Source organism: Heterocephalus glaber, unplaced genomic scaffold (genome assembly GCF_053883595.1).
Source record: "Heterocephalus glaber isolate CG9 unplaced genomic scaffold, H.glaber_assembly_v1.0 deba00001689, whole genome shotgun sequence".
Taxonomy (NCBI): domain Eukaryota; kingdom Metazoa; phylum Chordata; class Mammalia; order Rodentia; family Bathyergidae; genus Heterocephalus; species Heterocephalus glaber.
The window spans coordinates 5,192,706-5,264,794 of NW_028258414.1; the positions used below are offsets into that span (position 1 = coordinate 5,192,706).

The 72,089-nt window shown below is 43.5% G+C and overlaps 1 protein-coding gene, 1 long non-coding RNA gene and 5 pseudogenes across 2 annotated transcripts; 4 read left to right on the top strand and 3 right to left on the bottom strand.

Moving 5' to 3' along the window:
• Window positions 1-1,017: 1,017 nt before the first annotated feature.
• On the bottom strand, window positions 1,018-31,613 carry LOC147821826 (uncharacterized). The gene is made up of 4 exons (XR_015446485.1): window positions 31,416-31,613; window positions 30,880-30,954; window positions 2,234-2,316; window positions 1,018-2,094 (listed from the first exon to the last, which is right to left on the bottom strand). It is a non-coding gene; the product is annotated as an uncharacterized LOC147821826 (long non-coding RNA).
• Window positions 3,072-4,792, top strand: LOC110344166 (uncharacterized; annotated as a pseudogene).
• A 6,745-nt stretch (window positions 31,614-38,358) lies between the features above and the next one.
• LOC110344103 (delta-aminolevulinic acid dehydratase pseudogene) lies at window positions 38,359-43,027 on the top strand (annotated as a pseudogene).
• A 223-nt stretch (window positions 43,028-43,250) lies between these two features.
• On the top strand, window positions 43,251-45,307 carry LOC101716879 (PRAME family member 12-like; annotated as a pseudogene).
• A 15,594-nt stretch (window positions 45,308-60,901) lies between these two features.
• On the bottom strand, window positions 60,902-70,622 carry LOC101716526 (calcyclin-binding protein-like; annotated as a pseudogene).
• C2cd4b (C2 calcium dependent domain containing 4B) lies at window positions 63,058-64,848 on the bottom strand. The gene is made up of 2 exons (XM_087199018.1): window positions 64,198-64,848; window positions 63,058-64,073 (listed from the first exon to the last, which is right to left on the bottom strand). Exon 2 carries the CDS (start codon window positions 64,032-64,034, stop codon window positions 63,087-63,089), a length of 948 nt encoding a protein of 315 aa, XP_087055144.1. The 5' UTR covers window positions 64,035-64,073; window positions 64,198-64,848; the 3' UTR covers window positions 63,058-63,086.
• LOC101715836 (coiled-coil domain-containing protein 90B, mitochondrial pseudogene) lies at window positions 68,814-69,715 on the top strand (annotated as a pseudogene).
• Window positions 70,623-72,089: the final 1,467 nt, after the last annotated feature.

Below are 72,089 nucleotides of genomic sequence, written 5' to 3' on the forward strand. Positions count from 1 at the left end.
AAAAAGTTAGAAAAGAAAAAAATTTTGAGGAAATTATTCAGAAATAAGTATCTGTTTGGCCTTAGAGCAGTCCGGTAGACTTTTATGATTCTAATAAAGACCCCTACATAATCTTGACTAAAGAGAGGCCAGATATCAAAGGATTATCAGTCACTGTGATGAGTCTTTATCTTTGCTAATTGTGACAAAAGCTTCTGAGGTCTCTGCCTTAAAGACTGACTGACATTAAACTGTCTCATAGGAAAGCTCTGGACTTATTGATGAAGTAGATGCTAGGATCTCTGTGAGCATTATAGTAGCCCAGGTGGGCTATCCTATATTCCAAAATCCTTAGGAGAATTCATAAACTCAGGGCAGTCTTTGCAGAAGTAGAGGAAATCTATATTATACAGAGAGATACAGAGATCTATCTCCATATTAATTTTTTAATTAGTGGTACCTAGTTTGATCTTGCAATTGCTCAGCCATTTAGGAATTAGTACAGGAGGACTCACAATACCATGCAATGGTGATTTATTGCCTGTAGGCCATTGGAGTAGAGTGTAAATATTCTTTGACCTTTATGGTGTTTTCCCTCTCCACTGTCACAAAGAACAAGGCCATATCAAAATCTGTACAATAGGGCCATAATACTACAGCCAGAAGTGAAAGAAAATCTAGCTAGGTTAGTCTCTAAGTATGATTTTGGTTTCTGGGCTTATACAGTTAATAGCATATTCATTTTTTTTTTTTTTTTTTTACGTTTTTTGAGACAAGGTCTTGCTAGTAGTTCAGGCTGGCCTTGAACTCATGGGATCCTCCCACCTCAGCCTGAGATTACAAGTGTGTGCCACCATTCCTGGCTAATACTGTGCTCAAGTTAAAATACAACAGCCCATTCGATGCTTATGATTTACACAATTGAGACATCATCACTTCAGTCTTTCTCAGTCTACAGGCTGCAGCCCACACACTGGCTATATGAGCTCAGGGTCACTTCCATGTCTGGCTTTCCCAAAGGGACATGTAAAAGCAAGCCTATGAGGCAAGGTGGCCTGTCAGGGCTGGTCACTCACGGAAAAGAGATGCAAGGAGCTTGGATTCACTGTAGGTAGACAACAGGCAGTCACAGTAAGTTCTTGGTCGGGGGGATTAAGTGATAAGAGACACAGACTAGCAATAAAAAAAACACTGCACATCAAATACTGTCTTGGTCTCTTAAGTAAAGAAAAAAGAGCCAGGCATGGTGGTGCACATCTGTAATCCCAGCACTCAAGAGGCTGAGACAGGCTGATCGCTGTAAGTCCAAGTCCTCCCTGGCATACCTCGTGAAACACTGTCTCAAAAACAAAAAAACAAAGGAAAGAAGGAAGAATGAGTGAATATATTTATTTTCAAGCATAAGCTCTTGGGGAAATAGCAAAAATGCTACTGTGGTGGTTTTCTTTTTTTTTCATTTTTCAAGAAAGGGGATGAAAACCTAAAAAGTGAAATATCAGTTGAGTAAGATGAAACATAGTCATGTTCTGATAGTTCCCTGTTGTCATTCCTCAAAACGAATGACTGTTGTCTGTCTTTGACCACCTAAGCGCCTCAGAAATCCTTCAAGGCAGAGGTTTAGTGGGACTCAAGGCCCAGCTCCCCCCGAGGCTGAAGAGGCCACGCTCACTTCCCAGCCCTCTCCGTAACCAGGGCAGCAGCTTGAGCCTCTGCTAAAGGGAAGAGGGCTTGGGGTGAGAGAGCACCAGGGGCAGGGGCAGCAGGCCGGTGTCAACGCTGATGGCGGCAGCCTCCCTCAGTGTCCTCACAAGCTGGATGGGAACAGGATGTGTTCTCCGTGCTTGCTCTGACTCTGGGGCCTCCGTTTCCCCATTCGGAAACCTGGCCTGCCAGCTTTGCATGAGAGCATCTGAGAAAACAGTGTTGACAATAAGCTCCTCTTCTGTTTGAACGACTAGAGTCAGTCTCCAGTGCCTGCACGCAAGAAGTGTGATGAGTCCAGGGGTGAGTCCCACACCAATCCTGCTGAGGACTTTTGCACTGTTTGCTCATCTTCCCGGGTTGGGGACAACTTTATCAGGGAGTTGTAGTCATGAGGGAGAGGTTGAAGAGCTCCTAGAGGAACATGATGATTGCATTTATGTAAAGCACTAATTAATGCTATCTCTCAACTTTTTCTTACAAGTTCACAGTCTTCTCTGAGACAGGCACCTCCTACGTGCACTGTCAACTGAAAAAAATGAAAGGTGCTCACCAAGAATTCACCTGAAGAAAATGCTCAGCAGCGTTTTCAAAGATGAAGTATCTTCCAACTGGTCTCAAGATAAAATTGAGTCCCTAAAAGGCAAGAGGGTACAATAAAATGGCAGGACTCCGATTCCAAAGCTGTTACACTGTGTTATATTATGCCATATAGAAGGAAGTCATGTAAGCCCATATTTCTAAAATGTCTAAGTTGCCAACATCTTTCTTCAAATCCTCATTTCTCAACAACTGTGACACTGGTAGGAAACAGTTGAATCCCTATTATAAAATCAACTATAATAAGGTTCACCAAATTATGTAACCTCAGATTACTGACCCAAAAGCAGCAGCCAGGACTATACGCAGCACAGTTTCTTTTCACAAACTTCAATGAGAAGTTCCTCAAGGGGCGACCTCCTAAACCCTTTCATGTTTCCCTCTCAGTGCTGAGCAGGGCCTGATATGCAGCAGCAGATCAGTGAGTGACTAGTAACTTAATTCAGAGTCAATATGATTAGCGTCGACAGTGCCCAGGATATAGCAGTGGCCTGAACTATATCATACAGACAGATAGGCCAAGGCTGCCTCAGTGCTTTATGCAACTGTGCACTGAGGGAGGAAAGGTTGGGTAAGGGTTATTCCCAGAGTAGACAGTAGAGATCTGTGGATTTATTATAACAATATCAGTGTATTGTGGCACTTTCCTACTAGTAATTCACATGAAGGCACTGTTGCCACTACTGGCTAGCACTATGGGCTAGCAGCAGCCTGGGTAGTATCTGGACAGGGAATTGATGAATACGCACTTAATCTTAAAGAGATCCTGAGCCCTTGAATTACTAGGGAGGGAAGGCAACCAGAGGAATCCTGCTGAATAAACAGTTGTTATACTTGCCATACTGGTGGCAAAAGGTTTACAAGTCAACATGTTGCATCATTTCAATGGGGTACGTGTTAAAAATCTGCTCCCGATTCTCCCTGGCTCACATCCCCCTCAGTGGACTCCCTGCTGCTTGCTCCAAGAGTGGAGGAGGGTAGGTGAAAGAATGAGCTGTTAATGCCGTGTGGAACCGCAGCAGCTGGGTCACATCCCAGGCAAGAAACACCAGCAAGGTGCAGGGCAACAGCCAGCGGCTGAGTCACAATGGTTGCTGCTAGCATGAGTGTGGATCTGAATCTAGCTGCTGGGCAACTGGCAGATTAGATAAATTCAAGGCTTAACGCAGTGGTTCTCCACGGGCTGACAGCGTATCTCAGCGTGTCTCACACTGGAAACCCAAGGTGGGAGTTAGGTGTCAGCAAAATGATTGTAGGAACTCTGCACACCTGGTGGGAAGACGGGAGGCGCTGAACAGCCTGTAATGGGCACGATGGTTCTATACAACAAAGAAAAGTCCAGGAGCTGCCCTGCCCACCGTCCACGAGGTCAGAGCAGCCTGCTGAGCCCCAGCCGTGGTCGTCGCCCCCTCAGGTCGCCGTGGGGCGCCGCGCCGGGAGGGACCGCGTGCCTTTGTGCGCACCGAGACAGCCCGCTTGAGAAGAGTGACCCCAAGGACTCATTCCTCATACCAAGACACCTCATGGCCAAGCCAGACTACCTAGACGATGACAACCCTGAGCTGATTCGGCCCAGAAACTGGCCAACCCTGTCAAGATGAGCCGGAACCACCAGGATCTTCACAGGGAGCCCCTTATGAATCAGAAAAAGGGTCTTGCTCCTCAGAATAAACCAGAACTGCAGAAAGTGATGGGAAAGAGAAAATGGGACCAGGTAATAAAGCAGAAGGAAGAGGAAGCACAAAAGAGGAAATCTGACTTGGAAATCGAACTACTAAAGCAGCAGCAGAAATTGGAGCACCTTGAACCTGAGAAGCAGAAATTTTAAGAAGAGCAAGAAAATGCCCCGGAGTTTGTGAAAGTGAAATCTCAGAACAGGTCAGGAGGTGGCTCAAGCCCAGGAGGCTAGGCCAAGGCTGCCCAAGGCCTGTCCCACTGTCACCATGAGAGATATAGGTCTGGGTGCTTTTTGGTGCCAGTCTCAGAGCCAGAGCGCCAAAGAGAATTCCAGCCAGCTGAGAAGCTTGCCTAGAGAAGGGATTTCGGTTGATTTTCCCACAGTCTGGGTGAATAAACTGTCTACAACTGTTGCAGTTCCCATTTCGCCAAACGAAGGACATTGACCAACACTTAAATTGGAATAATGGACCTGTATTCAGAGATTTAAGCAGGACAAAACTAGCAAGAAAAAGGAAGAGGACACTGGAATAAATTCTTGAGAGTTGCACTATTCAGTTTTTCTTCTAGTCCAAATTTCTTAGGGCATGGAGACTTTTTCTTTGAAAAGCTAAAGAAAAGATGTTTAATTCTCGTGGTTATCTTAGATAATTTAGATTGCATAGAAATGCATTTAATCTGTTACATCCAATATTTGTAAATTTTATTTTGAGAGTCCAATTTTTTTCTTAATTTATACTTTCTCCCATGTTAGAATTTGCCGCAGGGAATGTTAACATGGATGTTGAGCACAGCTGCTACCTTTGTTGGCACTAAACTTCAGAAACAGGGTAAGGTCTAGGGATATGCAAGCCTCTGTCTTCATCTGTCTTGCTCCTCTGCGGGGCAGTGTGGGTGCGGTGGTGTTTGTTCCACACCCAGCAAGGTGCAGTGTGTTGGCGCAGGTGTTCTTTAATAGTCAGTGAGGTGTCTCTGCGGTTTCACTCTTAAACTGTGCTGAGCTGGTCCTTCTAGATGAAATGATTCCGCAGTCCTGTGGAAAGCGGACATAGTCAGCAGTTTCAGAATTCGAAGGCCCAGAAGCTTTTAACTTTCCAGAAAGCAGTATAGGGGGACGTTCATGGGGAGCTTTATGAGAAGATTTTACAGTGTTTGAACATTTTGATATCATTAGAATCCAAACTTTGATAATTTCTGATTAATGGGCACATATTTCTTTACTATTTTCTCAGCCCAGTGCTGTCGAGAGAGGCAATGTTGATGACTACTGTATTACTGCATCTCTCAGGAAAGCCAAGGAGCAGTGCGGGCCGGCCCGTCTTCCTCACACGCGCTAACATGCTCCTCAGAGAGACATCCAAGTTACAAGAGCAGCCCAGCGCTCATGCAAAAGTCATTTTATACTGCTGGTGTAATGTTGGTGGATTTAGTATATTCTTCACAGAGACAGCTCAGCCAGTAACTTTTACATTACAGACTCTGCTTATACTTCCTCTAGTGACGACAGAGAGCTGGACCGGGGCTTTGGAGCCCTTCATTAGCACAGTAGACATTAGCTTTCTGTGCGAGTTTTTAGTTTTAGCAGTTGACAGGCCCGTATTCAATCCTAACGTGAACACCCTATGGGTAAGTGGAGGCTGGAGAAATGTGTTAGTTGATTACATCCGAAATGGATTATTTGTCTCATCAGCAAGTATTATTTGAATAAAATACAAGACGCTTAAGATAAAATACTGCTTTATAATAGTTTGCTTTCAAAGACTGGAGTGGTGACTCTCTCTTTCACCATTCCTTTGAGAGAAGAAAGTGCAGTAACTGATGATCTTCAAAGAACATGTCTGATTCCATGTTCATTCAGAGCTCTTTGTGTATGTGGACTGATGATGTGGTTAGTAAAGTAGAAATCTGGCTTGGCTCAAATTGTTTTATCTAACTGGACGTAGATCTGTGTCCTTGGAGCAATTCTGCCACTTGACCAAATTCTCAAGGGCCCAACCAGGGTCCCTGACAAGGATGAATTCTGTTCCTAGAACTTCCGTAGAAATCGTTCATCACCAAGAAAAAGTTAATTTAAAAAAGCATTCTCTCCTGACCGCAGACAAATCTGCAGAGTTATCTGTGGTTACTACTACAAGTCCAGCCAGAAGATGACTTGTAAACAGCATGAAGTGGGGAGCTGTGCTAAACAGCAGAGGTGCGGGCAATGAGGCTCTTGAGGTCTGATCGGCTGGATCACAGGATGGAGCTCGGAAGGGAGCCAGTCTCTCCTCAGTGCTGTCCTGTCCAGACCGGTGGGCTCAGGAACATCAGCACAGTCCTGTGCTTTGAGCCACTTTATTTTTTTTTGGAGAAAAATGGCTCCATTTTTCCACTCCGTGGTTTTCTTAAAAGAGTTGAGTGTTTTACAGTCTGATAGTAAAGTAGTGTTGCTTTATAAGCTGTAACAGTTGACTTTATTCTTCTACTATGGGAAATCTTGCCTTGTCTGAGTGTATATTATACATATATATATATATATATATATATATATATATATAAAGGGAGCCTTAATGGATTTGTTTTCATAATTTAATATTTTTTGTATTTGTTCCTGTATAATTGTTTTTAATGGAAAGTATTACAGAATTGACGGTGGAATTCTTAGAACCAAAGTTATTCTTAATAAAAATCACCACATGCTTGGACCATCAAAAAAAAAAAAAGTTTAGCATGGCTTCCAAATGTTCTAGCAGATAAATGTACAGTGGAAACTCCTTTGTACAATTATATGAGCCTACAATCTCTGTCTTACATAAAAAATGAAGTCATTTTTGCATTGCTTTAAAATATATGCTGATTTTCCAAGAATACAACTACTATGTGGAAAGTGTGTACTTTGTTGTGTTTGGAAATGTACCAAGAGTTTGTCACCCGATAGAGAATCATGCCATGCACCTTTGTCTACGTGCACACACACGTTAGTCTACACTGAGAGCTGTCCCGTGTAGAAATGTAACAAAGATTTAGGACTCCAGTTAACAAATATACCAGATTCTTTGGCAGATTTAGATCCAAATATTATTAAAATAAGGATTGTATATTAAATGCAAGAATTGTATTCATTTCATTAATAAAACTTTTAGTACTTAAAATGTTATTACTATTTATTTCTAATTTTTATAACAATGATAAGAAATCTAGGATTGAAACTATACATTTATTTTAGAGTTCCCTATTATTTTTCCATCTTAGTCATGATGCTCAATATCTATCCCATCACCTGAACAACTGCTCTTTCCAGAAAAATCGCTAATATTCTCTCACCTAGTAAAGTACAGTACATATATATGGCCCCTAAAGACTCTTTTTTTTTTTTTGGTACCAGAGATTGAACTCGGGACCTTGCACTTGCGAGGCCGGCAGCGGCACCACTGAGCTAAATCCCCAGCCCTGCCCCAAAGACTTTTTAAGGACTAGAGATGGGATATAAAACTCAACATGTGGCAGAACTAAAAGACAGGAATTGTATTTCCCATGAAACCTTATCACTCCTTGGTCCATATGAGAACAAAGGCAATAACGGATATAGCAGGGATCAATAAATCCCAGCTCATTAGGAAGAATGCCATGTTACTCATCTTCTCCACTATATCAGTATGCAGTTTATTTTGGTCTGTTATCCCTTCTTCAATTAAGGTTATTTCCTGCTTTCTCTTATCATAGACAAATAACTCTGGTCTGCCATTATGCATCCTAATACTAGTTTCTACTTTACTGCCCTTCATGGGTACCAGGCTGTTTTGGTTTCCTTTATATTTTATATACAGAGTGGCATCTTATCTGCTGCCTGTGCTTAAAGTCCAACTCATTTATTAATGCACAGATGCAATAATCAGACCATTCATCATGTCTTCTAGTGAAATTATACCTTATTGTTTACATGTTGGGGAAAATTTCATCATTATTGCCTTTATTTTACTTCTCCATGTATTAATAGTTGTGACAGTGTATTGATTTTTTAAAAATTATATGTGCAGGTAGGTTTAATTATCAATGAATTTTATTCCAGGAAATATTTCATTTGTTATAACATCAAGACAAACAAACTGCCAAAGTCCTGGTGAAGAATATGCTTTGGCTGGAAACTCTCAGCTACCCTAGGGACCTTGTTCCTCTGAGAGTCACAAGGCAGATTCTGTCCCATGGTCACTGGGTAGACATGGCTGAATGTGGGGTAGTGGAGCGGGACATGGAGTCTTCCCTCCTTCCTGAGTTTTAGTAAGGTGCTGCCAGCAGTGTGTTCCAAGCAGCAATGGGAGTCGCTGCAAAGAGTTGGACCTGGAGTACCGTCATGATTCTGCTTTAGAAATAGATTGCTGGAGATCCAGAGACTTCATTCTCCACCACACTTGAATGTTTCTAGTTTCTCAAACACTTGATGGTCTCACTCTACCATAGGTATTTGTCTTCAGGTAAACATGTAAATGATAAGGTACAATTTCTTGCTGAATCTAACTGAGATCTTAAAAATAGCCTTGGGCTGGTACCCCACATACCCCAATGTATTAAACAGGGTACACCTAGGAAAACAGAAATGACTCTGAGCAGTTAAAACCAAGGGATTTGTCTATAATTTTGGCACTGTGGGAGGTACAAGCAGGGAGACCACAAGTTATCCAAGGCCCTGTCTCCTGCAGCATTCTCCCAAAAGATCCAGATCTTTGTGTGTGAAGGACAAACATCCAAATCAAAGGGTTTACATTCCAAGCCCAAATCAACAGATTTTTAAGACCACCTTAATGATTCTTTCATTAACATGCTTTCGTTAAGATGCTTTTCAGAAACATGCTGTAAATAGAGAAAAGATGGGGTGACAGTGAGACATTTGCTAGTGGTGTGATAATGGACATACGAAATCAAGTTTTAAACTTCAGCTGCCTCCATTCTAAAATAGCAATATTAAAGCTTATCTTGAAAACAAGTTCTGGGAATAACCTTCTACACTGTCAAGGATGAAGTATGTATCCAACTAATATTAAGTGTATTTACCAAACTGAGCCAGGATAGTATCTAGCCATCACTGAAATATTTGTGGGACATCACAAAACTGCCTTAAAAACACAAGTGTTTGCAAACCCAGTGACTTTCTTTTTTTTTCCTTAAATTATTAATTGGTACATTTTATGTATACAATACGTTTACATTTATCATTGGGCGCTTGTACCTATACATGATGTATCTTGGTTATTTTTTCCCCATTACCTGTGCATCCTTCACCCCCTCCACCCTTCCCTATTTACATAGACTTTGTTTCCATTTTTTCCTTTTCTCATAATTTTTCCTTTCCCTTCTTTCCTTTCCCCTTCCCCTCCCACCACCCCTGATAGGTCTCCCACCACCTCAGCAGCTATTATGTATAGTTGCTGCCCTCTTCCTATGGTGCCTTGCCCCTTCCCCTGTGTGACGTCATGCCAAGATGGTTGCTCCCACCAAAGAACAAACCCTTCTTCCCAGCATGCCCCTGTTCCCACCTAGAGAGTAACCTAATACTCGCTCACCTCTTACCACCTAGTGACATCACCGGCTCCTCCATTCCCTAGTCACTACCTCAGTCAACCCCGCCTCAGCCCCTACAAACCCCACCCCAGTCTCTATAAAAGACTCTCCCTGCCCCAGCCATATTGCTTTTGTCTCTCCTTTGTTCAGAGACAGCCAAGCAGATCTATTCCCCTAATAAAGGCTTGTTGTGGCCTGGTCTGGTCTTGGTCTTCGGCCCTTTTACCTGACAACCCCTACCCCTTTGGACCTTTTCTTCCTATTTCAAATTATCAATTACTTGTTTAAATCATTTTAATTCTTATTTACACTTTCAGTTTTTCACACTAGAGAAACTATGTGGTATTTACCCATGTGTGTCCTATTTATTTCACTTAAGAGTATGGCCTCTATATGCATCCATTTAGCTATAAATGTCTCTAGTTTCTCGTTCTTTATGGCTGAGTGGTACTCCGTTTTATAAAAAAAACCCACATCTTTATCCAGTCTCCAGTTGATGGGCATTTGGGCTGTTTCCAAGCTTTAGCTACTACAAACTGTGCCTCTATAAACATGGGTGCACATATATCGCTGTGGTATGATTCTTTTAATTCTCTGGGGAAGATACCCAGCAGAGGAATAGCTGGATCAAACGGGACTTCCAGTCCTAGTTCTTTGAGGTATCTCCACACTGATTTCTGTAGTGGTTGCACCAGTCTGCACTCCCACCAACAATGGAGAAGGGTTCCTTTCTCCCCACACCCCCGCCAGCATTTGTTATTGGTTGATTTCATGATAGCAGCCACTCTTTCTGGGGTGAGGTGGAATCTCAGTGTTGTTTTCATCTCCATCTCTTGAATGACCAGTGATGTTGAACATTTTTTCATATATTTATTTGCTGCTTCTACTTCTTTGTCTGAGAAATGTCTGTTCAACCCTGTAACTTTCTATTTTTCACTTCCTGTAACCCTCAGGTAGCAATACATTTTCATCACATTTCATATGTGAAAGTAAAGAAAAAGTTGCTGTGAAGATCCCTTACCCTTAACATAGGATGAACACTGATATTTTCTATTTTATGAAATTCCATTTTTCTTTCCAAAAAATCTGGGTGTAAGACAATATGAGTGGAAAATTCCAACTCATTAGATTCTTTTTAGAAGGAAACCTGCCTAATTCATTGACGTCAAGGGAAGCCAGGCAACCATGGAGAGCTCAAAAGGAAGTGACTGCTCTCCAGGAGCTTAACATAAAAGTAAATCCCAACCTTAGCTGCATTCATTGGGTTTTACCACCAGAACACACATTCTAAATCATATTTTATAACTGCTTGTCATGTAGTAAAATTTGGGCAGTCTCTGAGGAGTCCCACTGTTACAGATTTAATTCTGAGTCATTATACATGGCATACATCCCAATATCTCCATTTATGACCTTCAGAACATTACTGATTTTTCTATTTTAAGCCATGAAAGATATGCCTTTTCATTCATAGGCTATTTCTGAGCCATCTAATTGCCAATGGCTTTGGTGCAATAGGTAGGCACTTAGTGAAGTCACATTATAAAATGAGTTGTTCAAATATTTAATCAGCTGTGTGTAGAATCCAGCTGCATGGTTCCTTCTATGTAGAGTTCTATCCACCATGTCTAGGAGTTGCCATGGGTTATAGATCTCCTCTCACCCATGAAAAGGCTGGATTTGGGAGACAAGCACCAGAAATGGTTTCCTCATGATAGAACAAATACTGACATTTTAGACTCCTGAGTCAGGGTCCAATTGCCATAAATTCTCGCCATTCCTGTCCTTAACAGTTTGCTAGGGAATCACTGATCTTTTCCTAGTTTCCCTTATTCAGGAGAAAGAGGACATGTTCTGCATCAAAAATCCTAAAAGCATTCACAAAGAGTAAAATAATTTTTCCAAGGACATCTGGCCAGCAGTGAAAGAAATGAGATTCTACACCTAGGCCCATCTAGCTTATTGTGACTGTCCACCATATGCCAGACATTGCTGGGGAAAATGCAAGATCTTCTGAGGTAACTTGAAGTCTAATATGTAGGACAGATCTGTAAACATATACTACCAGAGACTGAGAAAAAAGATACCATCATTGGAATCTGCAAGTAATGTGAGAACTCATAGGCTGAGCGATGGTGTCCTAAGTTTTCATATCTACATATACATGAGGGTTCCTACTGTTACGGAGGTTTGAGAGGCAGTATTAACAAAAATTAAAAATCAGACTCCTATTGAACAAGAAATTTATTTTTTGATAATGAAATCTTTGTATTTTTAAAGCTTGGCTTTTAGGAAGGGTCCTCCCAACTCAAATGCTCAGTTCATTAAACATAACATGAAGTAGATGGACCACTAGTTAGTGTTGATAAACCCTTTTGCCTACCAAGAGTTGTCTTCCCCTTGGCTGGGCCCCTCATTTGCTCCTCAACGTCAATAAGCTGGATGCCTTCCCCTTTCTAAAAGCACAAACTTTCCACCTTTTTTAACCTGTTATCCTCAGTTATCTTTTCTTTCCTTTGGCACTAACTTGACATCTGTCAGCATAATAATAGGACACAAATTTTCCCAAAACACTATAAAAGTAGCAAGGAAGGCCAGGTGTGATGGTTCATGCCTGTAATCCTAGCATTCAGGAGGCAGAGGGAGGAAGATCACCACAAGTTCGAAGCCAGCCTGGACTAGTCAGACCCTTTCTCAAAAAAAAAGAAAGAAGAAGCAAAAGACTAAATTTAACCTCCCTCTTTCCACACCAGCTCACATAGTCCACGTAATTTTTATACTTTGTCAGACCTCATACCTTCTCAGGGGAAAACAAGCATCTCTTCCCAAAAAATTTCACCCAAAAACTAATTGAGCATTGTGAGACTCATGCCCATCGCAGAACCAACTGTAGTGGGCAGGAGGAATGCAGTGTATCTCTGGCCTTCAGTATGGGACATGTGTTCCAGCCCTGAATGGTGTCTCATTGAAGAACATGTATTAATGATGCAGGGCAGGAGGAAAAACCAAAAATCCTGTCATTGGAAACTGAGTCAAGAGATGCTGGCTGCCCAATAATACCTATCATGAGAATACAGGACCCTCCCTAGGAACTGCAGAAATCTTCAGGAAGGTGTTTGATTTTTTTATAAGGCCTAGGACAGGAATTTGAGCCAAAATCATATAAACCTCTTGAGAGTCTGGGAGGCATCAACTAACATGCACTTGACATAGAGAATAGGAATAAAAGATAGATTTATCATGAAGGTAATGACACATAGGCTTCCCCTTATTTGACAGCAGTGTTATGTGACCTTACTGATAATGAGTTATGATACTGAGAATTTTCTAAACCACCAATAATAAAAGGTTTTCAACAATTCATGCTAAAGAAAGACTATCTTTTTATCCTTTCTATAAAAAACAATATTACAGGGCCAGGGATTTAGCTCAGCAGCACCATGCCTGCCTTGCAAGCACAAAGTCTTGAGTTCATTCCCTGGTACCAAAACCAAAACAAAACAAAGCAAAAAAACAATATTATAAAATCATAGTCATAGAAGGAGATAAAACAATAATGCAACCAACTACATGAGAAAAGTACTGTACAGTTGTGTTAGATGGTAATAAAAATGTGCTGTTTTCCTGGATTTTGTGATTTCTGTGAGCTCTTTCCAATTTGCAATTTATTGTGATCTCTTCTCATTCTGGTAAAATACTCACATTTGTCCTTAACTTTGTATTTGCAATTACATGTTCATTTTCTTGGAGGAGCAAAATTGTATAAGCTACAGGCTTATACAATACAGGCTTGGATATCCTAGGGTTCTATCTTTTTGGCAGAGGCCAGAGGCTACCCTAGAGCTTTAAGCTGATTTTTTATGGCTCCAGCAATTCCTGGCTACATAGTTTCACATCACAAACCCAGGGAGGAGAAAGTATCAGAAGCCATGCATTCCCAGCTCAAGTCCTAAATTCACTGTCCTGGGCCAGCTTAATAGTCTACCCCTTGCTTGGATCAACAATCCTGTTGACTGGTTCCACCAATCAGAACGCATTCCTGGAGCTGGGGGGTGGAGCTGATGCTACAGAAACCACCTAAGAATAAAGATGGTGTAATTATTTTCAAAGGAAACTTGGTGTGCTGGTACCAGGGAGGAAGAAAACAGATCCTGGATGGAACACACTAATGTGTCTGAGCTGTGAGGAATGTAGATCAAATGAGGCACTAGACTTGGTTGGAAAATTTAAGGGAAAACCCAAAACTCAGTAATAGACTTGCATGATTTTTTTATGATTCACCTCCCAACTGGCCCCTGATCCTTGGAGGTATGGAGAGGGCAGAGGGTGTTCATTTCACTTACAATTAGGAGCTTCCTTCCACTGTGCTAATGGCACAAGCTCTGATTAACAGAAGATTTAGAAGAAACAGGAATGATGTAGGTCCTCACGCTCAGGTGAAGCCTCTGCCCAGCTTCTCTATCCCCACGTCACTGCGAGCTGGTAAGGGTAGGCTCAGCCTGCTTGCTGGGGAAAACACTTAGGATGTGACAGATGGATGAAGAGGCAGCTCCAGCCCAGTTTGCTGCCAGCTCAAGCCAGCCTTGCTTGCCTGCACAGATGTGCTGTGGCTTCAGTTTCTAAGCCAAGATATACTCTGGGTGACAGCTCATAAAAAGGTAATCTATTCACGTTATCAGGAGCTCATGCCTGGCAGTAGCTCGGGTGTTGGTGAATGGGAGAAAGACAGCATTCCAACTGTGTGCGTGATCAGACAGCCAGTATAGGAGCCAGAGATAACCAGAAGCACTGACGAATAATTCATAGGTCATCTGAACATACCATTTCAGGTAAGAGTTCCTAGTTCCTTCTAAGAAATGCATCCTCGGATTGTCAAGAACTACGTGTGAGCTCTGCAACCCTGGGTGACTGACTGGGACACTGAACTATTTGAGTGCTCAGTTTCCCCACATGTTAGGTGCCTACCCCATCAGGAGTAGGCAGCCCCACAACAGTTGGCACCAGAGGGCCGGGAGGAAACACCGCTTTATTTGTCTACACTAACAAGTAGTACATGAGTCTAGTAAGTGTGAACTCATTTGTCAAGAAATCTATTACCTACTCTAGTATTCAAATTCATTTTTTTAATAGTCTCAAGAATGCTTTGCATCTCTGAATAAAATTGTCTCCTTCACATTTTTTAGTTTGAGTCCTCTGAGAAGCATATGGATTAAGCATGCAAGAGAATTGTCGGGGGGGACCTGTGAGGAGGAGCAGAGGAGCCAGAGCAGGCCAGGAGAGCCTCCACACCGTAATACCAGCCAGCAGAGGGGGAAGGAAGAAGGTGCGCTGGGTAGGAAGCGCCTCAGACTGCAGCACACAGGACTGGGAACACGGCAGCTGGCTGGGTTTAGTTCACTAGGGTTACCGTGACAAAGGACCATGGACTCTGTGAGTGAAACAGCAGAAACTGATTTCCCCACAGTTTCCAAGCTAGATATCCACGATCAACCCTGTCGGCAGGGTTGTTTTCTTCCGAGCCTCTGCCTTTGGCTCGCAGATGGCCATCTTCTCCCTGTGTCTTTACGGGATCTTCCTTCTCATGCATGTCTGTGTCCCAGCCTCTTTCCATATGGACACCAGGCATATGGAATTGCAGACCTCTCTAACTTAGTAGCTCTTTATGGACCCTGTGTCTAAATATGGTCACATTCGGAAGTACTGGGGGTAAGGACTTCAAAAAGGAAAGCCCACACCAAGCAGGCAGAATGTCCTCAAGCTCAAGGTGCCTATCAGAAGACCCTGCATCACACAGCAGTGGGACTGTGCTAGATCCCCACAGTGCACAGTGGCTTTGGTGAGAAAAATGGTAGATCCACACAGGCCACAGCTGGGGCTGGCAAGAGGGACACATTTCTGCAGTTACAACACTCAATTGTCCATTCACTAATTTGCGAAAAAAAAATTGTCACCTACTAGGTATAAGGTAAATAAGTCTCAATCTTGACTTACAACAACATCACCAGTGGTTTGTAGTATACATTCCTGGGCCCCATCTCTGCTGGGGATAGCTCGGCTAGGAAATGGGTGTGCCACCTACTAGGTACAGGGCACCAAAAGGGACAGTCTCTGTCCACCAGGAATGTCAGGCTATTTTCAAAAGCCTCATGAACAGAATGGCAGTCCAACAACATTATCACACCCTGGTTCAATCATTAACCACAATCAGCTGGATATAAGGACTTGCAACTATTATCAATCAGTAATAAATACAAAGCTTCACATGCCCAGGTTCGGAGATAGAAACTCATTCTGCTTTCCTTCTTGGTGCTTCTTGCCAGGAACTTTATGCTGTACTTCTTCAGGTCAAAACCAAGAGACATGCCTCTGCTCAGATTATAGTGAGTCTCTGCAAATGTCAAACCTAGTTCTTAAAAGTCAGGCCAATAATTCATACTCACTGACCTCCTGATTCCTCGGGTAACTGTCCCTGCTGGCTATGCACCTGGCACCCGCAAGCTCCTTCTAGGTGTAGCCATGGAAGACTGGCTTTGTCTTCCCTGCAAAAGAGGGATGTAGGGGAAAGCCCAGCTTTCAATTTTAATTTGCCTTTTACTGTGCAGTTCATTTTGAGCAAACTTTTTAATCTTTCAGTATCTCCCTTCCCTTAACTTTTATTTGGAAATGATAGTAACTACTTGCAAAGTTGCTGTGACGACTAAAAGATCACAAATGTGAGAATGTCCCTTAGCACAGAGAGTCACAGTAGTCTACAGAATCTGAACCCCCTCCATCATACCCCTAGTCACCAGAAAATCATTTTCCCCAGTGTCTGAAAAAAAAAATTATCTCATCAAAACCACTGGGGAAATCAGAAAATTCCAGTTTCTATTGTCCTTGAAATTCCCCACTTACGAATACAAAGCTCTTCACAGTAAAACTGACTCTGAGAAGTTTCAAATCAATCTTTCCACTGGATGTGGTAGCACATGCCTGCAATTCCAGCACTCGGGAGGCTGAGGTAGGAGGATCACCACAAGTTCGAGGCCAGCCTGGGATACATAGTGAGTTCAAGGCCAGCCTGAATTACATCACAAGAAAGAATGAAAAAAAGAAAGAAAGTCAATCTTTCCTACTTCAGTGTGAATTTCTACTTCCATGAAGCATGGCCTAACTATCCAGCCTAACTGTGCAAAAGAAAGGCTTTACCTCTTGGTAAAGAAAACCTCATCAACAGCAAGGATCCTTCTAGTGTTCCCAGATCACATCAAGTAGGTGACTCCTTTTCATAAGGGTAGCCTAAGCTAGAACTGCAACAGAAGTAGGAGGAATCATGCTTTCAAGGGACTGCAACCATTTTTAGTAGAAAATACCTCTCTTCTTTCAAATTACATTTGGTCCTGGATCCTAGTGGTTTTAAAACAGATATAGATCTTATTTTATTAACACAAACTGAGTTTAAATTGATAACTTTTGCTCATTAAAACCTGAAAAAAATATGAGCAAGAAGCTGTTTTGAAATCGAGTCATTAAATAACAGTTAAGTATTCTATCTCCTTCAGTAACTTATTATATTGCTGATGCTATTGTTTTTGCTTTGGTTGCTCAGTATCAGGAAAAGCTTGCCACAGAGATAAGTAACTCTTAGTGGTTCTAGTCCAACACCCCTTCTGTTGACTTCAGGAGACACTGATAAAACTATCGGTATGGCTTGAAAGATTATGTTATGTATCTATATGCATATGTGTGTAAATATCTGGCAATAAGGCATCCAGATAGCACAGTGATTGCTTAAAGCATAATATGGTATTTTTACATTGCAACATGCTTACCGTTGGCTAGTCACTGCAAAAGCAAGAGTTAGTCTGTAATGAGACTTCATGCCAAGCAGATGCATCTAAACTTGGCATGGCCTTTAATCCAGTGTGGCACACGGGAACTATGCTAACACAGCCCAGATTTTAAGACAAGACTGTTGAGGAGTGGCAACCCTCCCGGTATTTACACTTCTACAAAATAATTCATTATGCACAAGGAAGAAGTCCAGACAAGGCCCTTTCAAGACTACAAAATAAGTTCACAAGGAAATACAAATGAATGTGTTCAAATATTCTACCCGTTCAAGTTACAATGCAATTCAAATGTATACATTTGATTACTCTTGTTGCTCTTAGTCTGTTTTAAAGATACTCTTAACATTTTTGATGAAATTTGACTCAAGGGTTTGCATTCTGTGGAAATATCTCTGCACAAGGATTTGATAGGCTCTGATACCCAGTCCAACGAAGATGCAGAAACCAGGCCAGGTAAGTGTGAAGTGCCGTTCCATCTGGAACAGAAACACAGTGAGAACCTAAGCCCCCAGCCTCCCAGCCTCCCAGCTCAGACTGCAACCCCAAGTGCCAGGAGATTCCTGAGCTCCATACTCAGGATAGCGGCAGATACTACACAGGGCCAAGCAGGAAATCCCTTTCCCCATGGGAGACAGAAGTCCCTGAATGATCAGTGACCTTTATGGCAGTCTGTGCTGGAGAGCTTGAAAAAAACACAGTGGTTTGGTTTGGAGAGAGAGAGAGAGAGAGAGAGAGAGAGAGAGAGAGAGAGAGATCATGACACATCATCCTAAGGTGTAGAGATGAAGCCTTTCACTAATCACGGGGAAAGACAGCGCCCACTAGACCACTAGAGGCTGGACAGATGGAGGGAGACACCAGCCCAGGCTTGAATCTGGGCCTACAGAATGAGGATGAGCCCAGGAGGCCTGTAGCCACATCTCTCCATCTTTCAGACAGCTGCAACAGCTATTCTAAATCCTGGCCTAAGGCCAGCCTTTATTAATTCCAGCAATAAACTTGCATGTGCCAAGGCTCATCTATTTTGGACCATAAATGACAAAAAGAGCTACTACAGAATGTCAGATTTGTCCCTGTTTCGATTGGTACCTTCTGCAGTGATACTTGCTGGGCCCCACAAATGATTCATTTGAAGCAGCAGATTTCTGAGTCACTGGCAGAATAATTTACTCACATTTCTCTCATCATTGCCATGTGTTCTTCTCTGCTAGAACTAAACATTATTCATGTTTCCCTTTGTACAAGTTAATATTAATGTCACCAACAGGCTGTGCTTTCTCTCTGCTGAGCAACGATGCAGAAAACATGAGAACAAAATAAAAGGCATTTCCATGCCTGTTTTAAAAGGGCAAGCCCCCTGTTTCTAACCAAGAATCAAAGGAATGATTATCAAACTTGAGTTAACAAACAGATTCCACCCGTACCCCTGCACCAACTGTTTCAAGTGCCTTCCTAGTGCTGCATCAGGGAAGCCAACTTCCCTTCCTACGTACAGGCACCTACCTTCTGTCCAGGGCTGAGAAAGTAACTGTGCCATCTTCTTTTCTCTGACTCCCTGCCTCCACCAGGCAAACGCTATCATTTGGTTCCTGTGTAACGTGAGGATCTTCATGAGGGAACAAAGGACAAAAACCCTTCAAACTAACTCAACAAAAAATGGCCACTGTGTTGAAGGAAACAGGTATCTCAGAGAAGACAGCGCAGGAAGTGGGCCGAGCACAGGAGAGCTCAAGCATCCCTGGGCAGCAGGAAGGCTGTCATGCTCCCTTGGGCTCCTTTTCCAAACAGGTGCATTGTCAAAAATTTAAGGAGACATGCTGGTAGGTGGGGCACTCAGCCTGTGCTGGCAACTTAGAGGGAAAAGTGTGATACGGAGCCTGGTGTATCTAAAAATGACTGCCATACCAATGGTCACACTGTCACCTATAGAGGTGCTCTGATAGTGACACAGAGTGAAAGCAGTCTAACTGTGACCTATAGGCTGTTGATTTAACAGCCCCATTCTCTGTTCCCTGGATACCATGAGGTGAGCAGCTTTCCTGTTTAGGTTCTCTCTCTCAAAAAGCTATAGATTAAACTAACTCACAGTTCGAGATAAGAGATAAGCATTTCCCTATCTTGTCCCCAAATTACCATGAGAGGGTCTGTCTAATGCCTGCTTAATACCAAGTGCACTCTACCTACTGCATACCCTTGATCTCACCTGCTGATAGCTACTGAAAACGGAATAAACTTGGGGAAGATTTATAATGAATCACTGTTGACTCCAAGTGAATTTCAACTCACTGGCCCAAGAGTTCATACAACATTTATTTAACAGTGATTAGAGAGTTTCTATACAACTCCTTCTCTCCTTTTTTGACAATAAGGGCCATGCTTTCCTCTCTCTAACCTTTTGTTACTTTCCTGTTATTCATAAATCCTCAGAGACAACTGACTGGCATGCCAGCCTCATTTACATGCACTCTGCCTGAACCAGGATGAGCCTATTCAAAACCGTTTTGTAATTTTTCCCATTCCTTTCCCTCCCGTGTCTTACACTTCAATTTCCTGGCGCCTATGGTTTTCATTCTGCAGATCATTAACCTTAAAAAAATGGCAAACTTTAAAAATAGCTTGCTTTCTCTTTGTCATCTGTAAACATTGTACATTATCTCCTCCAAGAAAAGGGCTGATGCCTTTGCAGTACTTCCTGCTTGGAACCACATAAAAATAATCATTGTAATTCTCACAATTATCTTCAAGCCTAAGATCATCCTACATGTTAGTCATCCTATCTTTACCAATTCATTCACTCATTCATTCTTGGGATAAACTTTTAGTAGGGAATCTCGAAATGCTGCTGCACTAGAGACACAGAGCTGGATAAATGATAGCCCTGTTCTCCAAGAGAAAATACCTATGGGCAAGGAGATAGATTCTTAATATTTCATTTTCTCGTAATTTAATCAGCATGTCTCCATCTTGTACCCAATGAAGACAATTAAGGTAAATGCATCCTGGCCATACAACCTTCTTCTGCCAGATTCTAATGTGTGCTTATTCACTTTCATGTACTGTCTCAACAACCAGAGAATCATGTGTAATGTCTTCGGATACACAGTCAAGCATCACTTAATGACAGGGACATAGTCTGAGAAATATATCACTCAGCAGTTTTGTCATTGTGTGACTATCACAGCGTATGCTTATACAAACTAAGACAGCTATGACATCACTAGGTGACACAGCCTCGAGGGAGCCACTGTCACGTGTCGATGGTCACTGACTGAACCACAGTCACGTGCCACATGACCACAGTTAGAAAAAAGACTGCTAGGGTGAGAAGGGGTGACTGGGCATATGTTAGGCCAGAAGGAAAGGGATTTACAACTTATCTTGGGGAGAAAGAAAGAATGACAGAAATAGTAAACCATGGCATGACAACTGCATTCACACAAGTATGTTTACCTGCATTTCTAGGAGAAGGTGGGTGCAGGAAACATAACCACCAGCCTGTAAAATGAAGAAGGGCAGTACTTCTTGGCATGCACAGAATCAGCAATAAAGTAAACACATACACAAACTTATTGTGGACATTGCAAGGGAGGCAGATTCTGAAACATTTCTAAGGAATTATCACTTATTGAATATGTGCAAAATATTACTGATGGGTTAGTAATGGTGAAGGGAACTAAGGAGGAGTCATGTGTGGTTGTGATGGCTGGAAGAACTAAAAGGCTCCCATTGAGGTTCTGGAAGCAGCAGCAGTTGAAACTGACCTTCAAGGATGAGCAGCAATGGGAGGTGAGGGGTCAGGGTAATCTGGGCCAAGGGACAAGGGACTGGCACGTCCAGAGGCACACAGGTGTCATAGATGGCTTTGTATGGCTATAACAAAATAACGGAGGCTAGATTGTATATAAGGGAAGAGGTTTACTTGACTCATAATTGTGGTGGCTGGAGATTGAAACAGTATGGCAGTGACATCCTACCAAAGGTCTGCCAGCTTCATCACAGCCTGGCAGAGCAGCAGAATGGGAATCAGCCCTGACCAGAAGGGGCATGTGTGTGAGAAGAAAGCAGGACACAGAGAAGAGCCAGGCTTGCTCGTTTATAACATCCCATGCTCTCGCGAGAACTCTAATCCACTCTTAACAGATCGGACCCAGTCAGTCAAACTCCCATTGCTCCGAGATTAATCCATTAGAGAGATGGGGCCCCAGGACTAGGCATCTTCCATGAGGCCCCACCTTCTAAAGGTTCTACCACCTCAGCCTCATCATACTGGGACCAGGCTTCCAGCACATACACTTTTGGGGGACAAACCACATCCAACCCATAGCCAGAGGATCCCTGCAGGGCACAACCAGGGCAGGGGAAAGGCTGACTGAAGGAAGGACCAGCAGAAGGGAGGGCAGGCAGGGACTTGGACCAGTCTCAAGGGCTTCATCCCTCACAGAAAGGAGCCTGGGATTTCTACAGAAAGAAAATGTGATTTATGAGCCAGGTAGGACATCATGAGGCAGCTCATCATGTCGGAAGACAAGGCAGGAGACAGTCTGCACCCTGGGCTTTCTGGAGAGGGGCTCCGGAAGCCCCCATACTCTGCTTTGCTTCATGTTCCTCTGCATACAATCTCTATGACAACTCTGTTGGTCTATTAGCCCAGGTCACAAAATAGGGATTCCTTCAACAGAGCTGGCGAGCATGACCAGTGCTCTCAGAAGAAATACTTTCTGGCACTGCACTGTCTCTGTTCAATAAGGCCGTACTACCTCCCCAAGCAACCTCTTAGCCAAGGAGAACGACTGTATTTTTGACACCTCACTGTGTGCCAGACAGTGTGCATATGCAGTAACTAATTTTATCTTCATTGTAATCTTATCAGGAATGAGCTACTAATATTGCTATCCTCCCGATGAAGAAACTGAGGCTCAGGCAGGGTATATGACTCCCTTTAGGTTTGACAGGTGCAGGCAGTATACCCTGGACATTCCTCTGTTGAATTTCCCACTCATTCCAGGGGGATCCTGGTGAGGGTCCACACCCTCAGTAGGCTCCAGGTATTACTGTGGCTGTAGGAAGCTCTCCTAACAAGTTGGTGCAGCCACACTGCCTTTAGAATATGAGGTTACTTGATTGAATGGGGGCCCCTCTTGAGCCTCTCGTGAGCACAACAATGAGGGGAACACAGTGCTGGTCTCCCCCTCAGCACAACATTACTGCACACAGCGCTGTAACCCCCCTGACTTCCTTCTGTTTACCTGTTCACCAGTGACTCAGAAACGTGCTGTTCTCATGGTAATTCTCACTTGCTTGTGCTATTGTGTACAGGCACTGAGCCCAACTTCCGCCTCGTGTGCTGCTCCTGTTTTTACCTGCACTGGGACTAAGTGACTGAACTCGTACCAAAACTAGCCCCAGAGATTCCCAGAAACTGTGGGGCACGGTTGCTCAAATGGCTTTGATTTTATGGTGTTTGCCTTGGCCAGGAGATAAGGTGACATAATAACATAATTACGGTGGCTATACTGTGACGGGAAGAGCTGAAGTCACACCAGCTTCCTCCTCCTTTCCCTTCTGATAGACTCAGAGTTGTTTTCATTGAGATATAATCCACATACTATAAAAATTCTCCCTTAAAAAGGGTGCCGTCCAATGGCTTTTAGTGTATTCACAAAGATGTGCAACTACTGTCTCTACCTAATTCCAGAACACAGTAATCGCCTCCGTAAAGTCACATTATGTCCGCCAGTGGTCCCTCCCAGGCCTTTTACTGGGTGCCAACACCATCCAGGCTCTGAGGCCGAGCCCATGTGCGGACTCAGAGCAGGCAGGCAGCCTGTCACTGTGGAGCCTTCTGTTTCTCCTCTCAGCATGGCGGCAGTGGGCAGCCTTGGAAAGGCCACCTGAAGCCCCTAAAAATGCCATGATGTGGGAAAGACCCCAGTTATGGCAACTCCTTTCAGGACTGTATCAGCTGCTTGCCATGAGGGTAAACCCCAAGAGGGGTGCTCTGTAATACAGGTGAGTTGGGCTCTGCTGAGGGGCTGAGCAACATTATGGTCAATGATGAGCCACACACACAGCAGTGGCCCCCCAGATCATACACAGGGTTGACACAGTAGCTGACTTAGTTAAGTATGATGCTGCACAATGAAGAAATTGCCCAGTGACACGTTTCTCAGAATATGTCCCCTTTGTTAAGAGACACACGACTGTATTTGGATGTACAGCTGAACTGTCCAGACCAGGGAGCAGAGGTTCTGAGTGGTGACACATGTGCCTCACTGCTCTCCCAAACAAACCAACACTGACAGGCTATTCCTTAAATAAACAGCCATTCTTTAAAGGGGCTCTACACTGTCATCCTACCCAGGGTGCCTTGCACCTCAGTCCACTCCCCACCAACCCATACTGTACCCAGCATGCACCATTTCTACCAATCTACCCTAAGCGCTCACCTTGCCCCACCCCCACAACGGCCTCAGGGGCCACCACCAGGGACTAAAAGGTAACACGGGGTAAAAATGACATTTGTTTTAGCCAAATTTCCTCAAAATAAAGAATTTGGTCTATGTGCCATACTATCCAAGAGCATCTCAGGCTCAGTCCTAAATCTCAACTGTTCCTAACAGAGTGTTAGAGCAAATCACACCAAGTCTTTTGAATAACAGAACCCCTGTCTCTTAGTACCTGTGGTAACCTAGGTAATCCAAATTCAAAAAGGGAAAGTGAAGGTCATGTGGAAACTGGGTCAGTAGCTCTTAATGGTGTTGGTTCAGCAGAGAATCCAGGTCAGTGACATTTTCTCATGGCCTACACTGCGGCAGAGCCTTTCATTCCACATGGAGCTCAGGGCAACATTGATTCTCTTGGCCTCTAAATGAACATATGTCCCCTTGTGCCTGTCAAAGGGAATGGAAAAATACTTTTTTAAATTGGTCTATCAACTTCAGTTGTAACAGGTTGGGTGAGCTACATGGCCCTGGGTTTCAATGGCCACCAGTTGCCCAAGGGCATCTGGACAGTTGGTCTATAGCCACTGTGGATTTTTCATAATCCAGGGTTTCTCAGGATAGAGGCTCTTTATCTTCCTCCCTTACCTAAACAGAGAACAATAGCCAGAGCATATTTAACACCAAGAGAATAAGGGTAAGCAAATTAAACATAAAGGCTATAACGTCAGTGGTCTGGTTCCGCAGTGTTTTCAAACAGGTTTGGGCCATATGCATTTCACCCAGACTCACACTAAACTCCTGACACTGACCCTACAAACGCAGGATGATAGCCTGAGACCAGGAAGTCTATTTGTCCCTCAGGCAAATACACAAAATCATCTGCTCCTGAAAATGTGACTGTGGCAAACATTACTTTGTGAGACTAGTCTTATTTCAGGCCTGGTGCTGATGGGAAAGAGTGATGTGAAACAAAGCCAGAGGTTTGCCACTCTGCTATAAATGCTCTCAGGAGTTCCTTTCAAGCTCTAATGCACACAGTGTTGACTAGATCCTGGACCCTGGGCAAGGGATTGTTGCATGGATTGTCTCATTTCATCCTCACAGTACAGAGCGCCAGTGCTGTCATCATGCACATGATACAGGTTGACGGGAATGAGGCAGAAAGAGAGTGAATGACTTGAGGATCGCAGAGCTTAAATATTGGAGCTAAGATTCACACCCTGCCAGTCTCTTTCTAGAAGCCGTCCTCAAGATCGCTCTGAGGAGAGCCAGTGCTCTTTGCTTTCTCAACCAAAGGCTAAGAAAAAATAAGCATGGTGAGGTGACAGGAAACTGCTTGCATTTTACTCTGATATCCAATGATTTGTAGCCTCAAATAACAAAGGGTGACAGTACAAATGTTGACTGTTCCTGAATCAGTGATATTAAAGCAAGCTGTTTGAAATGCACACATCCCTGGGAAAACTTAGATAATCACTTTTCAGTAGTACTACTGAATTAATAAAGTTATTGTAGTTACAAGAAACAGGAAAGTAAGTTATTAATGTCAGGTGAGACCTTGATGCTACCAGGTCACTCCTGCAGATAGTTGGTCAATAACTTCTCCCATCACACACCATCCTCAGCCCTCTCTCTGCTCCACACCCTCTAACACACAGCACCTCTCTAGTTTGTCTACTCTCTTCCCAGTCCTTTAGGCCAAGCCAACTCATTGTACATTACTGCTCTACCAGTAAATAAGAGCAAGCCAAACCTGTGGGCAACTCTTTCAGGCTCAAAGTAGAAGAGCCACTTTAATTCACAGAGTTCAGCTTGGTAAGTTTTCAGAAGTGGCTCTGTAGGGGCAGTTCCCCCAAGTTCAGTCAACCAATAGGTGGAGCATGAGACCTGGCTTCCTTTTACTAAAACCAGAAGTACCTCCCACCTCCAGTCAGAAAAGGACATTTGTACTAATGCCCAAAAGGGCAGGGTGTGCATAAAATTTGTAGAAAAAGATGCTTCTTCTTGCTGCATTTTGAACACTAATTCTCTTGTATCATGACTTACTCTTACTCCTCACTCATTCCTATCTATTGGAGACTAATCCTTATGTTATCCAGACTCTGGACTTCATCCTTTATAACTTGTTCCCTGCTATTAGGTGGTATGGGTTTAAAATAATTCAAATTATTTATTAAGTACACTAATCAAGACTCCTTTAAGACACCACAGATGAGGCTAAAGTCCTGTAGGTAGTTATAATATGGGTCTTGCAGGAAAAGTCTGGAATTAGTACCTTGAGCGATAATTGAAGTTGTTATTGATGAGATTATAGAAAGAATTTTCTCCTCTGTCTTAAACTTCTTTTTTGCAGTATGGGGGATTAAATTATTATTATTATTATTATTATTATTATTATTATTATTATTATTGAGCCAGGGCCTAACTAAGTTGTTAAGTCACCTAGATTGTTGGCTTCAATTTGTGATCCTCCTGCCTCACCCTCCCAGAGTTCTGGGTTACAGGTGTGTGGCTCTAGTTTCCTTTCCCTCAGTATAATTGCCTCAAATCACTCTCATCTTCAGAAACAAAGCCAAGAAAAAATAAAAATAAAAAAGCTCCTCTTCCCTCAAATCTTCCTCTAGTGACTGCCAGTCCTTTCCCTCCTCCCATTCACTCCTTTCAAGGTTTTCTCGGATCCTGCAGTTCCTGTAGTTGCACTGCAACACATCTGGCATTTGTGTACATTGGGTTAGACCTAATGACAAAGAACACACACATCTACATCAACGTTTTTAAACAGACAAAAGCCAGCCTTCTTTATGGCTGCCTTCAGCTATGGTTGGCCTAGAGAGCTGGGCCTGGGGGTGGGGAAGCCAGAAGGTACTGCACACTTACACCCATCAGCTGACTTCCAGCTGGACAGACTGCTGGAACAGAGGGAGCAGCTGCTTCCAGGCCAGGGGCAGAGAATATGTGCACCAGGAGTTCCCGGCACTGCAGCACTCCGCTGGTCACTCAGCACAGCTGGACAGCAGAGCACTGCTAAGTTAAGCACTTCATTTGTACAGAGCTAAGTTTGCTTCTCTACTGCATCCTAGTCAATCAATCATGTTTACTGTTTACTCTTACATCAACATGATTGATCACAATAAAATTGTGCATTCCTTTAGGTTTAGTATCTTTCTAATTCATTCTGGTGATCCTCCGAAAGGAGTCTACTTACATGAAGTATTAAGCTAGTAAGTCCCTGGGCCCAAAGGGAAGGTCTCAATTTTCCTCTGACTATATCATCACGTATGTATACAAACAAGTCAAAAATTCTCTTTCTAAAATGCTAGCCAGTTGTCTTAATAAAATTTAGAAATATTTTCTATCTTACCTCTCAGAGATTTAAGTATCATCTTTGTCATGAGCCTCAGTTTCAACTACTACCCAGAGTTGTTTTCACTTTTATTTTTTTAAGTGGTTTATAAGGTAAGCATCCCTTTAGTGTTCCTTTTTTGGCAAAAATATTTTGGAGGGGGAATTAGTCCACACATTTCATCTCCCAAGTCAACTTTAGAGTTGGCTTGTTTTTTTCTTATTGGCTATTTTTTGTGAATCAGCATAAGGACATGTAAAATCAGTTAAGGACAAACTAGACTTTAGAATATCCCAGTACTGGGGATAACTCAATTCAACAGCCATATGAAAAAAGATAAAATTAGCAAATCTTTTATTCTCATTATGTATCAAGATACATTCAATGCAGATAACAGATCAATTCACACGACCACAAGCATTTGAAGAAAGCATCGTGGATTCCTCTGCGCTGTGGTTTATATCTAGTTGTCCCCACAAAGCTTCATGAGCTCACAGGCAGGGCTTTTGGAAGAGGATTGCACCGTGGAAGCACTACAGCGGATTTGCTATTAGGAGGTAGGGTCTAGGCAGGGCAGGGGAGCCACTGCAAGCATGACCTGGAAGGGTGTCTCTCCCTGCTCTCATCCTCTCTTCACTCTCTGCTTCCTGTCCACCATGCTGTGAGCAGCTTTCCTCCACCCAGGCCCTTCCCCCATACGGCTGACCATGCAAGTACTGAAACCCTAAAACCTAAGCCAAAATAAACCTCTCCTTTAAATTGCAGGTGACCAGTATTTTGTACCAGCAACTAAGAAGGTGACTAAGACACACTTATAAACTGTGACTGGGGAGAATTTTCCCATAGAGCAACACTCAGACACAGTAAGAAGCTGATAAATCTGCCTATGTAAAATAAAATTACAATAAAAAAATCCACAAAAGACAAATTAGAATAAATATTAGTAACGTATCACAAGAAATGATACCCTTAATATACAAAATATTTTTGAAAACACAGAGGCAAATAATCCTATAGAAAAACAGGAAAGAGATAAAACATAATCATGATAATAAGATGCAAAGACTTAAAATTGGGTCAAATACTAGCTTTCCAAACAATACAATCTCCTGGGGGGTTTTTGTTTTGGTTTGGTTTTGGTACTGGGCATGGAACCCAGGACCTTGCCTGCGCTTGTGAGGCAAGCAGTGGCACCACTGAGCTACATCCCTGGCCCACAGACTCCTGTTGATAGGACAAAGCCAAGCTTATTGCTTACATGGATACGAGAGAACACTACTTCCACAGAGCTTTCATGGTGACTTCAAGCAGTAAAACAAGGTAGGATTTTACTGAGAGTTAGGAGGTCATACTGAGGTAGGTCTTGTAAAGCAGAGGAAAGGGTGAGCTTGATTAAAATTGGGGAAGGAGGGCCGGGGATTTAGCTCAGTGATTCCGTCACCTCCCTCAAAGTGCAAGGTCCCGAGTTCGATCCCTGGTACAAAAAAAAACTAGGGAAGGATTATGGCAAAGGAAGCCATTATTATTGGAAACCACAAGGTGAGGATTTTGAAGTGAGGGACTCAATGTATTAAGGCCTTAACAGTTGATGATTTTACTGAAGAGTTGCTGGATTTTTCAGTAAGTTCCTATAACTAGCAATCAAGTTATATTTTTCCAGAGCAAGAGTCTCCTGGAATAATAAAGTTATACTAACAAAAACAATGGAATAGTGCCAGGAGGGAGTGGTAGCACATGCCTGTAATCCCAGCACTCTGGGAGGCTGAAGCAGAAGGATCATAAGTTTGAGCCTAGCCTGGGCAACTTAGCAACTTAGTGAGACCCTGTCTCAAAATAAAATATAAATAAAAAGGGCTGGGAATGTAGCTCAGTGGAACAGCCCTGGGTTTAATCCCCAGTGCCTGAGAAAGAAAGAAAACTGTGTAGGGCATAAACTGTTTCAGTCTTCAGTGTCCAAATTGTGCATAGAAAGCCAGAAAACACATGTTCTTCCCCTAACAGGGAAAAGACAGTATGCTGGAAATTAATGACTTTTCTTGACCCATCGGAGAATTAAAATGTAGGGCAAACAACTAGGTCCAAAGATGGACAGAGGCAGCACCTATGGGAAAAACAAGACCTAAACTTGAATTTATATGCTACCTGAATGTATGCTGTCAAATGCCATTATAAACCAGTGAGAAGATTCAACTGGAAAATTTCAACAAATTGGGCTGCTGTGAGAACAGAAAGCCCTTGGGGCCACAGGTGGAGGATCCCCACTCCTTGGGCTCCTCCTCCAGGAATCCCACTAGATTTGCAGGGGAGACTGGGGAATCCTGAGAAAGCCAAGGTATGCAGTTACTAAAATGGGCAGCAGAAGCTGGAGTGGAAATCGGGGTGGGTTGACGTGCAGGATCACTGGTGGTGGCTGATTGATCACGTTCTCCCATCCCAGAATGGAAAAGATAAGAAGTTTACAAAGCTGTACTTGTGCTAAATAAGAATACCAAAACAACGACAATCTAGAATTGTTGTACGGCTCAGAGAACTGCAGTGTAAAGTCATAGCTCAGTTCCCAGACTTTACTGCAGAGGTCAGTCAACTTTTTCCACCAAGGGACAGAGAGTAAATAGTTTAGGCCTCTACAGCCAACAGCCTGTATCCCAGCTACTCAACTCTGCTACTGAAGTGTGAGGCAGCCACAGACCCATGGAAAAGACAAGTGTGGCTATATTCAATCTACTTAGGGTCCCTGAAATTTGGATCTCATACAATTTTCACATATTATGAAGCCTTTTGAATTTTCCTACTATTTAAAAGTGTAAAACCACTCTTAGATTGCAGGCCATGCCTTACATGCATAGGAAGCCAGTCAGATTTAGTATGTGGGCTGGAGTTTGCCAAACTCTGCTTTAGCAATCTTAAGACTCTGAAGCCCCTGGGATACCGACCATGGCTTAAATCGGTCCCACATTTGCCAAGTCCCATGGGATACTATATTCTCAACTGCTAGCCACTCTTAGCCAGCCCCTTATTGATGGCCTTCCCTCTCTCCCATGGACACCCCTGCTCCATGGTCATGGGAACCATGGTTGTTCTCAGGGCTTACAGAAGCTCACTCAGCCTGATCCTGACTCCCACCACTCCTCTCCTCCAATGATTCCTTTCCCTGTGCTTTCACCACCCAGACAACCTTTTTCTTCCTTCCTCCCCACTTATATTATAGTCATGGTCCCCTATAATCTTAAAATGAGCACTAACAGAGGACTTACAGAGGATGACAGTTTTAATCTCCTGCTATGAACAATGTGTCCTAGTAACCTGCAGCACAATGACTTCTCCACTGCCAAGAGGCAGCAGCAGAGCCATTCTGCAAAGAGTTCAGAAAAAGACCACATCAAACGAAAATGTCAACAGGCACAGCTGAGGGAGGAGGGTCTGCAGGCCGAGGCAAAGGTATGGAGGTATAAAAAGGCACCTGCAACATCAGAGAATGACAAAAAGTAAAGGGCATGTGGCAGAGGTGCTGATGTGAAGCGGGTCGTAGGTCACACCGGGTAGATCTTAACCGGGTCTTAACGCTGAACCAGAAAGCTAGTTGCAAGGGCTGTGCAGAGTCTGTATCTGGCTATCCACCCTCCAGGCCTTGGAGCTTTTGGAAGCCCTTTGCTATTCCTGACTAGCTAATGCAGTAGTTCACCCCAGACCAGAGAAGGACACACTTCCACCCTGACAGTGTCCTGGTCCCGGTGTTGTCTTAGCAGAAACCAAACAGAAGTGGCAGTACCTCTGTAGCATGCTTGCGACCTCCGGAGTGAGTAGGGCCAAGCCTGGGTGTTTGTTCCCTCTGTAGACTTGAGCACTGCAACGATAATCAAGAGACTTTGGGGATTTTCCTCTGTGCTAAAAACACTTCAGTTTTGCCTAGTGCCAGCACTTGCCAGGTCTCAAAGTCTGAAGCTATCCATAAACAAGGTCTGGGCAGATAACTGATGTGAGTTCCTGCCCCCCTTAAACTAACAAAAACACCCTTATCTCCCAGCCGAAAAAGGAAAAAAAAAAAGTCCCCATCATCATCCAGCTGCATCAACTTCCTATTTTTCCCAGCCCGCTGCCCTTTCTCCTTCATTGCCTCCTGTTTCCCAGCAACACCTGGCATCCCCTGCACCCAGGGCAGCAGGGCCCGGGGGGTGCCACCCAGATGTGAGAGTGGGAGGAGAAGATGAGGGCGCAGCAGGGCATTCGGACGCTTCAGAGCCGCAGGCATCTAGGAGGTTGGCCTGGGGAGCGAGCCCCAGACCTTCTCTAAATAAACATCCGAACCTGGGATGGAGGAGACACGGTCACAAGTAATCGTGGCTGCAGTCTCCACAGACTCGGCTTCCCGTAAGCTCCCCTCTCCACCCTCTAAAACCCAGGCTCTGAGAGGCTGGGCGGCTTATCCAAGACCAGGAGGCAGTCAGGCTTTGAATTCTAAGCTTCTGACTAAATCCCGGCAGGTGGCTCGCTCTCAGCATTAGTTTCCACGGTTTTGAACACGGGAGTCAAAGAGCGCATGTGCATGCGTCATGTGCGTGCGTCTGTGCGTGCGCATGCGTCTGTGCGAACACGCCCACGCATGGCCACACACGACTGAGAAGTAGGTTCTACTTTACGAAGCTGATTTTGAAGGAGGCAAAGCACCTAACATAGTGCCTGACACCACCCGTCGTCCCACCTGGGGATGGGGATCACCTTAAAATCACCCCTGTACTTTTTTTCTTTTTTCTTTTTCTTTCTTTGGTGCTGGCATTGAACCTAGGCTCCTTCATAAGCTAAGCACACACTGTACCACTGAGCAATACCGTATCCCATCAGTGAATTTTATGAATGAACTTGACAGCCCTTTATCACCCTCAATGATAATTTTTATATGTGAGTCTGCTGGCTGCGAGTTGCTCTGGGAATTCTTTGTACAGTTCCTAGCGTGCCATCGATCCTAAATATATCTTTTGTTCATTTTAATAATGAGTATGAGGGACATGAGGACAATACAAATGAATGAGAACAAATACAAGTGAATATGGGGGACGTCAGAACAAATTCCGCATTTAATGGCTTACCAGGTTAACGACTGTTCACCTGCCGCTCAGACTTTTGAACTGTCTTTTTTGTACAGTTCTGTACATCTTATCGATAAAGCCTCAATGTCTTTTACCTCGTTTATACAACACTGTAATTTTTGCTGATTTTACTGTACAGTAAAGTACTGTAGCTTTATGTTGTTACACATAACAGTATTGCGTGTAAGAGTTACGCAAATAAAAGTCATCAAGTTGGAGTTTCCTTTAACCATTTCTTTGTTCTGAATATTGTAATGTACCTCGTATATACAATTTCTCATTTAGCAACCATTTTGCTTGACCTAGCCATAAGAACTGAACTCAATCCTCAAACAAGAAGTGCCTGTAGCCTATTGTGTTTTAAGTACACTCACTAAGCATGTTGTGCAAATAAACAGCATTCATGAAAAGGCAAATGTCTTCAAAAATGTGTGTTATTTCTATAATGTCTCTTACTGAGGAATATAAGCTATCTGACATTTTTTGGGTATTGAGGCAACCTTATATGAGGTTGCTTTTTTTACTTCAATATGCAAAAAATATATGATTTGCCCGTTTTGATGCGGAAGGGAGTGATTTGGAGCATGGTCTTATAAAATCTGTCGATCACCATTTCTCTGTTCTGAATATTGTACATACTATGTATAATTCCTCATTTAAGGATCAATTCATTTAATAATCTAGTTTCAGGAATGGAACTCGGTTATTAAACAAGGAGCGTCTGAATACTTCAGTGCCACTTCAGTCACCTGCCTCAGAATACTAGGATCACTCACGCTCCTGACTCCCCAGCAGGCGAAGTAGGATGTGGGAGCACAGTGGGATCCATTAGGGGCAACAGGTGGCCCAAAAAAAGATAAGGTGTGAAGCCAGTACTGAGAGGGGTAGTTCCACAGATGTCTTGGAGTGAGCAGGGGAATGGCTTAAACTAAAAAAAAAAAAAAAAAAAAAAAAAAAAAAAAAAAAGTGGCTGAGCTGATGATCTATGCTAGAAGGCAGTGGTGTGAGAGCACCTGGCTGGAACAGATGAACTCAGTAGTCTGCCCAATTCACTAAGCTTCAGGGGGTGTTTTTATCTGGCCCCCTTTTACTGTGCATATCCTAAACATGCCTTGCTTCCTCCAGCCCACAGTTGTAAGAGCAAATGTTGATGTTCAGTGAAGCAATTAAATAGGAAGAGAAACTGGGATGGGGAGAACAGATACCAATTTTTCATAATCCCTTTAAATGGCCCTTTGTATTGGGACCTATCTTATCCCCTCATTGAGGTTGTAGCAGCAACAAAAGACTAGGAAATATTTGCAATAAGGACCTGTAACAAAAGGCTTCTTGCCAGATCTCAGTATCTAGCAGGGCCTGGCCTATGGGAAGTTCCCAGTGCCCATTTGAAGGAGGCCTCACTGAGTGAGCAGCTGTGCTGTTCACCTGTCATAGCTCAGGCAAATGATGGCAGTGGAGAAGTGATGACGCTCATGATCAGTAAATGGAGCCCAGGCACAGTTGTGGGCTCAAATTTTAAAAAGATGAGAAAAATCTCTCCTAAGGTTCTGGGTTAGAATACTTTGAAGATAAAGGGGTTCTGGGTAATTTTCTAAAAAAGCAGCGTAGTGGTCCAAAGTTAAGGTTCAGTGATAAGAACAGGGCATGCTGGAGTGATAGGATAGTATCAGTGTCGAGTTCTCAGTTCCCAGAATGCAGGAATGAAACTGGCTGAAAACCACCTACTTCCATCTGTGTTGGAAGTCACTGTGCACAGGGAGTCCTGTGTGTAGGAACCAAGTGATTCCAGTATTGGAAAGAGAAGGAATTACAGAGTCTGGAACCTAGGTGGGATGTGACATGATTGGATGATCTCTTAGTTACCACAGAGCTAAAACTTACCCATACAATAAGATTCATAGTGACTTTTTTTTCTTTCTAGAATTAAATTTATGTCATGGCAGCTCATATGCTAGGATTTTAGAGTCACTAGGACAACTGATTCTCACAACCAACCTCTTTCCCCAGTGTCACCTAGGGAAAATGGGGGCCTTAGTGACAGTGCTGTCTGTCACACCAGGAGAAATGAAAGTCTGAATGCAATTAAAATGATAAGTGAAACTCAGGCATTTAAATTTAGGATACCCAGGGGAAACAAAGCATGGTAGAAATTGTGCTTGCTTCAAATTTCCCAGCTTTGAATCCCAATTCTGCACCTGGCTTTTTGGCAGGATGACCCAAAAGAATGATTTTGATCTGAGTTTTGGATGAGATTCCAAAACAATAGGTTTCCATCACTGCCCATATTCCAATGTAAATACTAGACCAACTCTGAAGATTTGAAAAAGATTCAAAGACAAAAGTATTCAGGAAAAAAAGAGAGGTGTACTCTCAACTAGTTCAGAGAGTCAGATCGCAGAAGGACTGGCTTACACACAAAATAAATTCATGATAGACATTTAAAGAGAAAGAGCCCTCAATATTAGGAGTTATTATGTTATAGGAGTTATTATGTTGTTAGGAGTTATTATGCAAGTTATTATGGAAAAGCGGTGATGTTTTTTCACATGATTATCATGTCCTCAAACATCATAATCAGATATCCGCATGGTAAAAGTCAGGGTAAAGTTTTTGTTAGAATTGGTAAGACGTGAATGGCATTCCCCATTCCATTAAGAAAGAATGGGATCATAGAGGTCGGAATCTAGACTTACTGGAGTTTAAGGTTTCATTTATTTAGGGACCAAAGCAGGCCTGGTAAGTTTACTACTTTTGCTTTATCTCCCAGTACAACTTGATTTAGTTTTGTCTTCCTACTTGCTTGAGAAAAATGATTGCACAAGTTATTTATAATGACGATGGGGCAAAGGGATAGCTTTGTTTTCAAAGAAGAGCGCTGGAAACCTCTTATCATTTGGAAATCTAGAAGGAACTTGGAGAGCTAGAGACCTCTTTAGAGAGCTGCTGGTGTACGGAGTCCATCCTTGCCCCGAAGACGGTGGAAGTTATGTGTATGTGTGAGGGTTCTTCCCCCTCAAACCAGCTGAGGGGCATGCAGAGAATCAAGCAGTTTAGGACATGGAAGTACAGTGCTAAGACTGAGCTCTGGGTCGAGTCTAAGGGTTTGCAGCAATCCTTCCCTGGTCCTCCATGTGGAGAACCAGCTGTTAGTCGTTGCTTTAGAAAGCTGAGGCTATGACTTCATAGGGCTGACTCCCAGGATAAAAAATACAAATTTTTTTTATCAGATTAAGATATATAGGGAAGATAAGTATTCCTAGGGGAAAGGGAAAGCTGCCAAAGAATTGCTAAAAGAGCACAAAAGCTTTGCTGTTGGTAGAATTACAACCTTTCCTAACTAGAGGAGTCTCAAAAATCAATGCTGTGCCAGGGATTTAGCTCAGTGGTTTCGCCACCTGCTGCACAAGCCCAAGGACCCAAGTTCAATCCCTGGTACCAAAAAAAAAAAAGAAAAGAAAAAAAAAATCAATGCTCATTGTAACCAAAGAGGACGTGTAACTTCTGAGGAAAGTAGCATTCCATACATAGTTTTGCCATTCTGTGTCTTACTCTTTTTCATTTGACAATATCTATCAAATCTATTAAAATAAAGAGCTAAGGAAGATTTCTTTAAAAAAAAAAGCTGAAGAAATCTGATTATTCCTGGGACAAGAAGTGACTGAAGAAAGCGAGAAAGACAAATATAAGCATGAAAACTAAGATTTATGAAGACCGTAAATATAGTATAAATGTATAATGTTACATGAAGTATACAACTTTGAAAAGTAAGTAAATAGATAATCAGGGGAAAATTAAATTCCCATGCATTGTTAGTTGGAAGGAACCCCAGTTACACAAAACAGATTAGCAAGAGAGAAACAAACAAGTTATTTGACACATATACAGCTATGCACCACATTAAGATGTTTCAGACCATGTATGCAATGTTTGGTCCCATGAAATTATAAGGGAGTTGGAAAATTCTTATTGCCTCATGTTGCTGTACCCATTGTAACATCATAGTGTGACACATTACTTGTGTCTGTGTGTATGTGTGGCAAATTTGTGTAAACAAGCTGCAAGTCACATAAAAGTACAGCACATGCAATTATGTATAATACATAACATGAGATAAGGATAACAAACAAGTATGTTACTAGTTTACATATTTACCATACAGTACTATACTTTTATCATTTTTTGAGAGTACTTCTATTTATTTTTTTTTAAGTTAACTGTCCCACGGCCTTAGACAAGTCCTTCAAGAGGCATTCCACAACAGGCACTGACGTCACAGAAGACGACACTGCCACCGCTGATACCAACAGGGGGAAGATGTGGAGGTGGGAAATGGTGATACTGATGGGCCTGCACCTGTGTCGGCCTACGCTAATGTGAGTTTGTCTCTCAGTTTTTAACAGAAGCATTGTAAAAGTTTAAAATGTTTAAATAGAAAATAAAGCTTATAGAGTGAAACTACAAAGAAAGAAAACACTTGGAAGAGCTGTACAAGGTGTTTGTGTTTTAAGTCAAATGTTTTAAAAAGCTAAAAAAAGTAAAAGTTCATAAAGTAAAAATGTTACAGTACACTCAGGTGAATTTATTAATAAAATGAAAACGCTTTTATATAAATGTAGTGTAGGGGCCAGGGATTTAGCTCAGTGGTTCTAGCACCTGCCTTGCAAGCGCGAGGTCCCGAGTTTGATCCCTGATAGCAAAAAAAAAAAAAAAAATGTAGGTAGTGTAGCCAAAGTGTGCAGTGAATATAGTCTACAGCAGGGCGGGACAGCACTGTCCTGGGCCTTCACATGTACTCCCCGTCCCCCACGAAGCCTTCCAGAGCCACCTCCAGTCATGAAGCCCCTTCCAGGTACATGCTATACTCAGATGCACCATTTTTTGTCTCTGGTATCAGATTTTGACTGCACCTTTTCTATGTTTAGATAAATGTAGATACACGAGGACCATTGTGTTACACTTGCCTATAGTATTTGGCACAATACTGCCCTGCAAGAGTACAGGCTGCACTGTGCAGACTAAGTATGGAGTGGGCTGTGCCGTCTGAGTGTGTGGAAGGCATGCACAGTGACGAAACCTCTGAGTGACTCAGTTCTTGGGATGAATTCTCTTAGGTGACACATGGCTGTATTTCATATACACATGAAGACACCTAGAGAGTCTTAGGATACTTTCTTCAACAAAGAACAGTAAATTGTTTTAAAAAAAAAACAAAAAACGATCCAAACAATGTCTTCAAGTCTCTCTGAGTGGTAACTTGGGAGAAAGCCAACACCTGGCAGATAAAGCTAGTCAGCACAGTCTGTTGCTGTAGATTTCTCTGATTCTAGGCCTCGGGGGGTCTAAATCTGTCTTCCCTCGCTAACTTTTGTCTTCCTGGTAGAAAGGGGTCTTTATAAATCTACATCCTGCTTTTAGCCAGGGTGAGGGAAGGCCGAGAACTCTCCTGCCTCTGCTCCCCTGCCTTCAGCTCCACTGCACATCATATTTTGGGGCAGCCATTCTGGTCTTCCATGTAGACAAGGACAGGAGGGAATATGGAAAGATTTTAGCAATTATACTCAGGTGATAAGATTGTGGTTGTCTTCTCTCAGTTTGCAATTTTTCTAAAATGCTAGCATAGTCTTCATATTAAAATAATTTCTAGTAAAATGGTACAGGTATATGATACAGATTACATGAGATGACTCTGAATGTCTGATCTCATTTTTTAAGCTTTTCTACTAGGCATCACCCTCACTATTGCAATCTTAATTTTTTTTTTTTTTACTAAGATTCCTGGTCCTTTCTTCAGTTCTCCTTCTGGTGTCACCTTTATAATTTTTTTTCATTCGAGTTATCCCAGGTCTTTAAGAACTATTTTTATTTTAATTAATAAACATCTCCTTTTGTTCCATTTGGCATTTTGACAATTTGTACCTCAGCTCCCAAAGCCCCTATTTGATCACAAGTTCCACCACTAGAAATCAAGGTTACCCCACTAATACTTCTGAGCAGCTATGCCATTAAGATTCTTTCAAACATTAGTAGTTCAAAAAATCCCATAAGGATACTATTTACAAAATGTTAGAGAGGTGAAATTGTGATAGGATCATTGCGATAGTGTAGCAAAAAATCAATAGCAACCAATAGCAACAGAGCCTCTGTGTCTCTGGGAGAGCAGAAATATGGCTCGAGCAGCCTGTTATCAAGACTTGGTAAGCCTTTTTACCTGTTAAAACATGTTTCCCTCACTATCCAGTCTTACATTAGTATTTGTTCTTGGCGTCAGTAGTAAGTGGAAATGTAAATATCTTATCAGGAGTCTGGGTAGGGCTCACAGTTTATTGGACATTTCATTGATGTCTTTCTTTGGTTTTAAAACTCGGCCTCAGAGGCCCCTAATAATATCTGACATGTAAGAGAAAAGCTAAACAACATGTGAAATAAATTTAAAACATTAATATTCTGTACAGTCTCCATGTGTAACAACCCCTCCTGTAGCTAGTTTATAATACATAATTATAACTCTTTCTCTCAAATGATTTTGGCCATTGGCCTTTAAAAAAATCTTAAAACAGTGTTTCATTCAATTCTCACAAGCTTATTTAGAGTGTTGCTAATGTTCTGTTTTACAGAGAAATAGACTGAGGCCAGAGAAGTGAGTGGATTTTCAGTGAAGAGCCCGGGTCCACGAAATCTTAGCTAGGATTCTCCACATTGCCACACAGGGCAGAGATGAGTATTATCATCATAATAACATGGAGACTACAAATAATAGAAGAACCACCCAGGTGTGAATCTAAACCATGTCTTTAGATTATCCACTGGAACTTTCAATATAGGCTCTTTCTACCTTCAAAGGACAAAATTACTTAAGATGTAAATTGTCATCTCAGAGTTTTGGTGTCTCTCTGGACCTTGCCTTTTAATTGAGCTGACTCCACCCTCTATTCCAACCCTTATGCTGATTTTGGTCTGACCCCAGCTCCCCCTGAGACCCACGCCCATTTTCTGATCTCTTCTCTCTCTAGCCTCGGGTATCCATCAGCTCCTCTCGCCTGCCCGTGGCCCCTACAGAGCTTCAGGGGAAGGCAGCAGCAAGCCATGGGCTTTCTGGGCACAGATGGAGAATCTCTACTTCTCTCCCCTTATCTCTGAATCAGGCCAAGGTGAAGTCTAGATCTCCCCTCCCGCTTACAGTGATTGCCATAGGAGCAGAGGGTACCTGGCTCTTGTCCTAGGTGTTTAAACGGGTGGGACTCGGGCATTGGAGAGGTTGGCTCCGGTGAAGGGGGAGGGGTGTGCTTGAGGATGAGGTTTCCGGGAACAGGGGACGGGAGGACTTGGTGAGCAACACTTGAAATGAAAGGGACGTGTGCACGACTGGAAATGCCGGTGGCCTGAGAAGCAGTGCAGCCTGCCTTCGGGTCCATTCTCCGCAGGACTCCAGACCCACGGGGCGTGTGGTGCGGGAGACCAAACGCACCTGTGAAATGTTCCTCACCATCTCTGACTTGGCCACAGCCCTGCCCCAGACACCTCCGCTTGCCGGTGAGGCCCCAAACCCTCCTTCTAACTCGCTGATTATTCTCTCGTCATTTCCCGTGCCTGGAACTGGAAGATAGCTTCTTTTCAGGTAGCAAACCACGGAGAAAATGATTTTCCAACCTTTTTTTGTAAATTGAGGAAACCATGACCCATCCATCCATTCACTGCACACATTTACTGAGCACGAAACACATGATGAGTGGGTGCGCTGGATGGAAAGAAGTAGGCAACATGGTCCCTGCCCTCCAGTCTCACTGGGGCAATGAGGCCTAGATCCTGTGGGACTCTCGTCGACTTGTTACACTGCAGGCCAAGTCTGCAGGCACTGATATACACTCTGGGGTCCCATCCACTTCCCAGCCAAGGTTGCAGGATCCACTCCAGCACGATACTGTGGCTCCCACTTCTCAGGACCCATCTTGTTTGAATTCAAAAAGATGCTTCAGACCAACCATATATTGCATGATTCATCATCACATCTGCTTAGCAATTAGTTTAGCCCTTGGTCTGATAACTGGGTTTCTATTGGTGGTCTCCAGCCTCCATCTAGACCAACCTAATTCTTTCTCTGATCTCATTTCTTGTATTTTCCCCATCCCATTCTGAGACCCAGAAGTTTCCCCCTTTCCCAGCCTCTTATTCTAACCACCCTGAATTTCTGAGTGTCCTCCAACCCAAATTCTGAGTTGACATGCACTGCCTATGGCTGAACCACACATCTTCTGGTGCTCTTGCAAAACTAAGGATAACCAAAATGGTAAGATTCACAAGCATTGGGACCCTGAGGTCTCCCAGGGTCACCTAGGTGAGCATCAGAATCCTGCCTGAAGCAGCCTCTGCAGCAGCCTCACATCATTGTCCCAGTGAAAACAAATCCAACCACTGGCTTATGTAACCCTTCCACAGGTCTCCCCCCAGCCACCTGCTTCTCCGGACCTGGCCAACTCCAACCAAAGTTCAACTCAGCTAGAATTCCAACAAACAGCTGCATTTCTGATGAACAATTGCTTATGAATTGAACTGTGACTGTGGCACCTGCTAGACCGTATCAATTTATGGGGATTTTTAGACAGCAGGTGTTTTTTAAATTTTGTTTTGTTACCTATGATATTTTTCAAATCACCTGATTTTAAATACTTGATTTTAGATATCATAAAAGTGTTTCGTCTGGTAGAATTCCTAGGCAAAATATACACGTTTTAGGTCTAAGCTAAATCAGTGTTTTCATATTTAAACAGAGAACTCAGAGTCTAAACTCAGTCAGTTTGAGATTTTGCACACCTCTTTGCAATCGGGACATCTGGTACAAGAGCCATTGCCAACAGGGACTGCCTCTGCTGATCATGGGTTCAGTTGTCCTCATCTGGTCCCTCTCCTCATGGACTTTTTATGGATAGCTCTCTCCTTTTCATCTCCCTTCCTCTGCTTCTTCTTGGTTCTGATGCTGGGCCTTGCTAAGTGGGGTTACTTTTGCTCAGCCACCTCTGAACCCTTCAGGGTTGGAATTCTATCCAGAATCCTGTTTTCTCAGGCCTCCCAGAGCACACCACACGTGATGAACTTCCTCCGTGCCTGCACGCTGGCACCCCTCCCTCAGCCACTGCTACCCTCCCAAGGATGCCCCAAGAAAGAGCACTCATTTACTTATATTTAGTGTAATTTCTAGAGTAGTCAGAAACTCAAAAAGAAAGCCTACACTATTCAAAATAGCCCAGAAATGGGATCAACCCAGGTGTTTATCAACTGATGAACTGATGAAGTATGGTCCATATATTCAATGGAATAATACTCAGCTATAAAAAAGAATAAAACCCTGCTACTTATGTCACCATGGATGGAACTAGAGATCATTATGTTAAGTAACATAAGCCAAGCACAGAAAGGCAAGTACTGCAAAACCTTACTCGTGTGGAATCTTAAAAACTGATCTCATAGAAATTGAGGGTGGAATGGTGGTTACCAGTGGCTGGGAGAAGAAGGCTGCAGAAAGGTTCATCCATGGATATTAAGTTATATTACATAGGAGTAAGAAATTCTAGTGTGCTAGGGCACAGTAGGATAACCATGGGTAATATTATTGTACCACATATTTCAAAAAACTAGAAGAAAAGATTCTGAATGTCTTTTCCACAAGGAAATGATGTGTGAGGACATAGACATGTTTTAAACATAGACATAATTTAAACATTGTATGTAATGCATACATGTATCAAAATATCATGTTACCCCATAAACTGTTTATATACAATTTTATATTTCTGGACATCAGTTAAAAACTAGATTGTGATGTGGGTCTTGGGAGACTGAGTGGTCATGGTAGTGACTAGAGTAACAGGTCAGAGCCCCTCGGAAGGCAGAGCTGAGCACTGAGCAGACACCCCATTTCCAACCAGGAGACTGCCCTGTGCCCGCCAGGCCTCACCCTGTAGCCATTCTCTTCTGCACAGCAGCTGCTTTCCCCACTGCTGCGGACCTGACAGCAGCCGCCATCCTCCGTGCCTCTCACCTCGTCTACTTAACTTTGTCTGTCCTGGATGTTCCCGATAACATGCAGCCTGCTGCCCGCCTCCCAGGTGTGGTGTGACCAGCTAGAAGAGATACTGAAGCCCCCTGGTGGATGAAGGCCTGTTCTGAGTCCTGATCTTTTGGCGACCCCTGCAGAGTTCCCAAGGGTGATTCAGGGCTCTGCATCGACTGAGGAGTTGAGCTGTTGAGGTGATCCATCTCCCCCAGCCTCCTAGGGGCCTGCAATGTCTGCTTGTTCCCCTACACCTCCCATGGTCACTGTGGCTTCTGAGTGAGAGTGGATCATTCTGGGCAGAGGGGTGTCTCCAGGGCTGGCACAGGACATGATGGATGGACACGCGGAAGCCATCAAGGAGGGCCTTGGACTTGGCAAGAGGGTATCAGTGATGATCTACAGCACCAAATTTACTTCCCGTTTATTTCTATGGGCTTTATGGGATGCAACTCAGTCAGGCCCAACTTTGGGAAGTCTCCCTGGAGCCCAGTGCTGGCCTTCTGCATATGGACTGGGCTATATGGGAAGGGGCCTGAATGCTCACGATAAAGCTGGGGGTGTGCTACCTAGACATTGTGCAGGAGCTAAAGGACAAACACTTCGGATGCCATGTATCCAGAGAGTTTGTCATGCTGTGGCTGGGAGCCTCGGTTAGGGCCTTTGACCTCAAGGCCCCGGTGACTGCCTTCTGAAAAGCAGGTGCCAATGTCATCACCACCTACTGCACACCTCAATTGCAGCAGTGGCTGAAAGAGGAGAAAAGAGTGTGCGGACCCAGGAACTAGAACTTGAGAAAGCTCTTGGGCCCTTGGAGAAGTGAAAAAACAAAGTAAGTGCTGCTCTTAGAACTGAAAATAAAGAAATTTAAATTTTAAGAAAGAAGGGCTATATAGATACATAGATATGGTTTCTTTGTCTCCTTAAACAGTTTACTGCAAATAATCTGATGATACGTTTATTCATCAGGAAATATCTACTGAGTGCCCAGTACTATTCTAGGTGCTGCAGATGCATTAGTAAGCAAGACAAGGCTGAAAAATTAGACTCTAGGCTCAGCCCTGAAGCTTCCAGTCTTGCCTTGCTACCTGCCTGTGTGCACATCTGGATCCTTCTCCTTACAAACCCATCAGTCTGAGTACACAGAGCCCACTCCCTCTGTATGAGCTGGCCATGCAGAGCCTGCTGAGGAGTGAGACCGTAGCCTGCACTGCTCTGCACAACTTGCTTGCCCTGATCTTTCGTGAAATGTTTGAGGAAGCCTTTATGGGGGAGCACAGCGAGGTCCTGAAGCCCATGGTGCAGGTCTGGCCCTTCTCCTGGCTCCCTGATGGAGATGAGGAAACCAGAGACTTCACGAACCAAACTGGAAATAATCCAACTAGAGGAGAGAAACTAACAGACGTTAAAAGCTGTGCTGGGTGGACTTGATATGCTGCTGAACCAGAAGGTTCAGCCCAGCAGGTGGAAACTGCAGTGGCTGGATTTCAGGGATGTGCACCAGTGATAGTCAGAAACAAGGAAACTGAGTGAGCCACTCCCTTCCCTGCATTCAGCTGTGCACATGGAATCTTTCTCGCGATTATCCATGCTTAAGCTTAGGAGGTGGTGATGCCCGAGGGGGCAGACCATTAGTTCCGACATGAGTGAGAGATGGAATAAAAGTTATCTGGAGTCAGAGTTGCCTGGCCGCAATGGGAGGCACCTGAAGTCACAGGTGTCTGACCCTTCAGATACCGGAAGTCTGAATTGTGTTGAAGCTCACTAGTCGCTCTTCAAGAGTTCCTCTTCCTGGGCCAGGGATTTAGCTCAGTGGCACCGCGCCTGCCTCTCAAGTGCAAGGTCCTGAGTTCAATCCCCAATACCGGGCGGGGGGAAGAGTTCCTCTTCCTGATTTCCTCTTCCTTCTACCCGTTCCTGCTACCGGCCCAAGATGTTCAAAAAATGTAGCTACTTACTACTTACTAAAAGGTGTACACTTGGTGATTCTTTCTTTGCTGTACACAAGAACCTGGACTATTTGTGTCCACACCACTGTAACACCGGGACTTCTGAACGGTAGGGGCCAGAGCCACAGCTCACACATGGTCACCAGATGCCAGAAGTGGGAACCAAAGAGTGGACGACTGTCCATGACCAGGAAGAAGCAGCTCTTGAAAGTGATGGCAGACCTTCTCAGCATGAGCAGAACTCTAAATGGATTCCAAACTGACCTTTCCAAGTGGCCCCAGCTGAGAAGACGTTTGGCCCACCTGTGCTGTAACAAGATGGAGATGCATGAGATGCCCTTCTACGTCTTCGTGAATATCCTGAAGATGCTAGAGCTGAACTGTGTACAGGAAGTGAAAGTGTGTCGCTCTCGAAGTGTAATAGACATGGCTTCTTTTGCTCCTTAGCTGGGCCAGGTGAGAAATCTTCAAAAGCTTCTTGTCTTTCAATTCTCTAATAAGTACTACTGTACCTCGAGGAGAAATGCAGAGCATGTAGCTGAGTCCATTCTTCATCTCCGGGAACTGAACTGCCTCCGGAAGTCCTACATGAACTGTGCCTATTTCCCCCTCGAAAACTCTCTCAATAACTGACCGGGAAGCTTTATCCTTAGGTGTCTCCTTAAACAGTTTACTGCAAATAATCTGATGATACTTTTATTTATCAGGAACTATCTATTGAGTGCCCAGTACTATTCAGACTGGTAGCGTCTGTCTCATTACCTGAGCATCAGTCAGCTAAGAGACCTGGATCTGAGTGGAGTCAGACTGACCAAACTTACTCCCAAGCCCCTGGGACTTCTGCTGAAGACTTGCTGCACCACCTTGGACTTGGAGACATGTTATATGGTAGATTCCCAGATCAGTGCCTGCCCTCAGACGCTGCATCCAGCTCACCACCTTCAGCTTCTATGACATGATGTCTCCATGTCTTCCCTGAAGTACCTGCTTGGCCACACTGCCAGTAAGAGCCACTTAAATCTAGAACAATATCCTGCCCTGCTGGAGAGCTATGATGACCTGGGTAATCTCAACCAGGGAGACTTCCCCAACTTTGTGCTGAGCCCTTGTGTACCCTGAGGGATCATAAGGCAGCCTAAGATGGCCATGTTTGGTACGGATCACTGCCGAGATTGTTGCCACTAATTCCTCTATCACCTGGAGCCCTCTCCATGTCACTGTGGGATATGCTACCAATATTCTGATATTGTAACAGTGTCAGAAGCTTTTTTCTAGACTTTTGGAGTTGGAAGCCAAGGAATAGGATTTTCTACAAAAGAACAAAAAGAGGTGGCTAGATCCCTGCTTTCTGTGAGAGGGAAAAGGACAAGTGATGGTGGGTGTTGGGATTAGAACATAAAAGATTTCCTGGGAAGCAATGGGACATTGGTGGCCCCATGTTCTTGGAGTCAGAAATATGAATCTGAATTTCCAAGAGTGGATTCAAGTTTCAAAGGTCCATGAGGGCACTGCCCCTGGGTGGATATTTGTAGAAAACTGGTCAGAAATCAAGGGAAATTTGGTACACTTACAGTGAGTAGCACAGTCTCTCTCTCCAGGACATAGTATATTTGGGAACAGTAGAGAATGGCCTCAGTGTACTCATGATTTGAGGACCATCTTTCTATTTGGGCCAAAAGAAACAAAGGATAAGAAGGAAGTAAGGACAAGCCATCTTTCTATGTGGTCATATTTCTAGGACCTCTGAAATTTTGGTGGCCACCTATACAAAGACCTTCAATGGAGGGACAAATGTTCCTCTCCTCGGCTAAAGAAATTTGCTGTAGAAAGAACTGATGGTGGCATAATTGTTCTTAACTCTCCCATTGCCATAGCTATCATTCTGTCTTGCTTGAAGAGTCCCATTAGCTACTGCTTCACTCACCCAGGTCTTTATGTCCTTGATTTTTCCCACAAATACAAATAAAGTCGTTTTCTATGAGAAAAAGAAAGGAATTAGATTAATGCATCAAGACAGACACAGAATAGGGTTGCACTTCATCAAGACAGACAAGGAACAGGATTGCTTTACACAATGAAAACTGAGCTTATTTTGATTCTTATATTCAAACAGCCCATGAAATATTAAACTTTCCCCTAAGTAATAATACTTGAAAGCTGCATACATTTTGAGCCAATTCTCACCTTATCAGTTGCAAATTCCTAGAATTATAGCTGTCATTCATTTTCCAGGGAATTGAAAAGCATAGAAATGCCCTCTTTTTTGAAATATGAGGAGTCATCCAGGGCTGATTGCTTACTATGAGCCAGGCTTTATGACAGGATTTTGCGTATTTTATCTCTGCCTCTTAGTACAACTCTGAATAAGGTATTATTAGTCCCACTTTTCAAGGGAGAAAACTGAAGTGGATAGAACTTAAGTAAATCACCTGAGTTCACACAGGTTGTAAGTGGATGATAGTAAAGGGAACCCAGATGGCCTGATGTCACTCTGCCTCCCTACAAATGGCAGGGAAATCATAAAAACAAAGCTTAATTATGGTTAGGAAACACTGGGTGTTTCTTTAAACAAAAATGTTGCCCTTTATATATGTGTAATTTGAGGAATTAGGGGAAATTGGCTTGGGGAGGAAAGGATGAAATATACCAAGTTAGTAAAAGCCAAAATTTGTGCAAACACTGATGACTGAGGGCTAAACAAAAATGAGAAAGCCCATTAGAAAGTATCATGGGGAAGCTGTGTAAATAGAATCCATTCTGCAAATGTTCAGTTCCCATAAAAGCTCCTGGGAACAGATTCTGGAGGGTGAGGGTAGAGATCGGGAAGCAGGCCCCATGCAACCATTCGCAGGCACCTGTCCAACCCCAGGCCTTATGCCCATCCACTTTCCTCACCGAGCTCTCTTGTTAGGAATGAATGTGGCCAGAAATGGAATACGACCCTCCAGCCCACAGTAAGCCAGCCTTCCTAGAAGACGCAAGCTCTTTTCCTGCATCTGCAGACGTGACCCTGGCCCTGGCCTCCCAAGAACACTTACCATAAGAACCTCCCAAGAACAACTCCATATTCCAGGCTTCCCTGTGAGCTGAGCCAGCCCAGACCTCTGAACTTAGGAAAATCACATTCTCCATGTGCATCCACTTCCCTCGAAGTGTGTCAAAGGGGAGCACCCTGCCAGTGAGTTACCCTCCCTCAGGCTGGGTCCCAGGGAGCCAGGAGGCCGAAAGCAGATGAGAAGGCCACAGGGTTGGCTGTGCACAAGGGGCCTTGGGCGTTAGCTCTAATCAGCCTTCATGTGTACATTGGCCTCCGTGGACGTCTTTCGCTTTCTCTGGCCCTGTGAAAATGTCTCGCTCTTTCATGAAATTACAAGTTTCCAGAAGGAGCAGAGTCAGGGCTCCATACCAGCCAGGCCATAAACTTCTCTCCTGTTGAGTAGAGGAGGAAGCCCATAGCAAACCATGGCAGAAGGAAAACACAGCCTTGATACAACTGCGGTCTAGTCCTTTCCCCTTCTGCATTTCTGTTCTTTGGAACAAAAATGACACTGTAACCGTGACCCTATTACAGTACATGGAAACACAAAGAGCAGAACTGATTAAAGCATTTGTTTTTCCTGCCACATGATCGATACAGAAACAAACCACATCAGATGTTCCATTCACAGCTCTTAAAGTTACACTTTGCTTTTGTCTCCAGTTAGTTATTCCACAAATCATTTCTATCGGTCCCCTTTCTAAGCATGTATGTAGTTGTTTTATTTTTAAAACAGCGCCAGGCACTGTAATATTCACTTTTGGGGAAAATGGCTAGAATACTGGCAGCTGTATTTGAATCTGGGTATAGTTATAGCACTTATGTCTCAGGGTAAACTTCACTGGGACATTCTCAGCAAGACTTGATTTGTTTTTTTACTTTCTCTTTTTTTTTTTTTCCTTCAGTATCGGGATCGACCTCTGGTCTTTGGGCTTATGAGGCAGGGGTCGGAACCACTGAGCTAAATCCCCAGCCCAGCAAGACTTGATTTGTGCAGGCCTTGCAATTTCAGACTCATCTCTGGAAAAGAATTGTGAGACATTTGAAGTTTGTTTTTAATATTCTTTCTCCTTTACCACTCCATTGTTCCTCAGTCCCCACATCCACAGAAATAAGTAGTGATAAGAACTTGACCTCCGAAGCCAGACTGTCTGGGTTCAAGTCCTCAGTAATTGTTGAGCTTGGGCAATACTAGACCTAGAGAAGTAACAGAGTAATAATTCAGTAACAGGTTATTAAATTGATCGTTACATAAAGAGCAGCAGGTTGCCTGAGGATGAAATATCTTAACAGATACAAAGCACTTAGAACAATGCCTTGGGTTGAGAAGGCATTGATCGACAATGACAGTTTCCTCTCCTTCCTGTTCTCACCTTATGTCAATTACACTTACAGTTGCGTGGAAACACAGTCTTGTGGCCACATTCAAACAGTCGAGCCCTCCCCTTTCACTTCCAGTTCACCTGCACTGATCACTGCTTTGCCAGGGCCCATGGCTACCCTGCCTCTTGCCTTTCTTTGCAGCCACAGTGCTCTGGGTACAGGCTGCACCATCAGCTGCAGCTTGGCTTACCCTGCCCTGTGGGTCTCCTGGAAAACCCACAGCCCATCCCCAAAGGTGCCCACACAGAAGGCCTTCAGCCCCAAGCGGATTTGACAAGACCTCAGGACAGGTTTCCTAGCTGGCAGAGAAAAGTGGAATAAGGTGTAAGCCTGGTACTGTGACGCCCAGATTGGTTCTGTTTGGAACTATAAGAGCCACCCTGGCACCCTCCTCCTTCTTTTTCTCAGAGAACGTCCCCCCTCCAGGGGCAGAAGCTTTGGCCCTTCCTACATGGCTCCCCCATGGTTCTTCCCCCATTTTGAGGAGAACATGGCCCAAGGCCCTCTTAAGGGCACTATGGTCTGGAGAATCTGCCTATCAGGTGGCTCTAAGTGTCTGCAACACAAACCCTCTTCTCCCTACAGCACTCCTCACCCTCCCCCAGCTCCCAGCAGCATGAGGTCCTGATGCAAATGGTTGGAAGGTACTCCAGCCCCACTGCAGTCTCCTGCAGGACATGCTCTGGCATAACTGAGATCTATAGTCCCCACACAGGTGATGGCTCTGAGGCAATGACAGATCACACAAATTCCCAGCAGGCTGGGATCAGGTGACGCAGACCTGCTTACCTGAGCCTCAGTGTGGTCAGTGTTAGGAAAGAAAGGGTCAGGGCCAGAGCAGAGTCCACCTTGGGAGAAGTCAGCCTGAAAAGCCAGGCTCTAGACTTCCTGCAGAGAACAAGGCCCCACTGATTCTGAGCTCTTTTTCTGTCCCTTCACCTCCGGCCTGGTATCCTGATGTCCTGGTCTTGGTTGACCAGGTGTCTGAAATAGGTGTCTAGGCCGAGAATAAGCCAGCACTTTACTTGCTAATTCATCTTATCCTCACAAAAACCTCCACAGTATGGGCTGGGGATTTAGCTCAGTGGTTCCGCTGCCTGCCTTGCAAGCGCAAGGACCCTGAGTTAGATCCCCGGTACCAAAAAAACCCCTCCACAGTAGACAACGTGACATTTCTACTTCAAAATGAGGAAATAGAGGCACAGAGAAAGAAAGCAACTCCTAGAGGCTCATACACAGAAGAGAGACTAGCGGGTTCCAAAATCCGCGTACTTCTCTACTAATGTGTACTTGGGTTTTCCCCTGGGAAATCCAGGCTTGTCTCTGGGCCTCAGTTTTCCATCATACCTCTTCTTAGGCATAGGATTGCTGTACAAAACAAGGAAGTATACAGAATCCTCAGCGTGGTGCCGTAAGAGTAAATATGCAATGTGAGTTATCAACAACATCATCAACATCATCACTATTAGCTTCCAAATCCCACCCCCAACCAGTATATCACTGTCAGTTTCATGCACATGGGGTGAGGTCCTGGCAGTTTAAGTCTGCTCCCAGGCTGCCCACATCATAGTACTGTCTTAAAGATGAAAAGAGAGGATGATCTGTCCATAACCAACTGCACTGAACATTCATCGAGTGGCTGCTATGCATCACGTACTGGGCTGGAAATGAAAGACAAAATGGCATTGTCCCTCTTTCATAGGGCAAAGTGGCAACTGAAGCCAGACGGTTGTGCACCAGGAATGGAGACAGTCTGTGGCTCAAAGGGGAAGGATTGCCACCTGGGAGGGTTGGATCTTTCCAGGGAGGCTGCTGTCTGAGGGGTAGGGGTGGGGAGGCTGCAGAATGAGCAGGAGTTATGGGTCAGATGGGCAGAAGACTGGCACTCCAGAAGGGCACAGGAGCATGAGCAAGCCCGGGGACCCACATGTATACTTGTTTGCTAGAGGAGAAAGCTCTTGGAAGAACTGGGTACCTTTGGCCCAGTCAAATGCTGAGGGAACTCAGCTTTAGCCACAGTGCTGTAGCTTCCCAGCCCTGAGTTCTCCTAATGACTTTTCCTGTCAAGGAGCCTTCTCCAGTCAGTAGAAGGCTTCATAGACAGTCACCTCCAATCTGAGCTGTCGACTCTTGGTGTTACGTTTTTGTATCATTAACTGTTTCTCTCTAGCTCTTCTACAAGTTTCAAGGCAGGTGTGTGCTTATAAACAGTGTTCCATTTTATGTTCATGATGAAAAATGGGTTCTGTAAACAGATCTTTGGGTGATGTGGTGAATGGGTCCTCTGTGAGCGAAGAACACTGGGAAGGGGACTCTGGAGAACAGGATCAGAGGGCTGGGGCCAGAAGATATGACAGTGGATCTTAGATTTCAATGCCCAAATTTCCAGGTAATGGGTAGACATGGAAGGATCTTGCTTGAGACGAAAGCAGAATGTTAAGAAATTAAATCTGACGATGGTTTAATTTAAGCTCATTTTTTAAAAGATGGATTATGACTAGATAATGATAATGATTGAAATACGGTCAAGTATTAACATTTGAAAAGTCAGAATGAAAGGCATATGAGAAGTTCTTTATGTACTTAGCAACTGTTGTATAAATCTGAATCAGTTAAAAAATAAAATTAAGAAGGGTGACGATGGTAAAGGTAGAGGTCTAGGCTGATTGGGTATTGGGGAAGGTGTGCCAGCTCTGGCCCAGGTGACCAGGAGGTGAAGATCAACATTCAGGGCACTGGATGGATGGTTCTGACCCATGAGGCACCATCTACTTACAGACAGACATGGGAAGCGTTGGCTCTATTTAAACCAGGAACTGTTACCAACCTGCAAAAGCAATCCCACTCTTTTTCCAAATAAAACGTGGACTTCCTGTGTAAGGATAAATAGTAGTATCAGTCACTTGAAGCTATGGCATCAAGACCTTAATGTTCACAAATGATGCAAACCTCCACGTGATAGTGGTTGTCCCTTTGTTGTTCCTGTGCCTGGAACATGGCAGATGGAGTCTGAAGTGCGTACCCATTGGAATGGAAAGATGTGATTCTTTGTGTTTATGTCTCTAGTGCAGTCACCCAGACATATTCTTAATAGATTGCCCTTTGTACAGACTTTGGAGTAGAACCACAGATGTCCATAAAGCCACTCTGCAAAATTTTGTTCATTTGCATGAGCAGAAGAGGGAGGGTTTAAATTATATTTGGAAAAAAAGGGTTGCCTATCCCCATCACTAGGAATCTTGCTATGACTACGGGAAATCATCTTCTTTAGGCCTTCCCACTTTCATACTCAGTATTGTAGAAAAGACAAAACGAAGCTTCTAGAAAATTAAGTATTTCCTCCAAGGTCACACAGAGCCTATTTTTGAAGCCAGGTCTTTCTGGTCTTTCTGCTGGTTCACCAGGAGGAAGTATCTGCCTCTGCAGAAGCTGACATCATACTCAGCTAAGCAATGTGCCCGATGACTCTAAAACTAACACCTTTGGCATGGCAGGGACTAGTCCAGTGTTGGGACTGCAGCCCACTTTGGATCAGTAAAATGCTGGATAAGGAAGTTTGCCAAAGTCTTCTGGGTAAGTGCTTCCTCAGTTTTCTGGGAGTGCTTTTAGAAGCAAGTCCCAGGCTTTCTCTGGACCAGACCCTGCTGAGGAATAGGGGAGTAGTCCCAGTGGTCACTGGCAAACACGGGAGAGCTCCCCTTATGACCTGGATCAGGGTGGAAAGATGCTGTGGCTGGCAGAACAGGGAAGGTGGGTTTCGATAACAGTTTCTTTTCACATATATTCTGGACCCTCTCTTGCTTCTGCAGTTATTTCTGGCTCCCTTTCTCTCCCCTGTTGTATCTCCCGTAGTTTAGATATTCCAAACATACTTTGATTCTTTCACATTAAACCAAAATAAACCTTACACTCCAAATTCTCTTCCAGTGACAGTGCTGTCTCTCTCATGCTCCTTCATCAACACTTTTGTCTGTATTTGCTCACCTGCCAGTCACATTTTTAACACATGCTGGTCTGGCTCCTGTCAATCCTACTCTCCCAGAACTGTTCTTGTCAAAGTCACCACTGTCCTTCATCCGGCAATACCGACCATGTCTCTATCTCATTTTCTTGACCTCCTAGCTTGACTTAAATTGTTTAAAGTTCTCCTTCTTCTTACTTTCCTGTCTTGACTGCATGTTGCCACACTCACCTGGTCTTCTCCTGCCTCCGTGGCTGCTGTGTCTTGGCCTCCTCCTTTATTGAATTTCTAAATGTTGGCCTGACTCCAAGCTTGGTCCTAGGCCCTCTATTCATATCTGCTTATTCCATATCTTCCTATCTCCATTCAGCATAGTTTTGGAAGTACCGTATTTATTGAGTGTTTAATATATGCCACATAGCGTTAGGCACAGTAGACAGGGCAATGAATGAGTGAGCAAAGTCCCTGCCTTAACAGGGGCTCTCCCTGTAGGAGAGAAAATGAGCAAAGTGTACCAGCAAAGGATAATATGATGTCGGGTAATGATTGTGCTCTGAAAGAAAATAAAAACATGGACCTGGATAGTGAAGATGGCACTATTTTTAGACAGAGTGACTAGGGGAGGACTTTTTTTTTTTGGTACCGGGGATCGAACTTGGGTCCTTGCACTTGTGCAGCAGGTAGGGGAGGACTTTTTATTTTTATTTTTTGGTACCAGGGATCAAACTCTGAACCTTGCACTTGCAAAGCAGGCAACAGCACCACTGAGCTAAATCCCTGACCCAGGGGAGGACTTTTTAAGAAGGTGACATTTACATCTGAGAGGAGGGGAGTTTAAGAGAGAGCCTTTCTGGACAGGAGGATGGTAGTGCATAATACAAAGAAGGCTAGAAGGTGCAGGACAGGAAAGCGAAGGCCATTAATATACTTGTTAGGTATTATAGGTTGTAGGAGGCAGTTGTTTTTATGTATTGAGCTCCTCCTGTGAATGATTCTTTTTCAGTTCTCAGGGCAACCTGCCCTGCCCTGTTTCTCAGAGCATCTGCCACTGCCACTCCCCATCCAGGTGGCCTTTTCACACTCCTTAGCTCAGTGCTCTCATGAGAGTTGCTGTAACGGGTGATAATAAAACATGGCCATTGTTGGCTACTCACGTGTACGTCTTGTACCGAGCTGCATTCCCTGGGGTCAGTACTATGCACGGCACACAGAAAGGGCTCAAATGACTAACAGTTGAGAGAACAAAAGGTAGATCAGTTACCTAGAGATGTCAGAACAACTCAGTTCTGGCACATACAGCGATACATACGTGGCTTTTGGCATGTTTTCTCTGGTATTTTCTCAATTTCAAAAGTGATTCGATCACCCTGCTGCAGACAGGCAGGTCTGCACACGCCCTACCAAGGTCCCGAGTCTCAGGGAACACACCGAATCAACCCACTGCAGACAGGCAGGTCTGTGCATGCCCTACCTAGGTCCCAAGTCCCACGGAAGACGCCGAGTCACCCCACTGCACACAGGCAGCCACCTGGTTCCACACTGCAAAGACGCAGAGGGCACCAGACCACCAGACCACAGTACTGAGGCCCGCTGCTCCCTGCCCAGAGGTAGGGGCTTCTGAGCCGCCATCCCACTGCTCCTGGTCCAGAGGAAGGGGCTTCCAGGCCACCATCCCTCCCACTACTCCCAGCCCACAGGAAAGGGCTTTTGGGCCACCATCCCTACCTCTGCTCCCGGCCCCTGTCCCACCTCTCCCAGCTCAGAGGAAGTAATCCGTGCAGGTGCTAACAGCCCCCTGCCCCAGTTGAAATGAGAAAACACATAAATAAGTCTCAAAACCAGACTTCCAGATCACCTACAGCAACCCCAAACGGAAATGAAATGGAACACTCTGATACTCAACCACCTGGAACCACTGAACTGGCAACAAAAGGGGATCTGGAAAAAATGAAATCAGAAATAATTTCTCAGATAACAGGAGAAATTGTGCCCCTAGTGCAAGACATGATTAATAAATCTAGAGAGGAGCTGAGGAACATGATGGAATCCCAACATAAGAAACAAATGGAATCCATAAAACAGATGCAAATAGATTTCCAGGACATGAAAAACTCCACTGAAAGTCTACACAGCAGAAAAGCCAATGTGAGGACAGAATTTCAGATATAGAAGATAAGATTGCAATTAGTGACCAGGAAAAGAGAAATTGCTTCAAAATTATAAGGGAACATGAGAAATCTATCCAGCAGCTGCTAGATGATGCAAAGAAGAGTAACATAAGACTGATTGGAGTCAATGAAGAAACAGGAGAGAGTGCAGATGACATAAAAAAATCTCTTCACAGAAATAATGGCAGAAAACATCCCAAGCAGGGGAAAAGAGCTTGACATACAGATAAGTGAGGCATATAGGACTCCAAATGGCCTTGATCAAAAAAATCTACACATAGGCACATAATTGTTAAGATTCCAGAAACACAACAGAAGAACAAAGTTCTCCAAGCAGTCAGAGAAAAGAAACAAATCACATGCAAAGGAAAGCCCATCAGAATCACAGCAGACTTCTCAACACAAACCATCATGGCAAGAAGAGCTTGGAGTGACATATTCCAAGCCCTAAAAGGAAACAGCCTCCAATCCAGATTGATGTACCCTGCAAAACTATCTTTCAAAATGGATGGAGAAATAAGATACTTTAAAGACAAAGAGCACCTTAGGAACTTTGTGAATACCAAACCAGCACTCCAAAGAATTTTACACAATAGCCTAGGAACAGACATTGAGGATCCCAACCCCAGGAAGCAAAGCAGAATGAACCCATCTGGCATGACAAGAAATTAAATGTAAAGGGGGAGAACCCAACAAAAAGAAAAAGTCATGGCAATGACAAGTCAATACGTTTCAGTTATAACCATCAATGTTAATGGTCTCAATTCACCAATCAAAAGAAATAGACTGGCAGAATGGGTCAAGAAGCAAAATCCAACAATATGCTGCATACAAGAAACACACTTCATTCAAAAGGAAACTCATAGATTGAAAGTTAAAGGGTGGAAAACAATACTCCATGGGACAGGAACCCCCCAAAAAGCAGGGTAGCTATCCTCTTTGCAGATCAAGTAGATTTCAAACCAACACTGATTAAGAGAGATGAAGAAGGACACTACATCCTTGTAAAGGGGAGAATCCAAGAGGAAGAGATGACAATCATAAATATCTATGCACCAAACACTAGTGCACCCAACTATATAAAACAAATACTAATGGACATGAAAAGTCATATATGCATTAATACAATTGTAGAGGGGGACCTCAACACCCCACTGTCACAAATAGATGGATTAACTAGGCAAAGAATAAGTAATGAAATACTAGAACTCAATCGAACTCTTGAACAAATGAACTTAACAGATGTTTCAGAGTCTTCCACCCCACAAAATTAGAATACACATTCTTCTCAGCTGCACATGGGTCATTCTCAAAAATAGACCACATACTCACACATAGACCATGTTTAAGTAAGGGCAAAGAAATTGAAATTATCCCCTGTATATTATCAGACCATAGTGCGATGAAATTGGAGATCCATAGCAAAAGAAACTCAAAAAATTTCATAAACACGTGGAAATTGAACAACACACTTCTGAATAACCAATGAGTCACAGAGGAAATTAAAAAAGAAATCAGACAGTTCCTTCAATTAAATGACAATGACAATACAACATATCGGAATCTATGGGACACAATGAAAGCAGTCTTAGGAGGGAAATTCATAGCAGTGAATACGCATATTAGGAAAACAGAACAAGCCCAATTAAAAAACCTGATGCTGAACCTCAAGCTTCTAGAAAAAGAAGAGCAGGACAACCCCAAAGCTCATACAAGGGAGGAAATTATAAAGATCAGAGCAGAAATCAATGCAATGGAGACTAAGAGAACGATACAAAAAAAAATCAATGAAGCCAAGAGTTGGTTCTTTGAAAGAATCAACAAAATTGACAAACCCTTAGCCAACCTTGTCAGAAAAAGGAAAGAAAAGGCCCAAATCCATGCAATGAGGAATGAAAAGGGTGAAATGACAACAGACCCAGCAGAAATCCAGAGGATCATCAATACCTACTTCCAGAACCTATACGCCAATAAGATGGACAACACAGAAGAAATGGACAGATTCCTAGATACATATGAATTACCAAAGTTGAAAGAAGCAGACCTAAAAATTCTGAACAACCCAATATCAACCAATGAAATTGAAAATGTAATAAAAAAAACTTATCAACTAAGAAAAGCCCAGGCCCTGATGGCTTCACTGCTGAATTCTACAAGACATTTAGAGAGGAACTGCTGCCACTACTGGTGAAACTCTTCAATGAAATTGAAAGGGAAGCAATACTCCCAAATTCATTCCTGGAAGCAAGCATCACCTTGATCCCCAAAGCAGAGAAAGACCCAACTGAAAAAGAGAACTATAGGCCAATCTCACTAATGAACATAGATGCAAAAATCCTTAATAAGATACTGGCAAACAGAATGCAGAAGATCATCAAGAAGATCGTACACCCTGATCAAGTGGGATTCATCCCAGGGATGCAGGGATGGTTCAATATGTGAAAATCAATCAATGTAATACACTATATCAATAGCGCCAAGGACAAAAAACCATATGATTATCTCCATAGATGCAGAAAAAGCATTTGACAGAATCCAACATGCATTTATGATAAAAACCCTACAAAAAATTGGAATAGATGGTCTCTACCTCAAACTGATAGAAGCCATCTATGAAAAACCAACAGCCAATATCATACTAAATGGTCAAAAACTGAAATCCTTCCCACTAAAATCAGGAACAAGACAAGGATGTCCACGATCACCACTCTTGTTCAATATAGTTCTGGGAACATTAGCCACGGCAATTAGACAAGAGAAAGAAATAAAAGGGATAAAGATAGGTAATGAAGAAGTCAAATTGTCATTATTTGCAGATGACATGATACTCTATATAGAAGACCCGAAGAACTCCACCAAAAGTCTTCTAGACTTAATAACCAAATTCAGTCAAGTAGCTGGTTACAAGGTCAACACACAAAAATCAATAGCTTTCCTCTACACGAATGACAGACTCACCGACAGAGAAACAGGGCAAATAATTCCTTTCCCAATAGCATCCAAAAAACTGAAATACCTAGGAATCATCCTAACAAAAAAAATCAAAGACCTCTTCTCTGAAAACTATGGCACTCTGAAAAGAGAGATTGAAGATGATATCAGAAAATGGACAGACATCCCCTGATCCTGGGTAGGAAGGATTAATAGAGTGAAAATGGCCATACTTCCAAAACTGCTATATAGATTTAATGCAATTCCAATGGAGATCCCAGCAGCATAGACCTTGAGAAAACAATCCGAAAATTCATTTGGAATAAGAAGAGACCCAGAATAGCAAAAGCGATTCTAGGTAACAGAGACATGGCAGGGGGTATCACAATCCCCAACCTGCAACTCTGCTACAAAGCTACTGTGATAAAAACAGCATGGTACTGGCAAAGAAACAGACCTGAGGACCAGTGTAATAGATTAGAAGATGCAGAAACAACGCCAGACACACTCAGCCATCTCATCTTCGATAAAGGAGCCAAACACCCTCACTGGAGGAAAGATAGGCTCTTTAATAAATGGAGCTGGAAAAATTGGGTTTCAACTTGCCAAAGATTAAAACTAGACCTATATCTCTCACCATGCACTAAACTAAAATCAAAATGGATTAAAGATCTAAATATTAAAATAGAAACTCTGAACCAGTTGGAACAGAGGTTAGGTAGAACCCTTGAAGACATAGGTATAGGAAAACATTTTATGAACAAAACCTCAGTTGCCCATGAGCTAGCACAAACAATCAACAAGTGGGATCTCTTCTTATTAAAAGGCTTCTGCACAGCAAGAGAAACCACCAGCAGTGTGAAGAGACAACCCACAATGTGGGAAAAAATCCTCACCTGCTCTTTCTCAGACAAAGGTCTACTATCTCGAATCTATAAAGAACTTAAAAAGATCAGACCTCCCAAATTTAAAGACCCAATCCAAACATGGGCATCTGAAATGAACAGACATTTCTCACACAAAGAAGTAGAAATAGCAAATAAATACATGAAAAAAATGTGCAACATCACTGGTCATTCGAGAGATGCAAATGAAAACAACACTGAGATTCCACCCCACCCCAGAAAGAATGGCCGCTATCATGAAATCAACCAATAACAAATGCTGGTGGGGCTGTGGGGAAAGAGGAACCCTGCTCCACTGCTGGTGGGAGTGTAGACTGGTGCAACCACTGTGGAAATCAGTATGGTGATACCTCAAAGAACTAGGACTGGAAATCCCATTTGACCCCGCTATTCCACTGCTGGGGATCTTCCCCAAAGAATTAAAAGAATCATACCACAGTGATATATGTGCACCCATGTTCATAGCAGCACAGTTTGTAATAGCTAAAACTTGGAAACAGCCCAAATGCCCATCAACTGGAGGCTGGATAAAGAAAATGTGGTTTTTCTATAAAATGGAGTACTACTCAGCCATAAAAAATGAGAAATTAGAGACATTTATAGCTAAGTGGATGCACATTGAGGTGATACTCTTAAGTGAAATAAATAGGACACACATGTATAAATACTGAATAGTTTCTCTGGTGTGAGAAACTGAAAGTGTAAATAAGGACTAAATGTATAATAGGCAATGTTGAATAGGAAGAAAAGGTGCAAAGGGGAAGGAAGTGGGAGGGCTAGGGGAAAGGATAGAAGGGAATGGGATTAATATGAGAAAATGGAAAACTAGGAACAAAATCTTTGTAAATAGGGAGGAATGGAGGGGTTGAAGGGAGGGCTGGGCAAGGATGAAAAATAAGAACCAAGAGAGACTATGTAAAGGTGCAAATTTCCAATGATGAATGTCATTATATTGTATACCTAAAATGTACCAATGATTAGAATGAATAATCGATAATGCAAAATAGGAAGGAAAGGTCCAAAGGGGTAGGGGTAGTGGGAGGGGCAGGGGAAAGGAAAGAAGGGAAAGGAAAAATGATGAGAAATGGAAAAAATGGAAATAAAGTCTTTGTAAATAGGGAAGAGTGGAGGGCGTGAAGGGAGGGCTAGGAATGGGGAAAAAATAAGAACCAAGATGCATTATGTAAAGGTACAATTCCCAATGAGAAATGTAATTGTGTTGTATACCTGCAATGTACCAATAAAAGAATTTAATTTAAAAAACAAATAAATAAATGAAGTGATTCGATGATTTTAAAGGGGTGTCTACTTTGAAATCATATTTAAAATCCAAAATTTTTATTTAGCCTGATCCAATATGTACCCTAAACTTCATGTTGGTAGCAACAATAATAGTTCTTGATGCAGAATGAGTGCAAATTATTGCATATGGGAAAGTTTACCACTGGAATCTGTGTTCCCCTTAATCCTCAGTCTCAGGTGTCCATCTTTTCTGCAAACCCCACTCCAGAGACAGGGTGAGAGGATGGGAAAGAAAGAAGACAAGGTGGGCTCCTGGAACACCACTGAGCACCTATTTACTTAGCAGTGTTGCCTGAGCCTCTGAGCTCTGCTTTTTTTTTTTTTTTAACATAAAAATCCAACTTTATTGAACGTAGGAATAGATGGATTTTCAAATGAATTATTTTTGCTTTATGGTTATTAGTATCTGATTCATGGTAGAATTTACTAACTGCCACTATATGAAGATGCTTGTCTATTCTTAATTCTATATTCATAAATAAATATATTTAAATCTAGAGAGAAACATTTGTGATTGGCTTATTAGTGCATGGTAATCCCTGGTATATGCACTGCTCAAGCTGGTACTAGGGAATCATCCATTCTACAGCAAATTTGAAGCACAGGCATAAATTTGAATTTTATACAAAAATTCAGCTTTACTCTTATTCTTACATTAGTGGGAGCTGACATCTGCAACTTACGGGAAAACAAATGCTTTTATTTTCTACCTCCTAGCTGAACAAAAACACACATAACATATTGTTCTTTTTAGACAAGACTCGGTGTGTTTGTTTGTTTTTTTTGGACCAGGGATCAAACTCGGATCCTTTCAATTGCAAGGCAGGTGGCAGAACCACTGAGCTAAATCCCCGGCCCCAAGACTTGGTTTTTATATTTCAATGAGAATACCATATAACCCTTCCTTAAAAGGGTATAATATGAAACAATCTTTGGAGGAAATGTTTAATATGCATATCTTATTTAAATAAATCCTCCAATAAGAAATGGAGAATTCATTGCCTTTACTTTGAAGGCTTTGTAGTTATCTGTCAAATTTATATGTGCAGCTCACCAACATTCCCTCATTGGAAATAGCAGTATTTCCACACAATAGTTCTCAAAAGGACTTAAAAGTCTCAAAATTCTGTATCTCCTTTGGCTTGCTTCTCTCTTGATTCCACCCAAGCTTTATTAATGGTTCACTTGATATCATCATCTCCATCTTCATAAATTTTCTTTAGAACATTCATTAATCCCTCTCTAGGATCTGTTTCAGCATCGTAGGATGGCTCTTCTTCTTCACATTCTTTTTCGACCTGAGTCAAGTATTCCTATCACGTGTTTTCTGCTTTCTTTCTACGTAAGATAAGAACTGTATCGGTCTTGATTTTTTTTGAACTGCCTTCCACTGAGATGGGTTTTAAGAGATTGTTCACAATCGTAGAGTAACTCTTCCCATTTAGATTCTTCACCAAAAGATCAAATGACCTCTCTGTGAAATGCACCTGCACATTCTCAGCAGGAGCTTGATGAATTCCAGTTAAGGTAATGTAGATTCTCACAAACTTATCTGACTGATCCCATCCATAATCACTGATTTTCAAAGTATATCCTGTTCTGATGGGAGCAACCACAGCAGCTGGTTTTTCATTGTCAAGAAATTCTGGTTTCTTTTGTGATTTTTCTTGTACCTTATTTTTTGTTTATTTTGTTGTTGTTGTTGTTGTTCTTGTTGTTGTTTTTTTGGCGGGGGGGGGGCCGGGGATCGAACTCGGGTCCTTACGCTTGCACAGCAGGCGGCAAAACCACTGAGCTAAATCCCCGGCCCTGTTGCACCTTATTCTTTATTTCTGTTTCCACCTTGGATTTTTCAGCCATCAGGGCATCTCGTACTCTCTTCCTAGTGGCCTTTTCCAACAACACCTTCACCTCTTCTAGATCATTCTGCAACTAGTTATGTTAAAATGGGAAAGGGCTATCGTGTTAACAGTGGAATGTTCCTGGAGATAAGTTTCTCAGTAAGTTTTGATGTGCTGCAGATGTCCCATGCCTTGCCTTTTCCTTTGCTTTGTTTTGAGACAGGTTCTGGCTCTATAATTCAGGCTGGCCTTGAACTCACAGCAATCCTCTTGTCTCAGCCTCCGAAGTGCTGAGATTACAGGCATGAGCCAGCATGCACAGCTGAGCTCTGCTTTCGACATTAACAGGTATTCAAGAGGTGTTTGGAGACTAAGGCAGAAACCCTGGGAGGGGAGCAGATATTACCCCACTTCACTGATGAAGAAAATGAGGGCCTAGAAGATGACCTAATTTGTCTCAGTTCAGACCTGCAGCAAATGACAGAAAAAAAAACACTGCTGTATATATCTCTTTTTACATGGCATCAAGGTCATCTACAGTCAAGGGTAAGCCCTCTGCCTATATTCAGTTTCCAGTGGATGCTGATCTAGTTATTGAATCAACAAATGAAAATAAATTGGATTTTAAAACCTTGGGTTAGAACCCAGCATTCAAGAGAATGACAATTTACACTTCAAGTCATCCGGGAAATCCTACTGCAAAGCTAACTATTCTGTAAGTTAGATACATAGCTAAGGGGGAATCATGCCACAAAAAATACCATCTTGCTTACAGAGGCAGAAAAAGTCTTCCCTGGGCCCCTTCTGGGGAAGGAATAGACGTTGAGAGTATCTATTGCCCACCACCGTCTGCTGGAACGTCCTCCACTTCATTTTCCTCTTCCTCAGCAATTTTTGAACAATTCCCTTCCAAAAGAACGCTGTTTGGGGGTTTTTATTTATTTTTTGCAGTAAGAAAGGAACTCTCTTGCCGACACAAACACGCCTATCACTTGTGTCACTTCGCTGTACAAAGCTGTGCATAGAGATCTTAGTGTTGAGCATGATTGTCAATGAAATTTTAAACTCATTAACAGTCTAGCATTTGCACACAGCAGAACAAACGAAGTAGAAGGGTGTTCTTCCTTTCTTTCTTCCAGTACAAACCAACTCCTTATTCCTCTGAACATGAAAATGAACTGGAAAGAGTGGGATGTTATGAATAGAGGGAGAGTCATTAGTTTTTCATTCTCTTATAACTAAATCACGACAAAAATGGACGCCGAGGAACTAAAAGATCAATAAAGTAAAATCTTATATAAAAAAAGAATAAGTAATATTTATTTTGTACAAAACAGCGGTCAGTGTGCGAGGCCCTGGGGGGCGGGTCCTCAGCCCAGCAGAAGCGAGCGCCGGCTCCGCGGGCGGCCCGTGTCTTCGGCCGGGACGCGCACGGCCTGGCGGCGCACCGGGTCCCCCGCGGCCGCCTCGCAGCACAAGTCCGAGTCCAGAGCGGCCCCGCGACTCGGGCCGAGCACCAGGAGGCGCTGCTCGCGCGTGGTGCCCGGCGGCCGCAGGCCCAGGCGGAGGCGGCGGCCGGAGGCTCGGGGCTCGGGGGCGCCCGCGGCCGGGCTCTTGGTGCGCAGCAGCCTCAGGCGGAGCCGCCCGCCGCGCGCGCAGGAGTCGGCGTCCAGGGCCTCGGCGCCCTCGGGCTCCAGGCGCTCGGCGGCCGGGGTCGGGGACCGCGCGCGGGCGTCGCGCTCGTCGCCGTCGTCGCCGTCCCCGCTGGAGACCGAGCGGGCGCGGGCCGGGCCGCGACTCCTCCGGGCCCGCAGCGCGCGGCTGAGCAGCCCGTCGGGGGCGCGCAGAAGGCGGAGGCGGTGGCGGCGGCGGGGCCTCGGGGCGGGCGCGTCCCGGGGCGGGCAGGGAGCGGCCGGGCCTGCGCGCGGGGCCCGCGGGGGCTCGAGGAGCCCGTCTCCGCCGCCGCCGTAGGAGCGGGCCCGGGGGCGCGGCGCAGGGTCCGCGAGGAAGAGCGACTCCTTGCGGCGCGTGTGCGGGCTCTCGAGCAGCGCGCAGAAGCCGTAGGCGGTGCGGGCGCGGGGCAGGTGCGGCAGCGAGAGCGCCGCCTGCGAGCGCGGGTCCCAGTCGGTCGCGCGCGGCCACAGGTCTGGTTCGGCGGCGCAGCGGCGCGGCAGGACTCCGGCGGGCGGCGGGAGCTCCGGCAGGCCGGGTGAGGGCAGCCGCGGCGGAATGCAGAACTCGGGGATGCGACCCGGGGTGAGCACGTTGGAGCAGGCGGGCTCTGGAGCCGAGGAGCGCAGCTTCCCGAGCAGCCGCATCCTCGAAGGCCGGGCCGACAGCGGCGAGGGGACGAGCTCCTGCAGGGAGAGAAACAGCTGGGTCTGGGTGCCCGGAGCTGCTGGGTATCCCTCGCGCCCACCCGCGCGCCCACTCTGCCTTCCACTGGCTGATGCTCGAGGCGCGAATAAACAGAATGCAGACCTTGCCCTCTTCTTCGAGCCCTCTGGTCTGGTTTCGAGCTCAGAGCCGGAGACCTCCGGGTGGCAGCTGGGGCGCCGGCTTCAGCACTGCAATAGGGACAGCGGTGCTGCTCTCTTATACCCGGGCTGGGTCCCGCCTCCCAGCAGGCCTGGGCCTCCCTCGCCGGCCGCCCCACATTGGCTGCTCAGGTCTGAGCAAAGCTGTCGCAGGCGTCCTGGGACCTAATTGTGCTGTGGCCGCGGGGAGCGCCTTATCCAAGCCGGAGGAAAGCTGCAGGGGAAGAGAGGGCGCCCTGCTGGCAGCTGAAAACTTGTGTGTGGCCTCGTGGAGAAAGTGAAGCAGGATGCGGAAGCCGGAAGTTCCATTTGGCTAGGAGACAAGCCTGTCACCCACCCTTTCTGTGACCTGCAGGTCCTGGGGCTTCCTTTCTTGCCCCCACGCACTCACCTTGTGCAGACAGGAAGGTACCAGTTTCCAACTACAGATGCTTCTGGACTTACAATGATGGGGTTACATCTGGATTGAAAATTTTATTAAGTCGAGAATACCCTAGCCTACCTTAAACGTGTTTAGAATACATCAATCAACCTGTAGCTGGACAAAATCATCTGATGTAAAGCCTATTTTATAATAAAGTGTTAAATAGCTCGTATCTCATTGAATACTGTACTGAAAATGAAAAACAGAATAGTTGTATGGGTACATTTTGATTTTGTTTGTTTTTTGACACGGTCTTGCCATGTAGTCCAGGCCAGTCTGGACTTCACTTGCCCAGGCAGGCCTCGAACTCCTGGCGATACTCCTAACTTAGCCTCTGGAGTGCTGGGGTGACAGACGAGTGCCACCACGCCTGGTTTCCGTATGGGTACCTTTTGCAGCATCATAACGTCAAAAACTTGTAAGTCCCACCAAGTGTGGGCTCTCTCTGTACCTTGTGTAGCGTCTGACTCACTCTGCTGGCCTGTGATCTCCTTAAAGACACTGGGCCACACTCAAGTACTGGCAAAATGGGTGAATTAATGTAAGCAAAAACTTCTCAATGGCTGCAGGTTCTGCCTGTCATCATGACTGTCACAAATATGGGGCTTCTGACTCTCGCCCTAAAAATAACTCTTGAGGATTTCAAAGCTGCCCCTTTTTCTCTCTGTGCTAGCGTGGAGGTATCCAGATAGAAAGCACTTTACCAAAAATCTGAGTTGCGGCTTGCCACCACCTAACCTAACCTTCACTTCCTGAGATAATAAGGCCGAAATCCCATGGGGACTTGAAGAAAGGTCAGCAAGCTTAAAAAGAGATAGAGCTCAGCGGAATCTGGAACTAGAAACTCCTATTTGCCTTTGCGCGCGTCTCCCGCTATCTACCATAACCTTTCTGTTTTTCCTTTCTGTGGGAATGCCTGTTTATTTTCCATGAGTCAGCCCACATCCCTTCCCTTCAGTTCAGCAGCCCTCCTTGTTCCCTCGTGCATATTCTGCTCACCACTATGGTTACATTTACCTTGCTGCTTTGGAATTTGGGGGTTTTGCTCCTCTTAGTGGACTGTGAGCTTCCTATGAGCAAAGGCTGGGGCAATACAACCAAAATGGAGTTTAGGGAACCTCTTATGAAGAGAGAGTAAATAAATAAAAGTCCTAGAACACAGAACCTGGATCTGCCTCCATTCTAGTTGCCATATTCCAAGCAACAAGCCTTCCTGGTGTATTCATCTCTCATTCAATTCCAGCACCTGGGTACAATCCCAGGCAAAGAGGAAGGGCTCGGTAAATATTTGATGAAATATATTGCTCTGAGTTGATGCTGATTTACAATTCATGTCTTATGACTATCAGGTGCTTGCAACCACATATCTTTCTAACTACGTTATTTGATTTCTTTCTCACAATAAACCAGTGAGGCAGATGTTTCTGTTTACCAGAGGAGAAACTGAGGCTCAGATTAAGAGATTTATCTAAAGTCATTCAAGCTATGATTTGTAGACCACGTATCTGAAGTCTTAGCCATTTTTTGGCTAATTTTTTCCTTCCCTTCCTTTCGTCCTCCTCTACCTTCTTCCCTCCATTCACTTTCTCAGTTCTACATAATTCACCAAGTCTATGGTATGTTAGGCACTGTGTGTATAGCACTTGATGCCCAGAATGTTAATTCTTAAAACACCTCAGTGTACCATTAAGTATTTTCTACTGTCCTTGCTTTAGAATACAACCTATTACTTTTAAGTCCTTAAAGCTAAGAAGTGTGAATGTTTCCTCTATGTTAACAACAACTGCTTTGTTCTCAGTTGACTACTGTTTTCTAGTATATGCCTTTCTTTTTTTTTCTTTTTTTTTTTTTTTTTGGTACTGGGGATCAAACTTGGGACCTTGCGCTTGTGAGGCAACCCTGAGCTAAATTGTGGCATAGTATATGCCTTTTTGATGGGACAAATATCAATTGATATGCAGTCACTGGAGCCAGAGAGCCACAACCATTCCTGCTAAAACCAACCTTGCTGGCAGAGGTGTCCCTTCAGTCTCTGATAGGATGATTTCCCTCTGGCTCATGAGGCTGATCTGCATGGGAAAAGAGTTCGATCTGCTGAGGAATATACCTGTGTCATGTCCTGAGGGAGATGCAGCTCATTTCAAATTAAACCTCCATAAAAATGGCTTCTGTGCTCCCAAGAGCCTTTACGACAGAAACACAGACATGTTATCCACTGAATGCCACTGGAAGCAGGATTTGGGATTTGGGTGACTGGGCCACCACACTTCCATATCTATGGAACTACACAGTCCCTATCAAAGCCATTGGTTTCCCATGAATCAGTGTTCTATAGACGAGAAATAAGATTCAGGGAAATTACTTACCCTGGGATGCACACCAGTTGGTCATTCACTTGAGCCCATAGCTGCAAACTGGAGCCACAGAGGTCCAACTTCCTTCAGGATTTTTTTTTTTTTTGGTACCGGGGATCGAACTCAGGACTTTGTGCTTGCCAGGCAGGTGCGGTGGCACTGAGCTAAATCCCTGGGAGGATTCCTAAATTACATTTGGCAGAAAGTGGAAAACAAGCCTTCAGTGGAGACTCGGATCTCTCTGGTTGTTTATTAGTGTGTGCCTAATTACTGTTCAAAGTCCACTATCATTCATATTCAAGGCTTTGAAATTATGACAAAGAAACTGTCTCAATAATATTAACATTTACTGATTACGTATTAGGTAGGCATCATGTTACATGCTTCATATACTTTATCTTATCTAAACAACCCCATGTAGAAGAGAGGGATGGAGAAAACGAGGGTTGCAAAGGAAAAATAATTTGTCCAAAGTGTCACATCCTGTAAGAGCAGAGCTGGGACTCAAGCCCAGATCTACCTGGCTCATCATTGTCATACATGTGTACAACTTCACTATAGTGTGGGGTTCTCTATTTTCCCAGAAAAGAAAAAAACCCAAAGCCATTTTCCCAGAACCAGTTCCCCCTTAGGTAACAAAGAAAGAGAGAAAGAGTCACTGGATCCAAGGCCTTGAGTTGAAATGTATGCATCTTATCAATTAAACCAGGACCTAATACTAAAGCATGAAGTTTTCATAAACAGGGAATTATGCACTAGCTATGCATAGTAGTGCTGTGCCATTTTCAGCAAGAGTCCCTCTCCTTCCAGAAAACACATTCATTCTCTCTATTTATACTACAATCTTTCCAAAGAAGGATTGGGGTGATTTATGTAACAAAGATCCAGATAATTTATTAGCCATTAGAACCTGACATGGTGAAAATGGAAAATATATGCTATTAACTGAATAAAGAATCTTGTATGAGATCACAAATTGACAAATCAGTATCTATGTCCTGAAAATGGGAAGTGTTAGGAAAAAGAGGAAGGTAGGCAAACTCCACAGTAGAGGACAGGCTTTATTGGCATTAGACCAGAACAGTGGCTCTCTTAAAGCCAGAGAGTTTATGTGGGGTTTGGAGGGGATTGTAGCTCTTCTGAGTCAGGGTTGCTTTGTAATCTTTGACCACTGGGCTGTTGTGCTTACCTCTGTGTTTATCTTCTAGGGCTCATCGTTTTAAATCTTCAGGCTTAAATTAGCAGCCTCCTCTCCCCACCCCTCTTCCACTTCCCTTTTGGACCAGTGACAGTGGATGGATTAGTACATGTCCGTGTCCCTTTTTCCCATGAACAAATTGGCTCAGGTTGAACAGCACCTGGGATCCTTCTCAGAGAAATCTTGTATAGAAATGTCTCAAGGACCTGATGAAAATTTGGTTCTTTTTATGTCCCTCCTATAAAATACTAATGTAAAACCAAAATCCAAGGAAGGACAGCTATATCTCGAACTCTAGTTCATTTCCCAGTCTGCTCCTGATATTAGAAAAAAAGCTTCACTGCCCCTTGGGAAGCTGAGAACATGAGGTGTCGCTGGGCTTGGCACCTCTTGCACTCTGATAGCAGCGAAGGCCGTTGGGTTTCAAATCCACATGGGCATTTCTCGCCGGCCCTGCGGAGAGATTTCTTACACTTTGAATTTGGTTTGGTTTTTGTTTTGTTTTGTTTTGTTTTTTGTACTGGGGATCAAACTCGGGACCTTGCACTTGCAAGGCAGGCAACGGAACCACTGAGCTAAATCCCCGGCCCTTGCAGAGAGATTTCTTGACCACCACAAGCAAGGAAGGATATGATAGGAGACCAGTGGACATAACTCCTTTAGAACAAAGGAAATTAACTTTTGATACCCATGCATTGATTCGGGATTTAGAAACTCATGGATTTGACAAAGCACAAGCAGAAACAATTGTATCAGCATTAACCACTTTATCTAATGTCAGCCTGGATACTATCTATAAGGAGATGGTCACTCAGGTGCAACAGGAAATAACAGTTCAACAGCTAATGGCTCATTTGGATTCTATCAGGAAAGATATGGTCATCCTAGAAAAAAGTGAATTTGCAAATCTGAGAGCAGAGAATGACAAAATGAAAATTGAATTAGATCAAGTTAAACAACAACTGATACATGAAATCAGCTGAATCAGAGCAGATAATAAACTGGACATCAACCTAGAACGAAGCAGAGTAACAGATATGTTTATAGATCAAGAAAAGCAACTTATGGAAGCAAGCACAGAATTTACCAGAAAGGATACCCAAACCAAAAGTGTTATTTCAGAGACCAGTAATAAAATTGACACTGAAATTGCTTCCTTAAAAACACTGACGGAGTCTAACAAACTTGAGACAATTCATTATCTTGCAGCCTCAGTGTTTACTTGCTTGGCAATAGCTTTGGGATTTTATAGATTCTGGAAGTGCTACTAATACTGCTACCACTGCTGCTAATGACTTCTTAGAACACTACTCCAAGACAGATTTTCTTTCAACACTGTCAGTTGCTGAAGAAACTTATTACAAGATTATCCAAGTATATATGGACTAGAAAAGTGTTTCATATATTTCAACTTGATTTTGTCTTTATTTTATGTTGAAAAGCTGTCATCCAAAACCTGATTTTTTTGAGATGAAAGAGCATTCTGTCCCCAACATTTCATAGTTCATAGAAAGGGAACCAGAATTTTCCCTGAGTTTGAACAACTTTATAAATAAAATTTTGTTGATATCTGCTACAAAAAAAGAAAAAGAAAAAGAAAAAACCTTCAAAATTTGGAAGAGGGACTTCAGACCCCAAGAAATAAACTTATAAATGCTAGCTCCTACATTAATAACCAGGAGAATGAGCAAAGGACCCCCCAAAAACCCAAATTAAATCAAAATGTCAATCACTTAGTCAGCGTGCCACAGCTCCCAGCACAGAGGAGGCTTCCAGGTCAGCATGCTACAGCTCTCAGCACAGAGGAGGTAAGCCACACAGACATCAGGAGCACACCCCCCCACCGCCCCGTCAAAAATGAGAAGACACGTAAACAAGCCTCAGAACCACACTTCCAGATCACCTAGAGCAACTGCAAAGGGAAACAAGATGGAAAACTCTGATACTCACTTGGACTCCCTGAACTAGCAACAAAAGAGGATCTGGAAAAAATGAAATCAGAAATAATTTATTACATAACAGCAGAGAATGTGCCCATAGTGCAAGACATGATTAATAAATCTAGAGAGGACACAAATAAAAAAAATAGAGGAGCTGAGGAACATGATGGAATCCCAACATAGGAAACAAATGGAATCCATAAAACAGATGCAAAAAGATTTCCAGGAGATTAAAATCTCCACTGAAAGGTTACACAGCAGAAATAGCAAATGTGAGAACAGAATTCCAGATATACAGGAAAAGATTGCAATTAGTGACCAAGAAAAGAAAATTTTCTTTAAAATTGTAAGGAACCATGAGAAATCAATTCAGCAGCTGCTACACAATGCAAAGAAGAATAACATAACACTGATTGGAGTCAATGAAGAAACATGAGAGAGTGCAGATGACATAAAAAAAAACTGCTCACAGAAGTAATGGCAGAAAACATCCCAAGCAGGGGAAAAGAACTTGAAATACAGATAAGTGTGGCATATAGGACTTCAAATAGCCTTGATCAAAAAAACATCTACACATAGGCATGTAATTGTTAAGATTCCAGAAACACAACAGAAGAACAAAATTCTACAAGCAGTTAGAGAAAAGAAACAAATCACATACAAAGGAAAGCCCATCAGAATCACAGCAGACTTCACAATTCAAACCCTCAAGGCAAGAAGAGGTTGGAGTGATATATTCCAAGCCCTAAAGGAAAATAACCTCCCACCCAGATTTGTGTACCCTGCAAAACTATCTCTCAAAATTGATGGAGAAATAAGATACTTTCATGACAAAGAACACCTTAGGAATTTCATGAATTCCAAACCAGCACTCCAAAAAATTTTAGACACTATCCTAGGAACAGACAATGAGGATCACAACCCCAGGAAGCAAAGCAGAATGAACCCATCTGGCATGACAAGAAATTAAATGTAAAGGGGGAGAACCCAACAAAAAGAAAAAGTCATGGCAATGACAAGTCAATACGTTTCAGTTATAACCATCAATGTTAATGGTCTCAATTCACCAATCAAAAGAAATAGACTGGCAGAATGGGTCAAGAAGCAAAATCCAACAATATGCTGCATACAAGAAACACACTTCATTCAAAAGGAAACTCATAGATTGAAAGTTAAAGGGTGGAAAACAATACTCCATGGGACAGGAACCCCCCAAAAAGCAGGGTAGCTATCCTCTTTGCAGATCAAGTAGATTTCAAACCAACACTGATTAAGAGAGATGAAGAAGGACACTACATCCTTGTAAAGGGGAGAATCCAAGAGGAAGAGATGACAATCATAAATATCTATGCACCAAACACTAGTGCACCCAACTATATAAAACAAATACTAATGGACATGAAAAGTCATATATGCATTAATACAATTGTAGAGGGGGACCTCAACACCCCACTGTCACAAATAGATGGATTAACTAGGCAAAGAATAAGTAATGAAATACTAGAACTCAATCGAACTCTTGAACAAATGAACTTAACAGATGTTTCAGAGTCTTCCACCCCACAAAATTAGAATACACATTCTTCTCAGCTGCACATGGGTCATTCTCAAAAATAGACCACATACTCACACATAGACCATGTTTAAGTAAGGGCAAAGGAACTGAAGTTATCCCCTGTATATTATCAGACCGTAGTGCGATGAAATTGGAGATCCATAGCAAAAGAAACTCAAAAAATTTCATAAACACGTGGAAATTGAACAACACACTTCTGAATAACCAATGAGTCACAGAGGAAATTAAAAAAGAAATCAGACAGTTCCTTCAATTAAATGACAATGACAATACAACATATCGGAATCTATGGGACACAATGAAAGTAGTCTTAGGAGGGAAATTCATAGCAGTGAATACGCATA

What these genes read in the sequence shown, in the direction of transcription:
- C2cd4b (XM_087199018.1), bottom strand. Translation starts at nt 64,034, where the DNA reads ATGCGGCTGCTCGGGAAGCTGCGCTCCTCGGCTCCAGAGCCCGCCTGC.